The 72,089-nt window shown below is 36.3% G+C and overlaps 2 protein-coding genes, 1 long non-coding RNA gene and 1 other non-coding gene across 15 annotated transcripts in view; 3 read left to right on the top strand and 1 right to left on the bottom strand.

Annotated features, from left to right (window-relative positions):
• The window catches only part of LOC137491133 (uncharacterized), a 3,325-nt gene extending 2,758 nt beyond the window's left edge, over positions 1-567 (top strand). For both annotated transcript variants that reach the window (XR_011011097.2, XR_011011100.2), the window contains one exon: positions 214-567. This is a non-coding gene — a long non-coding RNA (uncharacterized lncRNA). The remainder of the gene's footprint in view (positions 1-213) is intronic.
• Positions 568-5,406: 4,839 nt separating this feature from the next.
• Positions 5,407-5,525, top strand: LOC137493862 (5S ribosomal RNA). The gene has a single exon (XR_011013837.1). It is a non-coding gene; the product is annotated as a 5S ribosomal RNA (ribosomal RNA).
• An 11,633-nt stretch (positions 5,526-17,158) lies between these two features.
• On the bottom strand, positions 17,159-26,418 carry LOC108183925 (uncharacterized). Of its 7 annotated transcripts, XR_012402570.1 has the most exons (6): positions 26,363-26,418; positions 25,881-26,030; positions 23,497-23,587; positions 23,254-23,342; positions 18,707-20,087; positions 17,159-18,558 (listed from the first exon to the last, which is right to left on the bottom strand). XR_012402570.1 is itself a non-coding variant. In XM_073948641.1 (5 exons), the coding sequence occupies exon 5, from the start codon at positions 19,918-19,920 to the stop codon at positions 18,910-18,912; it is 1,011 nt and encodes a 336-aa protein (XP_073804742.1). In that variant the 5' UTR covers positions 19,921-20,087; positions 23,254-23,342; positions 23,497-23,619; positions 25,881-26,030; positions 26,363-26,418; the 3' UTR covers positions 17,159-18,909. The 7 variants fall into 7 exon arrangements, 4 of the variants coding, with proteins under 4 accessions (XP_073804742.1, XP_073804743.1, XP_073804741.1 ...); XM_073948641.1 differs by having other exon boundaries at positions 17,159-20,087; positions 23,497-23,619; XM_073948642.1 differs by having other exon boundaries at positions 17,159-20,087.
• Positions 26,419-27,017: 599 nt separating this feature from the next.
• LOC137491082 (uncharacterized) lies at positions 27,018-56,344 on the top strand. 5 transcript variants are annotated; one of them, XR_012402556.1, is made up of 4 exons: positions 27,018-27,058; positions 27,531-27,680; positions 41,784-44,864; positions 45,178-45,637. XR_012402556.1 is itself a non-coding variant. In XM_073948581.1 (4 exons), the coding sequence occupies exons 2-4, from the start codon at positions 27,596-27,598 to the stop codon at positions 54,311-54,313; spliced, it is 1,959 nt and encodes a 652-aa protein (XP_073804682.1). In that variant the 5' UTR covers positions 27,018-27,058; positions 27,531-27,595; the 3' UTR covers positions 54,314-56,344. The 5 variants fall into 5 exon arrangements, 3 of the variants coding, with proteins under 3 accessions (XP_073804682.1, XP_073804681.1, XP_073804680.1); XR_012402557.1 differs by having other exon boundaries at positions 27,499-27,680; XM_073948581.1 differs by lacking the exon at positions 45,178-45,637 and adding an exon at positions 53,617-56,344 and having other exon boundaries at positions 41,784-42,960.
• Positions 56,345-72,089: the final 15,745 nt, after the last annotated feature.

Genomic DNA, 72,089 nt, shown 5'->3' with positions numbered 1-72,089 from the left:
AAAACCACTATTTGTTGTTGGACTGTTCTTGATTGTGTGTTTGTGATGGAAATGTTTTTCAGATGTTTTTGTTTAAATGATTGCAGTTTGACTGAGCTACAGTATTGTCAGCATGTTCAAACTGAGCTAACAGTAATTTTGCTCTCTAGTGCAGCAGTAGTGTCCCAGTAGTGTTGTATGAAGCTAACTGTTTGTCTGCCCTTTTGCTTATAGGTGCTTTTTGGGCACCAGTTTGGAGATGGGAGACAGACGAAGTCAAAGAAGCAGAGAAGACACATCAACCAGCAAGTGTGTAAAATTATCAGGAAAATGATTGACCTTGAATAGACGACTGCCTAATTTAGCAAGAAGTTTTGTCTCTCTCTCTCTCATGTGTGTATATATATATAATGAGAGAGAGAGAGCACTCTGAAGCACTGCTTTTTATATGTATGCTACATATGATGTCAGTTTTTTTTATTAATATGTTCTTATAGTATTTTTTGAGGCTTCACCTTCACCTTTTGAAAGTTTTCTGAAATGTTTACACAGATGTCATTAAACTGTTAAATAAATCTGTAAAATGTATGTGTGTTTGTTTTTATTTTGATTTTAGAGTCTTCTCAGATCACCCAAAAATGAAGATTCTGTCGTCATTTACGCATCCTCAGGTTGTTTGGACACAAAGAGGAATATTTGATATTTTTATTCCTGTGTTTAACAAAAAAACATTTTTAACAGAGCTGGAACAACCTGAGGGTGAGTAAATCAAGATAGAATTTTCATTTTTGTGTGACCTAAAATTGCTTTGAAATTTTACAGCACCAAACTGTTAAATTACAGTAATCCGGGATATAATTAACTTTACAGTTAAATCAGGTATTTAAACTGCAACCTACTGCTAAATCACAGTAATCGTTTTGCAAATTCACAGTAAAATATAGTTAATTCTACAAGATAATACTGTGAAATCACAGTAACAGACTTTATTATCTACTGTAAAGTTACAATATATGGTTGTAATTTCACAATAATTTAATGTGACAAAACCACAGTAAATTACTGTGAACTACCTCACAATAATTTACTGTGAATTTACATACAGTAATTTACTGTGAAAGTAATGCAATTATTAGCCAGTAATTTACTGTGAATTTAAGGTCAAATTTTTTACAGTGTAATGGTTTTTTAACAGATTGTTTTAAAATTACAAGATCGATTAGACAAGGATGTCCTCTTTCAGCACTATTATATTCCCTAATCACAGAACCTTTAGGGTTAGCAATAAAACAAGAAACTAAAATTAAAGGAATAAAAATAGAAGAAGAGGAGGATGAAGGAAAAATATACCAGTATGCTGATGATACAACAATAATAGTGAAGGAGAAAAAGAGTGTAAAAGAAGCCATGAAAAAAGTACAGGAGTTTTGTAAGGGTACAGGAAGCAAAATAAATGAAAATAAAACAGAATATATGAGGTTTGGTAAAGCAGATATTTTAACAGATTGTTTTCAATTTAGAGAAGTAGAAGAACTGAAAATTTTAGGAATTTTAATTGGTAAAATTGAAAGAAAAGCAACAGAAAAGATGTGGGATGATCTAATAAGAGGAATAGAATCAAGATTAAATTTTTGGAGGATGAGAGAACTTTGCTTAAAGGGTAAAGCCTTAATATTAAATGTTTTAATGACATCAAAGTTATGGTATAAATTATATATAACAGAAATGCCATGTTGGATAGAAGGGAGATTGAAAAAGTGTGTTCAAGATTTTTTATGGGAGGGGAAACCCCCAAGAATTGCATACAATACAATAATAGGAGCAACAGAAGAAGGAGGGATAGGATTGATTGATATTAAACAAAAGAAGAATTGTCTTAGAGTCAAAATGGTTAAAAAGCTTTTACAAGAGGAGAACTCAAAAGAATGGAAAAAGGTCATGAAATATTTTTTAAACAAAGTTGGCAATTTTAACTTAGGAGAAGACATTCTTTGGTTAAAAACTAAAAACTGGATGAAATTGAAGTTACCAGGGTTTTATCAAGAAATTTTAAGTGCATGGGGGAAATTTTTAGACGGAGTATTTTACCAAGTAATGGGAAGAGAAAACTTGCTAAATCAACCTTTGTTTTTAAATAAAAGTATTTTAAAAGAAGGGAAGGAACTATTTTTTAAAAAATGGATGGATGTAGGGATTTTAAGAATAAGGGATGTTCTTTATGAATTCAAAAAGGGATTTTTAACTAAGCAATATATAGTAGACCTAATGGAAGAAGCTAAAGAGGAATACAGTGTAAAGGAAATAGAAAATAAACTTGAAACGGTCAAATGTGCCATACCAAAAGAATGGATTACAAGAATAGAAAATATGGAAGAAGGTGCGAATAAAAAAGGCATACATGTCAGTTTAAAAGGAAAGCTTTGTGATTTTAAAGATTGTTTACTGAAAGACTTTTATGTGTATTTTAGAGATAGTGTATTTCAAGAACCTATAGCAAATAACTTTTGGGTACAAAGATTGAATAGTGTGAAAAAGGAAAATATATGGAAAAACATGAGAGGGAAAATAATAGAAACAAGATTGGAATGTTTTGAATATTTTATAAGACACAAGGCAATTTTTACTGAGTGCATTTTAACAAAGATACAGAGAGAACAAAATGCAACATGTAAGGTTTGTTTTCAAGAAGATGAAGAAATTTTACACCTGTTTTTATACTGTAAAGAATTAGAATGTTTTTACATGAAATGCCAAAAAATGCTAAAAGATTTATTAAAAGACTGGGATGAAGAACAATTGGAATGGAATACTCTTGTGATGTTCGGATGGAATATGGAAAACAAAAACAAAAAGTTTGTAAATCTTCTTATAATGATGATTAAAAAATGTGTGTGGGAAAGAAGAAATGTAGCAAAACAGGAAAAAGTTGTTTTAAATGTGTGGAATGTACTAAAACGAAAAATGGAAAGATACATAAAAAGTCTGTACTGGTATTTTAAAGGAGAAGACATGTTACCAAGCTTTTATGATGTGTTTAATGATGAAGTGTATAATGTTTTAAATGGTTTAAAGTGGAAAATGCCCAAAGAGGATGTTATGTTATGAAGAATGTTTATTTTAATGTAATTGTCTTGTGAAATTTCTTGAAGTTTTTAAATGTTAATGTAATGTGATTATTTTTTCATAAAAAAAAAAAAAAAAGAAATGCCCGATCTCATATGAACTCGGAAGTAAAGCAGGGTCGGGCCTGGAAAAAAAAGGCGGGCGTTTACTTATCGCGCTGGGTGACGAGTCACTAGGAAGATATCAAGGCTTCCAAAATGATAGACTTCGGGTAGATGTGTGGAACAAATTGATAGCTGGATATGTGACAGCACGTGGACGAGAAGCTCTTGATGTAGAGCGACCTATGACCGACGCAGAAGTGCGTATGCAGGCGGCTATGGCCGATCAAGTCGCTCTCTACCCTGCTAACCTCGGCGGTTTGGCAAATATGGAGGGTCATCCCGATGTACCCCCGCCGCGTCCACGACGTCGCCGGCGTCCTGGACACCCTCGGTTCGGTAATGCGAGGGATTCATCTGAGGATGATGACGACGACGATGACGGTGGCAACAACGGGGCAGGACGAGGACGCCCGAAGCATAGCCGTCAAGGGAGCGATCGATCAGGTGATGATCGCAACCAGGACCAAAGTGACTGTGGTGGGAGTGGCACTCAGTCTGATGGTGACTCAGGAAACGATTACCATATGGCCAGCCAGGATCCTGTGCCCGACACCACACACACATTGACACCCGGTCAAGCACAGCTTATCGCTCATCTCGAACAACTCAGATCAGAGCTAGATAGAGCACACTCGGACCATCCAGGCATGATGAATGCAGACCTCTTGCGGCAGAATTTGGAAACCTTGCCAGAACAAGAGGATGAAGTATTCACTCCTGTAGCCCCCATCACAACACAGCCGACTGTTGCTGTCGTCTCACCGGCTAAGGCTGTGACATCTGCGTCCCTCTCCCAACCATCGACAACAGAGGCGATGTCGCAAGGTCCTCCACCGGGACTGCCGCCTGTCACCAGTCAGCCCATCCCATCACCGAGCCCTCTAAGACAGCCGAAATACACCTTTGTGGACGGACGGTTAGTTGATCAATCTGGAAAGCAAATGCCATCTGAGTTGTTGACTCGAAAATGGACCTCACACCAACAACCGTCCACCAGCGAGGACGACTTACCCCCAGTGGCCAGCACACCACATGATGCCGGGAGGGAGAGACTGTCAACCTACCCACAGGCTGCCGCAACCACACCAAAGTCTGCACCTCCGCCTCTCAGTGTGGGTACAGGAACTCCCGCGCAGGCAGATTTTGCAGACATGGCACACGACTCACTCAATTCCACTATGTCAATGGCACAGTGGTTTTATAGTGAAGAGGGTGCATACGAGCCAGTACAGCCGGAGGCTCAAGCTCATTTAGGGTCTGAAGCATCCCGAGCCGGCCCTGCCCCAGGGCACAGCACTCAGCACGGACAACAGCGCTCGTATTCAGTGGGAGATGTGGCCGCTGGTGCCGGAGGATCAGGTGGACACCAGTCTGTCATATTGCCAGATCACCACTCACCAGCTAGGTCAACCGACGGACTTAGGCAGAGGCATTCTCAGTCCAATTCGTCGTCGAATGGAAAATCTGCTGGAGCTCCCGCCAACTCCGCAACCCACTCGCGAGGAGTATGAGCGATTCTTCCCGCAGCAGATCGGACGGTTTGTCCCCACATCTTAGCGAAGTATGCCTCAGGAATTTTAACTGCGCACGTGAATGTATGAGTGTAAGAGTAATAGTCAGTTCGCGTTATGTTGGTCAAGTGCTGTTGCACGGTTCATGGCCGTAGTTTCTTAATTTAGTGAAGGTCTCGTGGAAGAGATTTTATGTTCAGCGCCGGTCGCATCTGTGAAAGCTCGAGGTCGATTGTCGGGGGGGTATTTAGGGGGTTATAATAATCATAATAATATTATTAATAGTATTAGTAGTAATAGCAACACTAACAGTAACGACAATAACAAACATGGAGAAGATCCAATAACAAAATCTACCTCAATTTCTACACAGATAAATTAGTTCATTGTTTTCAAAAAAAAAAAAAAAAAAAGAAATGCCCGATCTCATCTGAACTCGGAAGTAAAGCAGGGTCGGGCCTGGTTAGTACTTGGATGGGAGACTGCCTGGGAATACCAGGTGCTGTAAGCTTTTCGAAGTCCTTCATTTGGCAGCTGATAGACTTCCCCGTGTCACAGCTTCGCTGCCATTATTTTTTCTCGCCTTCGAGGGCATTGTTTCTGTCGGTGCTGTGTCGATGCCAGCTGAGCTGCGCTCTGTCCCTGGTGCCGCGCCTGTTTTAAATAGCCAACTCTTGACGGCCTCTTTCGCTTACGGCCATACCACCCTGCAAATGCCCGATCTCATCTGAACTCAGAAGTAAAGCAGGGTTGGGCCTGGTTAGTACTTGGATGGGAGACCGCCTGGGAATACCAGGTGCTGTAAGCTTTTCGAAGTCCTTCATTTGGCAGCTGATAGACTTCCCCGTGTCACAGCTTCGCTGCCATTATTTTTTCTCGACTTCAAGGGCATTGTTTCTGTCGGTGCTGTGTCGATGCCAGCTGAGCTGTGCTCGGTCCCTGGTGCCGGGCCTGTTTTAAATAGCCAACTCTTGACGCCTAACCCTAACTCGACAGATAACCCAAATTTAACATTTTCAGCAGTAGAAATATTGGATAAATAGATAAAAGTTGTGGGTTTTCAGCATCTCACTGAGTACTCTGACACTTTAGAATGTAAAATTAAGAATAAACACACACATGTTGGTCATACAATTAAAATTTGACTTTTTTTTGCGCATGTGCTTGGAGTGCCTGTTTGATGGTAGCTCTTTTTTGATAACTCAGGGAAGGTTTAAGCTATTTTTATATAACCAACATCATTAAAAAACACATATTCTTAGCTTTCTAATGAGCGCACATGCACTACTGTATCTTGTTCAGAAATATTAAGGTCACAAGGTTAAATTGGCCAAAAGTTAGCGCACCTCTACTGTTGAAATAATTAAAATTCAACTCGACAGATAACCCAAATTTAACATTTTCAGAAGTAGAAATACTGGATAAATAGATAAAAGTTGTGGGTTTTCTGCATCTCACTGAGTGCTCTGACACTATAGAATGTAAAATTAAGAATAAACACACACATGTTGGTCATACAATTAAAATTTGACCTTTTTTTTTTGCGCATGTGCTTGGAGTGCCTGTTTGATGGTAGCTTTTTTTTTTGATAACTCAGGAAGGATTTAAGCTATTTTTAAATAACCAACATCATTAAAAAACACATATTCTTAGCTTTCTAATGAGCCCACATGAGCTACTGTATCTTGTTCAGAAATATTAAGGTCACAAGGTTAAACTGGCCTAAAGTCAGCGCACCTCTACTGTTGAAATAATAAAAATTCAACTCGACAGATAACCCAAATTTAACATTTTCAGAAGTAGAAATATTGGATAAATAGATAAAAGTTGTGGGTTTTCTGCATCTCACTGAGTACTCTGACACTATAGAATGTAAAATTAAGAATAAACACACACATGTTGGTCATACAATTAAAATTTGACCTTTTTTTTTGCGCATGTGCTTAGAGTGCCTGTTTGATGGTAGCTTTTTTTTTATAACTCAGGGAAGGTTTAAGCTATTTTTATATAACCAACATCATTAAAAAAACACATATTCTTAGCTTTCTAATGAGCCCACATGCACTACTGTATCTTGTTCAGAAATATTAAGGTCACAAGGTTAAACTGGCCTAAAGTCAGCGCACCTCTACTGTTGAAATAATAAAAATTCAACTCGACAGATAACCCAAATTTAACATTTTCAGAAGTAGAAATATTGGATAAATAGATAAAAGTTGTGGGTTTTCTGCATCTCACTGAGTACTCTGACACTATAGAATGTAAAATTAAGAATAAACACACACATGTTGGTCATACAATTAAAATTTGACCTTTTTTTTTTGCGCATGTGCTTGGAGTACCTGTTTGATGGTAGCTTTTTTTGATAACTCAGGGAAGGTTTAAGCTATTTTTATATAACCAACATCATTAAAAAACACATATTCTTAGCTTTCTAATGAGCCCACATGAGCTACTGTATCTTGTTCAGAAATATTAAGGTCACAAGGTTAAATTGGCCAAAGGTCAGCGCACCTCTACTGTTGAAATAATAAAAATTCAACTCGACAGATAACCCAAATTTAACATTTTCAGAAGTAGAAATATTGGATAAATAGATAAAAGTTGTGGGTTTTCTGCATCTCACTGAGTACTCTGACACTATAGAATGTAAAATTAAGAATAAACACACACATGTTGGTCATACAATTAAAATTTGACCTTTTTTTTTTTGCGCATGTGCTTGGAGTACCTGTTTGATGGTAGCTTTTTTTTGATAACTCAGGGAAGGTTTAAGCTATTTTTATATAACCAACATCATTAAAAAAACACATATTCTTAGCTTTCTAATGAGCCCACATGCACTACTGTATCTTGTTCAGAAATATTAAGGTCACAAGGTTAAACTGGCCTAAAGTCAGCGCACCTCTACTGTTGAAATAATAAAAATTCAACTCGACAGATAACCCAAATTTAACATTTTCAGAAGTAGAAATATTGGATAAATAGATAAAAGTTGTGGGTTTTCTGCATCTCACTGAGTACTCTGACACTATAGAATGTAAAATTAAGAATAAACACACACATGTTGGTCATACAATTAAAATTTGACCTTTTTTTTTTGCGCATGTGCTTGGAGTACCTGTTTGATGGTAGCTTTTTTTGATAACTCAGGGAAGGTTTAAGCTATTTTTATATAACCAACATCATTAAAAAACACATATTCTTAGCTTTCTAATGAGCCCACATGAGCTACTGTATCTTGTTCAGAAATATTAAGGTCACAAGGTTAAATTGGCCAAAGGTCAGCGCACCTCTACTGTTGAAATAATAAAAATTCAACTCGACAGATAACCCAAATTTAACATTTTCAGAAGTAGAAATATTGGATAAATAGATAAAAGTTGTGGGTTTTCTGCATCTCACTGAGTACTCTGACACTATAGAATGTAAAATTAAGAATAAACACACACATGTTGGTCATACAATTAAAATTTGACCTTTTTTTTTTGCGCATGTGCTTGGAGTACCTGTTTGATGGTAGCTTTTTTTTGATAACTCAGGGAAGGTTTAAGCTATTTTTATATAACCAACATCATTAAAAAAACACATATTCTTAGCTTTCTAATGAGCCCACATGCACTACTGTATCTTGTTCAGAAATATTAAGGTCACAAGGTTAAACTGGCCTAAAGTCAGCGCACCTCTACTGTTGAAATAATTAAAATTCAACTCGACAGATAACCCAAATTTAACATTTTCAGAAGTAGAAATACTGGATAAATGGATGAAAGTTGTGGGTTTTCTGCTACTGTTTTCAATTTCTTAATTTTACCATAAGGACAACCAAAGTTATGATTTTTTTGTCTTTTCTTTTGTAATGAATTGAATAATGATTATTTATGCAATGCCATTTAAATCAAGTTTTTTCTAAGCAAGAACAGGTTTTTTTTTTCAGTTATTAATCTTTAATGTATTGAAAATTTATAGTCGTTTTTTAAAGTGTATGTTAATTGTATATAGTTGCATTTGTTTAAGATTGTATATAGTTATTATTGTATTTTTTATATTATTATGTACAGACTTGGACAAAGCCAACAAAGACAAGGCAAAGCAAAACTTCTCTCCCAATTTTAAGGTGAAAATGTTTTTCACGAACGCCTTGTACTCCAATGCTTATAACCTCAGAAATGAAGCATATAGTTCATTGTGTATATAGTTATGATCATGTTTAGTGTTTTATTTTTGTCTTATTATTTTGTATTTTGTTATCTTTTTAGTAGTGTGTATTTTATGTAGATTTTTTGTTGAATATTAATATTATATGTATTCATTTAAATTAATTAATTTATTGAAGGAGTAAATCTGTTATAGGGATGTGCAAAAACCTCATTGTTTTGGTCATTCTTTAAGTCGATCGACTACAAAACCGGACAATCCAGTTAGGCACATATTTTAATATATCATTTTTTATATATATATATATATATATATATAATGTTTATTGCCTCTTTTTAAAGTGTTTGATTTATGTATATAGTTACAGATTGCTAATTAATTATGATTAAGAGTGTATATAGTTATTTATTATTATTATATATTATTATGTATATATGTAATAATTATATTGAGTTTTTTTATTTGTGTAATTGCCAATTAGCAATGATTATGATTAAAAGCATATATAGTTTTTCTTGTTTATTTTATTAATTTGGTAATAATGAACCAGATCACTACCGATATTCAGACAAAATGCAGCAGGTCACCTAAAGAAAACCACAGGAAGAATACTACCAGGAGTAGAGCATGCGACCTGAAGATTAATTTGACTCAACACGAGAAACCTCAGATGGCCAGGACTTGGGAAAATGAGCTTGTCCTAAACCCACGGGCGAGGAACCATTGGAAAGCAAGCCTGGTGCCCCGCTGTAAGAAGCCACATGCAGGTAGAACTGCTCTATGCTTTTCTTATATGACTATATCTTGTTCAGAAATATTGATGTCAAAGATTAAATTGTCAAAAAAAGAAAGACAGTGCAGCAGTATTGTTGTATAGCTGCAGATGAGCACAGGCCTCAGTGACACATGACCTGTATCCAGCAGAGGCCCTTTTGTTCTTTTGTTTGAAGGTGAGAAGATGCAGGTGTGTGTGTGTGTGTACACTGAAACAACATTTAATGTGATAAATAAATGCTGTTGTTTAGACAGAGATCTGCATCTGAACAAAGCTTAGTCTTTTAAAAGATATTAGAGTGCCTATCACCATGTGTGTTCATGGAGCTTGTTTCCAGCAGAACACTGAAGAGGCACTTATCCTAAAAGGCTGCATAGGTTGAAAATAATGAAGTGTATTTTCTTAATTTAAGGATGGCACATTTTTAAATGACACAAATAGTTTGAACAATCATTTATTATATCTCAAACACTGGCTCTGTGTTTAATTATTTGTTTAGTTTAAATGCCATACATGAATATACTGAAACAGAGCTTGATGACACTGACTATTTAAATTAATTTTTTTTTTTAAGAATATAAAATAACAGCACAGTGGAGGACTGTTAATTTTGCCTCAGTGTAGCAGATCCCAATCTGTACATAACTAACAATCACACCGGAAACAGCAGGACAGCTTTGCATCACCTTTTCTCCTTTCACACACACAAAATAGAAACACAAGTGCAGGAGAAACTTTTGCACGTCATTCCTCGTCAGCGTCTGAACAGGCCTTTTTCACACTTCCTGGTTCCGGTAAGCGAAGCAGTGTACCACAACATCCGGTTTCAATGCGACGGAGCAAGAAAGAATGGCAGGGTCATCTCATCGCTGTGATTGCCGCGTTCCCAGCTGCTCCAACTCAAAAACGACACTCTTACTTTAATGACCACGATCTCCCGAAAGACGAAGGACAGGGAAAATCATGGATGACAATATTAAAGGGGGTTGAATGCCGTTTCAAGTTATATGCGGGAGTACATTCTTATGCTGTATACACTTCAAAGCGGAGATTATTATGTTTCATTAAAGACTGGTGGTCTATGGTTCATTTTGATGAGTAATTATAATATAGACAAAACTCCAGTTAAACTATCTGCCTTCCACAAACAAGTGCTCATCATGGTCATTAATCTATAAGCATGATTTATCCCTACATTGTTGTTATTTTGGAATAATAGACAGTTCATACAAATGCAAATCTTTTTTTTAATTGGTTTGACAGTAAAATTATTTGTTTAGTCAGTTATATAATAAAGATGGTAAACTTTTCTTACAATGAAGTCCTTTATTACAAAATCAAAATATTACAAAACCCAGCAAGTTTTCAACTGTTATTGGTTCAATTCCTGCAGAGACATGTTATTCATTTATGTTATTTAGAGGTATTAATAAGACCATCCTTCTGATGCATCGTCTTTTGATATTACTAAATCTTATGTCGGCAAATTTTGTTTTACTAAATACCAAGAGTAATGATAGAGCTATTCATACTCTTTTCCAAAAAGAAATCATTACTGTACCTTATATTCAATTTTATTATATGTCTTTATTAAAGGGTGAATTGAAGAAAAGTGTGGCTGTTACCACAGAAATATCATGTTAGAAATAGAATTAAAGAAATATCCTATAAACTCATCCACAGGTTTTATCCAGCAAAACATTGTTTGCAAAAATTTAAAAGTGGGATTGATGTAAATTGTATTTTTGTAACGAATATGAGGAGACAGTTTTACACTTATTTTGGCATTGTACATAGTCAGCTTATGGGGTGAGTTGCAAAATGTATCAATAACGATTCTTTTGTGTTCAAAACCTCTTTCATCATTATGGATAAAAGTACATTTGGGCTTTACTTGATTATCCTAATCTAGAGGGAAAATAGTTTTATTTATTTAATTTGCTTATGTTGTTAACAAAATTGTACATTCATAAATATAAATTTACTAATATGAAACCAGATTTTAAGGTATTGATGACTGAAATATGCTTGTATAATACCAGTTTCAACTCTCTAAACAAGAAACTTGACCCACTTTAAAATGTGTGAACTCTACAATGTATTTCATTATTACATATGTTATATTACATTTTGATTATTTGCATTTTATTTATAATTACCCCCTGGTATGTACATTTTTGTATTGTAAAATGTTATTTTCTGTTCTTTAAATAAATAATAAAAATGAATATTATCCACAAGTAGGAGCTAACGTGTTTCCAGACTTGAGAAAACCTCACGAGCATTAAACAACCTGTAATGTATTAACCGATAGCAACTCGCCTGTATAGCTAACTTACCTCGCCATTCACTATATCTGACTCTGAATAAAAAGGAAGGAGGGGGTTAGCACAGTTTACAGACGGGACTACTGACATTAAACTCATCCTGCTGGATGTTAAATAGCCAGGTTAATCTAGCTTACGAATGGCTTGAATGAGCAGATTTTATGCTGTTGGCTGTGCACCTTACTGGAACCTGACGTTGCAAACGCAAACGGTAAGACACGTTTTCTGCACAAATTCTGCAAATCGGTATCATCTTTTAAAAGCTGTTTTATTAAGGCAGTTTTACACATTCACCGAACAACATCTTCTGGTCCAAATTATGGCAAAGTTGACCGTGAGAAAGTCATCCGCTGTCCCGAGGCTGTCATGTCTCTGCGACTCCTAGCGAACCCGGAAATATCGATACACTGCTTCGAAGGGCGCTTCCGGTGTTCAATTCCGCTGTGAAAAAGGTCTACTCCGGCTGAGGCTGACGCAACTCTCCCGTACTCTCCGAGAGCAACGCGTGCAACGCTAATTGCGGTCCCAATTAAACAAATGCCGAAATAATGTTCCTACGCCCGGTAGGCATATGATACATAAATTACTTGTTTTTAGTTTTGGGCATAATATTCACGAATATTATTATAAAAAATGAACATACCTCTTCCCTACTGGCTACATTAGCACACTGTTATAAATGTCAGTGTGTGTGCTTGAATATTAAATGTCATGTAAAAAAACAACATCTCAAAGCAAAAATAAATTATTTTATTAAAGAGAAACACTTTTTTTATGTTTGAGGTGAAATGGGACTATTATGTAAATGTTATAGAGCTGTAGTTTTCTGTGTGGTATTTATTGTAGTTAAAACAGCATTTATTAAAATTTAGAAACATTAGGTGCGTTCGACATGAAGCTCAGCTGCAGCCGGTGATCAACGAGATTAGCCGAGCGCAGGCGGGGCGAGGTTGAAAACGGAGCCGTCAAGACGGACAGCTGGACACTTCGGGACTCAAAGTTGCTGCAGTCATGATTACCGATCACATGGCGTCATCATATTTTTTTGTTATTTTTATTTATAACAACAAAACATTTACAAATAAAACAGAATACAGGCTCTTCAAACTGTAGTTCATTTTTAAACAATAAGAGAGAATTATGAATAAAATATATAACAAATGCATGAGAGAAATAAGAGGAAATGAGAGGTTAATATAAACATAAAAACGAACAGGTCTATTAAATACAAAGCAATAAGCATAAATTCTAGGAGTTAAACATCAATCTTTAGGCTAATACTTCTTGTTTGAATCTGCTAAAAAAGGGTTTACATATATGTACATTTATAGATATAAAAATTTCCCATGTCAAAACAAGGTGTTTTGATTAGGTCTTAATAAATGACATTATTTTGGATGATGAATGAATTTTCAAAAAAGCATTTTAATCCAAAAAGATTGTGTTGAAAAGAACAAAAGGTAAAATAAGTGAGCTATGTAGAAGTTTCCCAGAAAGAGCAGGTCGCCTTTAAACTGCTAGACAGGAAATAAAATAAATATTATATTATAATAATAAAACCATTTTATAATTATTTAATAAAATAGTTCTTTACTTTAATTTGTTAAGAGAGCTTTAGGGGGGCAGGATCAATGATGATGATTTTCTTATTTCAAGTCTGTAAGACTTATTTGAGTTCATATTTAGGTTATTCACTAAAATATACACTAAAATATATCATTTAAATCGTTCATGGAGATGAATGCAGTAAATAGTCTGTATAAAAAAGTAAAAAAATAAACCTGTGCAAACAAGCTAACCTTTATAACCAGATTATTTAACAAAAGATGATACTGCAGTAAAATATTTGTAGTCTTTTAATAAGCAAGATGTGTACAGGATAGAGAGGGTGTGAAAAGTGAATTGTTTGTTTTGAAACTTTTGAATCGGAATTTGTCCAATTATAAACCCGAAATGCACGTGTTTGTTGTCATGTGGTGAACTCGGCCAATCGTGTAATATCGGTGTCGTCATCAGAGCTCCTGCAGTCGCTCTTCAGAAGCTGCACGGTCTGAGTTTGCCGTCTGATCTCGGAGCGCTGTTGCGGTACTTTGATGCCACATGTGACAGTCACGTGGCGTCGGCGCAGCATCAATCCGGACAAGATTTCTAACCAGAATGCACCGCTTTAAGACAGATTTCGATCGATCTGCGCAGCGCTGCATGAAGTCGAACGCAACTATGGTTTGTGTTCAAGCTTGATCACATGATGATTCAACATGTCACATGATGACATTTTTTAAATAATCCAGATGCTTTCCCCTGTCATTTTCAATATTAATGTATTTAAAATAATAGTTTTCTCAAACTATTTATGAATCCACTCCCAAGTGTGTTACATGTCTGTACACTTTGGTTATTTTTTAGTCAGGCTGCAGATGAGCACAGGCCTCAGTGTCACATGACCTGTATCCAGCAGAGGCCCTTTTGTTTGAAGGTGAGAAGATGCCGGTGTGTGTGTGTGTGTCAATAGCCGCGTTTCCACTATCGCGCCTAAAGCGAGCGAGCCAAGGCCATGTGGCGTTTCCACTGTCACTTCCGGGGCCTAATCGGGCCAAAGCGGGGCTTTCTTGGGGCCAGCGGCCGGCTTTTTTCGGCCCGCCGAATACCTTGGGCCAAAGAGGGCCAGCCGGGGCTTCGGGGCGGAGTGAAAGGAGAGGCGGGCACAGTTTTCCGATCGCACATGAGTACATGCGCCAAACACATAAACAAATAAATAAATAAGAGAAAGAAAACATCTGGAACAAATTATAGGCTGGGGTCTTTTTTGCATATGATCGCCCTTATGTTTCTCTTTTAAATGTAAGGTTGTTGCATAAAATGGTAGTTTTAATAAGTCACTTTTCTTTGCTGCATCTCTTTGATGTTTCAATAACGCATACTAATCTTTACACCATATTAAAGACACAGCAGACAGTAAAGGATTTCCATAGGTTTTGTCAAGTTTAATACTGTAAGTGTGTTTTTGCGCGTTTAGATGCCTGTGCGTGTGTGAGACTGAGGAAAAGAGCGCTCCATTCATAGCTCTGTTGATGCCGCGAGCGGCTTTTTTCTTTTATTGTTATTGTTTTAATTTATTTTGGAGATAATACACTATATGAATACAACAGAAAGACATTAAACTTTACAATTTTCATGTCCGCTTTTGTAGGCTCAAAACAATAGTGTCATATCTAGATAAAATAGCCTAAGCTATATTTAAATAATTTAAAGAATTACAAATATCAGATAGGCCTATAATAAAATCACATTAAATAAATAAACCAATAAAAAACTAATAAAAGCTATAGCTATAACAATTAGGTACTATATCAAACTGTTTCAAATTTATACTAAACTTTCATTTTTCAAAAGCCTCTTTGAAAAAAAGATTTTCTAAAAAATAAATAAATAAATAAACACCGGCAAATGTTTTAAATATTATTTATAAAGTATATGGATACGATGAAATTAATCAAATCATGCAAACAGAGCATTTTCGGGGTGAGTGAAAGCAGAAATAGGCGACCTTTTTTTCTGTCTGCAGCTGCGCAGCACTTTTTTAGACGGAAAAAACTGCAAGTTCAAAATGTGTTCTGTGTCCTCAAACAAGTGTGTGTGTTTTTATATAACGTGGTAAAATTAAAAAAGGAAATTTAAAATACATAAAGAGCTTTATAGTGCATTGCTGCTGAGCGCAACGAAATATAGGCTATATTTTATTACGTGCTGCTCTTATGTGCTGAAACACTGAACACTTTCCTTTACTTACGATATAATAAGCAACGTCTTTAAATAAAGGGAATCACCTATTAAGTGTCATAAAGCCTATAGGGGGAAAAATAATCATGTTTCAGTTCTCTCCGGAGCATTTGGGATGAATGTTGGACAGCGTCTGTCTAGAGGATGTTATAAAATACATTTTATATCGAGTTATTAACGGAGAATTTTATATATGTGGTGTTATATTATGGATGTGTGCGCTCCCTGTGCTAGGTCCCTCCGTTGGTGGCGATGCCAGTCGGTCGGCGAGTAAATGAATATGATGAATGAAAACACACAGGCATGTGCGTATAGACATGCGTTGTACTGCTGTACATTATCGTGTCATTTGTTTGTTTTGGTTGTCCTATTTTAATAGTTTCGTGACGATGTGCTTTATCTGCATGATTCTCGCTGAAGTGGGCGGTTTGAGTGACGTTCGATTCGGGGGATGTTCTGGGGTCGGGGTTTGCTGACGCGCTGCAAGCTACTAGCCCCACAGTGGAAACGCGACATGATTTCGGCCTCACTGCTCAACCTCCCGGGCGATTGGCCCGGCCTGGCCCGATATAAGCCCTGGCTCGCACTGGCCTGATAGTGGAAATGCGGCTAATGCTATTCAGTCATGGTGCCTTCTGCGCAATACCCCCTTGATATTTGGAGATCTAGTTGACATGGACAATGATTACTGGAGACTGATACTGCTTTTGATTCAGATTGTGAACATTGTGTTCTCACCCGTTGTAACACAGGGTATGACTTATTTTTTGAAGCATTTAATTTCTGATCATCATAAACTTTTTAAGTCCATATTTCCTGAAAAAAAGATTGATTCCGAAGCACCATCTAAGGATCCATTATCCTAGATGTATTAGGAAAATAGGTCCACTTATACATATGAGGTGCATGCGATTCGAAGGAAAGCATACATTTTTTAAGAAGTCTGTAAAAAACTTTAAAAACATAACCAAAACCTTAGCCAAGAAACATAAATATCAGTTGGCTTTTCATTGGAGAGTTTTTATTTTAAACAATTTCAGTTTGGTCCTTTTAATGAAGTCTCGTCTCTACTTGCACTCTGGAGGGTAATTAGCTTTTAACTGAAACTTGGAATGTACCCACTGTCTCCACTACAACCTGGGTAAAAAATTATGGAACTGAATACCAAGTTGGAATGTTTGTTGCTCTTCTGTTGAAAATGAAATGCCTTTTTTAATAAGATTAGCAGTATTATTGTGAAAGACCTTATGACAGGCAGTTTTCATATGACCGTGACGAGAGAACTTACATTGTTCCCTGTTGTATTTTTGTTTCAGATTGGAATTAACTGTAAAGGTTTTTAAATGCTGTGACTGAATGTGAATGTTAAATGTGGTGTACCTTAATAAAGTTTTTGCAATCTTTTCTGCAACTGTCATGCCATTTTAATTTTATTGAAAGAACCAAAATGTAACAAAAGTGCTACTATAAATCAGTATTTTCAACACTCATTAAAGCTATATTCTAATTACACTTTTGTTGATCTTAAAAGTAGAGTATTAAAAATTAATGCTGTGAGTACCAACACTGGTGTAGTGCAGTAACAAAAACAAATAGTGTTGACTAGGTTCAAAATTAACAAGGAGTGTTGAATTTACACTTAGAGGGTGTGAAAGAGTAAACACTATCAAAAGTGTAAAAAAAATTACACTCTTAGTGTGGACACATATAGACCCTTTGCTGGTGTTAAATTTGACACTGTTGGTGTTATTTTTACACCAGCAGTTTTGCTGTGTAAAAGTAAAGAATCTTTACAAATAAAAGCTGCAACACAGGACAATTGAATGGGCTTTTTAAACTTCAGGCCCTGGTATACTGCAAACTAACAGTCCTGGAGCTCCACCCTCTTTGATGTGCAGTGTCTTCCCAGTTATTGGTTTCCCATTCAGGGAGTCAGACAGAGAACATCATCCAAAACAACACTAGCTACATGAATACACTGGAGAGTGGAGTACAGATGTATCTGCACCAGTACAATCACTTGCAAAGAGATTAAGCCACAGTGGTGCTGTTTGCCAGATGTTTTTGAAACTGTTCTTCTCTCATTCACTATTACTGTGTTTACGGAAAACGCAAGAAGCGAAACACATTTACAACCCCACCTTCTGCAGTGTAGGAGTGTTGGAAAACAGTATATCGTCAATCAGCCTTTTCAAACAATATTCAGACATGAAACATTCGTTGCACATGAGAAAAGGTTTTGCTGCATTTATGTCATGTGTGCAACTTTTTGTTCAAGTGTTTCTTAAGCTGCGCCGAATGATTAAAACTCTGTAGACACTGATCAGATCTGCAAGCTTTCTCTCCAATGTGAATCCTCTTTTGTGTGATTCAGATGCGTTAACTGTATCACACAACACTGTAACACTTGTACGGTCTCTCCAGTGTGAATTGTCTGGTGCAGTTTCAATTTTGGTACTGTAACAAAAGTCTTCTCACACTCAAAGCACGTAAACTTTTTCACACCAGTGTGGATCTTCATGTGTTCATTAAGGTTTGCTGATCGGTTGAAACTCTTCCCACACTGAGTTCTTGTGTATGGTTTCTCTCCAGTGTGGGTCTTCATGTGTTTATTAAGGTATTTGTACAGCAGTACAAAGTTACTTGTCAAATAAATTAACAAGGAAGATTATTTTTAGTTTAAGTTATTTAATCTTGTTTATTAAGACTGTAGAATGATGCATGAAAAAAATGACTGAATATTTTTTAAAGCATTTTGTGAAATGGTAAAATGTGCCCCCAAAAGTACAAGTGACCCCTGCCTGCAAATAAACATTCAAAGGAAATATATTAATGCAATTCAAATATATAAAATATGAATTGACGTTTACTTTAAACTTTAATTATTCTGTTTGGATAAAATTATTTTTAAAAGAGTGTCAAATAAAAAAAAATTCTAGAGTCACTCACCATAATTGTGGCTTAAGAGTATCGGTTCAGGCTCCGTTTAGGCACCGGTATTATTTTAAAAGTATCGATTTAGCACTGGTATCGAAACAAACCTAAATGATACCCAACCCTAGCGATTGGTCCATATTTTAAATTTCTGCCCATAGAGGTCATGGTTTGATCTACGATTGGTCTTACACAGTCAAGTGATGTGACTTCGCAGGTCAGAGTTCATCAATCTTGTTCTTTGCAAGGCAGTGAACTGCGAAACTTGTCGCACAAACTTGCTTTTCGGGTCTAACGCATTTGCGTGCGTATGAATGGAAGTCTACGGGGAGAAAAGTCCCGTGTGACCACGGCTTTTGTGAATGGTTTCTCTCCAGTGCATATCTCATGTGTGTATTAAAGTAGGATGATTTACTGAAACTCTTCCCACACTGAGGGCATGTGAATGGTTTCTCTCCAGTGTGGATCCTCATGTGTTGATTAAGGTTTGATGATTTGCTGAAACTCTTCCCACACTGAGTGCACGTGAATGGTTTCTCTCCAGTGTGGATCCTTATGTGGTGATTAAGGTGCGAGGAGCAGCTGAAATTCTTCCCACACAGAGTGCATGTGAATGGTTTCTCTCCAGTGTGGATCCGCATGTGGTGATTAAGATGTGATGAGCAGATGAAACTCTTCCCACACTGACTGCATATGAATGGTTTATCTCCAGTGTGGATCTTAATGTGGTGATTAAGGGATGATGATTGGCTGAAACTCTTCCCACACTGAGTGCATGTGAATGGTTTCTCTCCAGTGTGGATCCTCATGTGGTGATTAAGGGATGATGAGCGGCTGAAAGTCTTCCCACACTGAGTGCATGTGAATGGTTTCTCTCCAGTGTGGATACTTGCGTGTTGATTAAGGTGTGATGAGCAGCTGAAACTCTTCCCACGCTGAGTGCATGTAAATGGTTTCTCTCCAGTGTGAATCCTCATGTGGTGATTGAGGTGTGATGACTGGCTGAAACTCTTCCCACACAGAGTGCATCTGAATGGTTTCTCCCTAGTGTGGATCCTCATGTGGTAATTAAGGTGTGATAAGTGGCTGAAACTTTTCCCACACTGAGTGCATGTGAATGGTTTCTCTCTAGTGTGGATCCTTATGTGTTGATTAAGGCATGATGAGCGGATGAAACTCTTCCCACACTGAGTGCATGTGAATGGTTTCTCTCCAGTGTGGATCCTCATGTGAATCTTAAGATTATTTTTTCTTCCAAAACTCTTCCCACACTGAGTGCAGGTGAAACGATTCTTGTCTCTCCTTTTCAAAATACCATCAGTCTGTAAATGGGTTTTTCCCTCAATTTTGACATGATGTTCCTCTTCTTTACTCCCCTTATTCTCTTTAATTATGTCTGAAATAAATAAATAAAATATCAGTCTTAAAAACTGTCATCAAAAGCTGAAAAGTGAAAAGACACTGGAAACTGTAGCTGCGTCCCAAATCGCATACTTATGCACTATTCTACGCCATTTTGTAGTATAAATAGTTTAAGTAGTGTGTTCACACTGAAAACTCTTAAAATAATAAGTGCACTTTAATTACCCGGATGATGCACTCATTCAGCCGCTAAAATGAAGTGTGTAATGATGGACACTTCACGCACTCAACGACCGCAGGTTTGCCTACGTAGCGGAAGGGGCGGAGCTATCGGACGCACATGTTGGATAACTTTATTTATTTTGGATGGAGAAAGCAAAATTCTCCTACGAGAGTGATTATATCGCCTCCCGATGGTGAATGCGACAATACTCATGATAGGTATTATTTGATAATTCGGTCGTTTATTTCACTGATTTGGCGACCGTCAAACGTCATCAGGGAAACGGTTTGAATTTCCGTTTAGTAAAAAACACATTAGTGTGCCATTTGGGACGACACTACATACATGTACTATCCTGTTGAGTGTGTAAGTGCATAAGTACATAGTGCATGAGTGCATAGTGTATAGTGTGCCATTTGGGACGCAGCTATTGACTACACACACTCAGTGATTTAGCTGCACATTAAATGTAAAATAAATCAGATCATATTTTGTTTGGTCCATTAACATGTACACATTTAAGCAGATTCAATTCAATGAACTTCATGAATTGAAATAACCATTACAGTTTAAAAGAAAGAATGGTTTTACCTTCAGGCAGAATGAAAATTTAATTAGAGGTGTTCCCATATTTAACTCTTCTTTAAAATGCCCAGAAATATAAATTGTTCTGATAATCAGTGTCAGCTTTGCACATGAGTTTGTAGTTCTGTCTTTATTTACATTGTCATACTTTTCTCATGTGGGCAGTCGGTGGAATCTGTGCAATATATTATGCAAATAAATTTAATTTTGATAAATAAAATTATTCTCAAAAGTGACATTTGTATTGTATTGTATGTGCTGTGAAAAACAGCCACAATCAAGCCACTGTAAGTATATTTATGTTAAAGATAATATGTGCAATTTATATATTATTATAAAATTAATAATGTTTTGTTTAGGTACATTGATACAGCCACAATCTTCTTATGATACAAACACAGATTAAATAGATCTGATCATGTAAATGTTTGTACTACCCATACTGCACTTTTTTTTTTTTTGCTCGAAACTGGATAAAAAAATCATCAAGAAGCAGTGTGTAAAATTGAAACTATTGACACTCAACCTTTAGCAGTTGTGCAATTAACAATGTTTTTTTTTCTTCTTATGTTCCTGCTCTCAGCTGTTTCTATCATTTACTGATGGTAAAAAAAATAGTAACTGAAGTGACCTTTAACTAGTATTTTGCACTTTAAAAAATATGTTTTGTTTATTCAATTAAGATATTTTTTCAAGGTCTTAATATGTATTCTTTAATTATTTTTTTATATATATTCTTATGTAAAAGGTTCACATTTATGCAACCAATAGTTAATAAATTGGTTATTTCCATACTTACTGTTGCTGACTTTTGTTCTCAGTTTGATCTAGCCGTTCATAAATTCCACTCAACGAAATTGGTAAAAAATTTGTGCTGATATCGGATTTGCATTGGTTCGTACTGAAGGCTGCAATATCGGTATTGTATCAGAAGTTAAAATGTTGTATCGGGACATCCCTATTGATTATCCCTATTTGCATCTCAATAAAATTATAAAAAAGCACATTAAAGACTATACACAAAATAAGACATTCACAAAGGTGTATCTTCTGGAAAATCACCAATTGACGGATGCTGCTTTTGGTTTTTAAAGAATCAAGCAGTTTAAAAAAAAATCTAATTTGCAGAAGAGAATTTTTTTTTAAAAAATTGCAAAAAGAAAAGATTAAACATCTGGACTGTTAAAAAAATTCTACTTCATATATTCTTTCGACTCCAATACAACAGTTAAGTTAATTATCAATGACGGAGTGTAAAGCTTGCGTGCTTCAGCAGAGCGTCCTGCTGTTTTATGAATGTGGAGACGGAGAGAATGCGCAGTTTAGTTTCACCTCAAGATATTGAAATAAAAACTAACACTGAACTGCTCATCACGCTCAAAGAGTTCAACTAAAATGTACATTTGTTGTTAGTTGCACCCGCGAGAAGCACAATGAACCTAACAAGCCATTCTTTAAATTTGATATTCTTGAAGTATGTAAAAAAACCTCAGATGCTTTGTCATGTTGGTTGCGACACTCTGCTTTATAACTTATTACTTTCATTACAATATTTACACTTAGCTTTGCCATTGTTTTTCACCACATGTAGCCACTCTGTTGAGCACATCTTGCGGTCCATCTCTAAACAAATGTTTAAACTATTACTGAAGGTGCTCTCCAGCGGCAAAGTTTCTGGCAGAGTAGCAAGTGGAAAAATGTGCATGCAGAAATTAGACAAGAGAAATCAAAATTTAAATTATATATCAAGTATGGGATTCTTAGCATCTAATTCCTGCCCGTTTTATTACAAGTTATGTTTTTTTATAGTTGTGGCTGTAATCATTTAGATTAAATTACCCTCAAAATCCTGCTAATTTAAGGCATAATTTTCAGCAAATTATGTTATAATAAAATAAATGAAGTAGCCTACCCAGTATAAAATACTAGTAGCAGACCTAACTTTATAGGGACAGCTCTGCAGAGTCAGCACGGGTATAAAAACAGGTGGTTTTATTCCTAATGAGAATATTTATTGTTATCAGACTTCACTTTCACATAAATACTCCTGAATTAATCAATCAAAACTCACAGCTAATCAGAACAGCCTGTGCGTGTAGCATCTCGTCAGATCATACTGAACTGTCAGTCAAAATCTGAGGTAAATCTTAAATGAAGCAAGACAAGAGTGCCTGACTCTCTTGCGTGTGTAGTTACAATAGCAACCCGACATTCTCCTCAGAATTTCCAACAAGCTTACTTTAATACGAAATTAAAGCTGGTAACAAACATGAAGTACAATTGTGGTGGCGATATGAGACGAATGCATTGAGTGACTGTCAGGAGGTGTGGCTATGCAGGACGATGGTGTGTGTAAACTCGCTTTCAGAAAAGAGAGACAGAAAGCACTTACTGCTGTGGGGCTGCCTCTGATAAAAACAAAAAAAACTCTTAAATAAAGTAAACAGGTTTAGAAAGCACAGCTGATATTGCTTCTTGATCCTGTGGGAAAGCAATAATAAACCGGTTAAAATATTTCTGAATAATATGTTGAAAAACTACGTTTTGACAAAACTTAAAACCACTTTGGAACAAACAATCAGGGCTGAAGCCCAACAACCTCCCGTGCCACTCCTGATCAGTTATAAACACCAACCTATTTGTTGTTCAGAGTCTTCATTTTTAATTTTGCAGGGTTCTGGATCACTCATGTTTTTGCTGTCCTTCAATAAACTCTTTACTGGAGCCTGATGGGAATATTCCAGTGTTTATAGCTGAACTGGAGGAGGAGACAATTATTCTAATTATATGCTGTGGCTAAAATGAAAATAGTGATTTTTTTTGCCTAAAATAAAGATCAAGATTTTCTCACGATTCTGCAGATGTAAAATAAAAGTTATGAGTGCATGGGCTATTATTATTGTTATTCTCAAACATGTGGTAAAGCAGTAGGCTTTGTGTAGCTGTACTGTTGGTTAAAATACTACATTTTGTTTAGACTTTTTTGGGAAAATGTACTTCTACTACAATACATTACTAATAGATTTTTAATAAAGTCAATTTAATGTAAACTTAAAATTTCCACACTCAAAATCTATTTAAGTGTTAGTGATAATATTGCATTCACATTAAGTGTACTAAAGTACAACTTTTGGGAAAATGTACTTCTACTACAATACATTACTAATAGATTTTTATATATTAACTTATTTTAAACTTAGGATTAGTATGTAAACAGTGTACTAAAATCAACTAATGTGCAAAACATTTAAAGCACACTTTTGAAAAACACACTAATAAAAGTCTTTTGGATGTTTTTTCTGTAGTGTACTTTATTGTAGTACACTAAAAAATTATTTAAGTATTACTGGTATTTAATATACTTTTGTCAAGTGTACTAAAGTCCTACTGAAGTATAAACATACTTTTAATTAGTATATTTATAGTGTAAATATATAGTGTATTATATTTTTTTTCACCTGGGTGAAGAACGCATATTGAGAAACAGCTTCTGTTTTTAGGATCTAAAAATTCATCCTTTAAAAAAATCTTAAGCAAAAAGATTCCAATGACGCGCCTGCTGGTACGTGAAGAATGTGGTCAATACTGACGAACGTCACACTCAGATGTTTGCATATCATCAGCATGCTGTAATCCATTTCTTACGCAGCAAAAGTCATTTTTAGACTTAGTTTGTTGGCCAGTTGTAGTCAGTGCAATGCTAAACGTTATTGTTCCACTATGTTTGTTCATTTTGTATCACATTGTCCCACAACAACATCATATAGTTTAGAATACTGGACAATGTTTTATAATCATTAATTATTTTAGTGTCCATTTCATTTAGCATATTTCAAATTGGGGGCATCCGCGTTTTCTGACATACTTTAAACCAGGGTTTCTGCAGGTGTCACCAAGTTAAATTTAGGACTTTTAAGTACAATTTCAATATGAATGAAATTTTAGACTCATAAAGGTCTAAAGGCCAAAGAATTTTTCAGATGGCCCAGATAGAAAATTTTAATATTTTAGATATTTCTTAGCAAAAGATCTTAATTATTGTGTAAAAATAAACAAGCTTTATTTGTATCCACACACTTTTTTTCCAACATAAACTTTATTTAAAATAAAAAAACAATTAACAAATGCTTTTAAAGTTTTAAAAACTATAATAAAGTAAATTTATGCACAACAATCTGTCCAGGTCGATGTCCTCAGCAGTAAATACATGGAGCACGTTTAAATGTTATTGTAAGGAAAATGATCAAAGCATTATGACAAATAGAGCTAAAATGATCTTTTTGAATAAAAAAGAGTTTAAAGTTTTATTGAGATGGATTGTTGGTGATTGTATGGGTTTTGACCAGATTGGGTAACAAAACATGAACAAAGGAAAATGAAGACTTGTCTATAAAAGATTTAAGACCTACAACAAAATATTTCAGTAAATTTAAGACTTTTTAAGGCCTGAAATTTGGATTTTGGAATTCAAGACATTTTAAGACTCCGCAGAAGCCCTGTTTAAACACAATAGCGCTGGTAATTAGTTATTAAAATAATGATGTAATTCTAGATAGTGTCTGTGAGAACTAGTAACAACTACTAGAAACAAGTTTAAAGCCATAAAGAAGTCGGAATTATGATCGTGGCATATGCAAATGGAAAGCACTAAGCTAACACTATCACTGTAATAGCAGATATCTTCTATGAGAATACTGTAGGTCAAATATCGTCAGCTCAGTTAAACTTTTTTATATAGCGCCTTTGCTCAGAAACGATTTACAAACAGTAGAAGAACAAGAAAAGCAAAAACCTTAAGAAGTAGAGAAATGGGAGACTAATAATACATAAAACAGCGACAAAACACCAAGAACAAGTAACAAGAAAGAAACTGATTCCTGTCTTTCAATGAGTGCTTATGTGCATTTAGGAGACTTAGGCAGCACACTCAGGGCTGCAAGGTTTAATTTATTCTTGTTATTAAAATATATCTGAATGAGGATCAAATGACTGAGTAGGTCTTTGAGAATGAAAACTAACCTGTTTGTTCCTGCAGATCTTCCTGTTTGACTGTGAATGTTTCTTCAATCTTCACATCTTCACTCTCCTCTTTAATAAACGCCATCTTTATAACAGTGTGGAGATCAGTCGCTTCAGCGGGAGTTTTTCTCTGTGTTTGGACACTTTATCCTGTTTAAAATGAACAAAACAATAAAAATGTTCGGTTTAAAATGAATAAAACAATGAACAAAAAAACAAGAATGAGCTGATTAAAACTAGTAACTTAACTACTTTTCTTATATATAGTGATGTATACTTAGAATGGAATGACATTATGTTATATAATAAATCGAACCTTCATTAAAACAAACAATAAGCCCCACCACTGGGAGTAAAATAGTATTACGTTGTATAAAGGGTTAAAATAATATTGTCAACAGCAGGTACAAAATTAAGCACTGAATGAAAAACTGAAACTTTAATCAATCCGTTTATATATGTTTAAACGCTTTAAAACAAACCTTTCTCCAGTGAAATAACAGTGTGGGAGCGGCGCAGCCTTATGACGTCACACGCCAAGCCAAAATAAAAATAAAATAAAATAAAAAAAATTTTTTTTGTTTAGCTTTTTTGACACTTACCTTTGGAGTAGGCCCAGCTCCAGCTTGGAACTTTAGGGTGGGCCAAAACAAAAACATAAAAAAAAAAAAAAAAAAATATATATATATATATATATATATATATATATATATATATATATATATATATATATATATATATATATATATATATATAAAGCTTAAACTTAAGACTTAGCCTGAGCGTTAGCCTGCCCTGGACCAGGTTAGTTTCAGCATAAGTTGTCAGGGTAACTAAGTTTGAACTATCGTAAATTTGATTTATAAAAGAGAATCTGCCATTAATAAACGTGACTTACCAAAATAAGCCTGGCTTTTTCTGTAAGCTAGTTTTATGGAATAGCCCCCTGTTCTCTCTTCCCTCTGGTATTCTTATCCCTTCCATTCGTTCATCATTTTATTTTTTATTTTTTGTTTGTTTTCATGCTTTTTTCTACATTTTGCGCTCCACACTTCTATCCAGTAGGTGGCGGGAATGCACCATGCAAGTTGGTCTGCCAACAGAAGGCTTTTATTATGGCGTGTCGTGTGACGTCATGAGGCTGCGCCGCTACTGCGCTGTGATTCAATAGCAGAAAGGTTTGTTTTAAAGCTTTTACACAGATATAAACGGATTGATTAAAGTTTCAGGTTTTCACCAGATGCTAAATGATATACCTGCTGTTGGCATAGATGTAAAGTTGGTTTTATATTCGCACATTCGTTCATTTATAAGTCTCTATTAGCATGCAAGTATGACTTCTAAACAACATTAACACTGTTTATTTGACTGTGAACAATGTTGTACTTTGATAGTTTGTAATATGTGTTTTAAAGAAGGTTTAATTTATTAAATAGCATAATGTCATTACATTCTAAGTAAACATCACTATATAAGAAATGGAGTAACATAGTTTTATTCAGCTAATTTGTGGCTATTGTATCTTGCTCGGACTTAATCTTTTACCTGATTTCTGTTGAAGCAAGAGTTAAAGTGAAGTTATTTTGTTTCTCTTCATTGTTTTATTCATTTTCAACAGGACATTTTTATTTTTTTGTTCATTTTAAACAGGATAAAGTGTCCAAGCACAGAGAAAAACTCCTGCTGAAGCGACTGATCTCCACACTGTTATAAAGATGGCGTTTATTAAAGAGGAGAGTGAAGATGTGAAGATTGAAGAAACATTCACAGTCAAACAGGAAGATCTGCAGGAACAAACAGGTTGGTTTTCATACTGATATATTTTTCATAATAAGAATACTAAGGGCCTACTCACACTATGCCATCAGTACCGTGCCCAGGCCCGTTTCCCGGATCGTTTGAGAAGTGTGAGTGCGCTAAATCGCACTCAAGCACGGTTCACTTGGCCGGCCCTGGCCCGGTTGGAAGAGGTGTGCCTGAGCGCGGTACACTTGGGCTTTGGCGCGGTACGCTTGTGTGTGATCGCAAAACGCGCCAAAGCCCGAAACCGAAAGCGAGACGTGACTTTTAAGGGACTGTTTGATATGGATTTATTAATCATTCTTACTGTTCAGTGAATGCAAACTGCCGTAGTTTATTAAAGACGCAAATTCCTCACTGCACGCCAGCTGCGCGCCTTCAGCAGACCTCCTCATTCCTGCAGCACGAGAGCTTAATGATTGTTTATGAGCGCCAAAAGTGGCGGAAGTGTTCGGCGAAATATCTGACTGCGTGTCCCCGCATCCCTAAGGACTGTTTGGCGAAATATTTGACTGCATGTCACTGAATATCAAACGACTGAAACGATATAACTAGAGAAATCTCCACTGTGCTGCTGAGTGAGAGCGTATGGCAAGCCGTTTTAGCATTTAAACCTTGTTCTGACTATCCATAAATATATTTAGAGATATCTCTAGTTATATTTTGACTAGTCATAATTATAATTCGACTAGTCAGAATGACAATTAGAGATATCTGCAATTACAATTGTACTAGTACGAAATCAGATTGGAAATATCTGCAAATATATTATGACTAGTCATATTCCTCCATTGACATCCATTGAAAAATATTTGCTGATATCTCTAAATGAGTTTTGACTCGTCAAAAATCCAATTCAAGATATCTACAACTGTAATTCGACTATTAGTAAATTAATTAGAGATATCTTCAAATATATTTGTAAATATCTCTAAATATGACGAATTAAAGACATCTCCAAATGTATTATGACTAGTAAAAACTCAGAGATATCTCTAATTACAATTGTGACTAGTCAAAACTCATTTAGAGATATCTGCAAATATTTTTCAATGGAAGTCAATGGAGGAATATGACTAGTCATAATATATTTGCAGATATCTCCAATCTGATTTCGTACTTGTACAATTGTAATTGCAGATATCTCTAATTGTTATTCTGACTAGTCGAATTATAATTATGACTAGTCAAAATATAATTAGAGATATCTCTAAATATATTTATGGAGTCAGAGCAAAGATTTAAATGCTAAAAAGGCTTGCCATAGAAAGCGCTTCTGAACAGCGCAGCAGCGATGACGTAAGCGTGCCGAGGCCCGATATGGTGTGAGCGCGGGCCGTCGGGGGAGACGGGAGGGGGGACAAGCGTGCTTTGGCCCGGTTCGAGGCAACTGTACCTAGTGTGAGTACGGCCTAAATTAAGCCCTGAGTGTGCTGCCTAGTTCTCCTAAATGCACATAAGCATTTATTGAAAGACAGGAATAAGTTTCTTTTGTTACTTGTTCTCGTGTCTTTTGTCATTCATTTTATGTATTATTAGTCTCCCATTTTCTCTACCTTCTTAAGGTTATTGCTTTTCTTGTTTTTTTACTGTTTGTAAAGCGTCCTTGAGCACTGGCACTATATAAAATTAATAAAAATGATAAATTAAAAAGGTTTAACTGAGCTGACGATGTTTGACCTACAGTATTCTCATAGAAGATATCTGCTATTAGGTTGATGGTGTTGGCTTAGTACTTTCCATTTGCATTTGTCACGTTGATCACAATTCCCTTTTTTAAATCAACTTCTATGGGATTAAACTTGTTTCTAGTAGTTGTTAGTAGGTTTCCGCGAGTCATAAAATGTTGTAAACTCCAAAATCTAAAATTTAGGCCTTAAGAAGTCTTAAATTTACTGAAATATTGAGTTGTAGGTCTTAAATAAACTCTTCATTTTCCTTTGTTCATGTTTTGCTGTCAAATCTGGCAAAAACCCACACAATCACCAACAATCCATCTCAATAAAACTTTTAACTTTTAATTCAAAAAGGTCATTTTAACTCTATTTATCATAATGGTTTAATTATTTTCCTTACAATAACATTTACAAATCTGCTTTATGTATTACTGCTGAGGACATCGACCTGGATAGATTGTTGTACATAGATTCAGTTTGTGACAGTTTTTTTTAAATGTTTAAAACATTTGTTCATTTGTTTTTTATTTTAAATAAAGTTTTTGTTGGAAAAAAGTGTATGGTTACAAGTAAAGCTAGCTTGTTTTGACACAATATTTAAGATATTTTGCTAGGAAATATCTAAAATATTTAAATTTAATATTATTAAATAATTATTGTATTATTAATATTTAATATAAAAATATTTTTTTGATAGGACATATAATTTTTTTTTCATCTGGGCCTTTTGAAAAATTATTTGGTTTAAAATTTTATTCATAATGGTCTTAAAAATGTCTTAAAGTCTTAAATTTAACTTGGTGACACCTTGAAACTTTGGTTTAAATTATGTCAGAAAACGTGGATTCCCCCAATTTGAAATAAGCTGAATGAAATAGACACTACAATAATTGTTATAAAACATTGTACAGGATTCTTAACTATAATAATGTTGTTGTCGGACAACATGAGACAAAACAAACTATAGTGGAACAATAACGTTTAGCATTGCACTGACTACAACTGGCCAACAAACTAGTCTAAATGACTTTTGGGACTTTTTTTTAAGAATTAATTTTAGATCCTAAAAGTGTTATGCCGCTAGGCATGAGACGATAACCGTTTTCAAGGTATTGAGCTGTTTGAAAAAAGTCAAGGTTTTGAAATGCCAATATTTTCTGCTGTATCGTTCCTACGGTATATGTAATTTATTTTATTTTATTTTAGTTCTATTTTTTATGTTTTGTTTCAAGATTTTCAGGACAACAGTATCTCCAGTAGAAAAGATCTCCAAAAATGTCCTTTTAAATCGTAAAGAATTCTGTTTTCATGAAACAAATGAAGATAGAAGAAGTCAATGATTCATTAGAATGATTTAGCCTGACATGTTTACTGCTCCAAAATATTTTAAAAGCTTCTCAAAAGAAAATATATTGTGCTCAAAGAGGAAAAAGTGTTTGTTTATTACCCAGACATTTAAAAGAATATATTTTAGAGCAGTAATTACATTGTACAGTAGTGCAGTGAAACTGTGATATTTTCAATTAAGGTCATCATACCGTCAGAATCTTATACTGGCCAATGCCTAATGCTGCTTGATGTTGTTAACTCATATTTTGTAATTTTATAATTTTCCTTTGTATGTCTAGTCATGAACACACTAGTTTTTAGAGTGAGTAGCTGTTTATTATTCCTGGTCCTTTCTCCAATAGGCAACTGAAGTTCTAAAACAATAGCATATGAGATCAAGGCCCTGTTTCAGAAAGGAGGTTAAGTGAAAACTCGGGAGTACTTTAACCCTGAAATGAGAGAAACTCTGGGTTTTCAGTTTCAAAATGGCAGGTTTGTCAAACTCGAGAAAGCAGGGTAAGCCTGTTTCTGAAAGAGAGGTAACTTTAACTCAGAGTCAGTTACTGTGGTAACTTACTCTGCGAACCTAACCTGGTCAATAGCAGGTTTTATTCTCTAAACCCTGAGTTTTTGTTCAGTCTCCTTTTTTAAAGAAGAAGCGGTATTTCTCTTATGTGCGTTTTAGATTGGCTATGAGCATAAAAACTTGATTGATGGAAACGTCATGATGCACATAACTTTTGAAGTATAGGCATAAAAAACATGCGCATAACTGAGTAGGATAAACTTTTTATTCGATAAGAAAGGGTAAACTTACGTAAACTACGCAAGTACTTTTATTGAACAAATTCCAGTATGTGCATAAAAAAAGGTTTGTTATAAGAGATCATATGATGATGAAAATGTGTGTGAATGTACAAACCAGCAGGCCGAGCACACTGTAACACATCTGAAATGTTGTTTTGGTCATTATAAAATGCCTTTAACTGTTTCAGTATTAATGTTTTTATATTATTAATGACCTCCAGAGGGTCTGGAACGTGTCAAGAGCGTTTGTTTTCCGTGTCTCATGGCTTGAAACGCCACCACATGTTTATTGTGTGTCGTTATTGTCCTCTGAGGTGAAAGCCATTTATTAAATAAAGAAATTCTGTTTTTACTGTTGATATTTGGCACCAGTTAGTCTGGAAGTGACAATTTGTTGTTTTTGATTTATTGAATGGAAACACTGGTTTATTTGCATATCTTTTATGCGATATTCCAGTTTTGCAAATAAATTTAATTAACATTTTTGGATAGAAACATAGCTATTGCCTACATTTCAGTTACACAAAGAAAAAAGTCACGTACGAGAATGTCTTGTCCTTTTTTAATGAATAATTAGCTTAAATTCACAGACCTTCGACAGGGACTTTTACTGCAACTAGATTAATCGGATTATTACTCATTCAAAAACTAGGTTTTAGTACCTATTACATTCTTATTCAAATATTTTTATAGATTTTTTAAAAGTCTTAAATTTTTACACAACACACCAAAGAGGAATAAAAATTAATAAAATGAATAATTAAATAAAAATAGATTAAAAAATTAGGACATTAGGGATAAACTCTCACTTAGGATATAATAACCCCTTAGCGTTCAATGTAAGATAGGAAAGGCTGCCAAACCTCAAAACTTTTTTTTTGTAGAGCCTTGGATGGTGTACTTAAGGTGCTTGAGTTTAAGATGTGATAACACTTCTAATATCCAATGTTTGTGGGATGGCGGGTTTGTTTGTTTTTTTCCACCTGAGAAGAATCAAGAAGCAATAAATAAAGAAATAAATCAATAAAGAAGCAAAAGCTATGATCTCTATGTGATTAGCTGACAGGTACACTTTTTTTTCTGGCACTGTATCAAAAATTGAGGTCAAAGGATTAGGATCCAAATCTTTATTACATATAGATGAAAATGATCTAAAATATTGGTCCAAAATGTATTTAATCTAGGGCATTCCCAGAACATATCACTCAAAACCACATCTAGGGCAAGATAAATCTGAACCTGAATACATTTTTGCCATTTTGCTCCTAGATAGGTGAAGCATGTGAAGCAACTTAAACTGAAGAAGAATGTCTACTACATACAGAAGATGAGTGTACCAGTTCTATGGCAGTGGTTCTCAAACTGGGGGTCGCGACCCGCATTCAGGGGGTTGTGAGAGGGATTTAAAAATTGTGTAATTTTTTGTGATTTATAATATATATTTTTCAATATCACAAGTTAATGCTACAAATATTTTCTGATTTTTACAAAGATTTTACTGATTAACCATTAGAGTGTTTAAAAAATGCGAATCAAACGTCATGACTGTGCAGTGGCTAGCTTGCTAGTTATCACTACAGCATGAGCACGCATCTGCACATGAAAACCCTCACCTGCCGAGATGGATAAATTTGTCATTTGTAAATCTTAAAATGTCGAGGAAACTGTGGACAGTTTGCCTGAGTCATCGGAACCATCTACTTCCACTAAGCATAAGAGCAAACCAGAAAAACAGTTTGTGTAATTGGCCGCCCAATACTAGTATAGGAAATTTGGCATTGCCAATCCAAACTATCAATTTTTTGTTTTCAAGAATTCTTTTCTTATGCAAGGATTTTTCTTATTCCAGAGAAATGTAGAAATACAATTATTTTACTCCTTGAAAAATGACTTGGGAATAAAAATAGACACGGTCTGAAGTAGAAACAGAAATCTTAGTAGTATTGTCATTTTAATAGAATATATTCCCAGATATTCCCAGCCAAAGATAAAGGAAGGGTTGACCACCGCGTCATGTCTCGTTTGGCTTTGTCTAAAGTCGTTTTAAAAATTATTATTTAACAAATCCTAATATGTACGTGTTACACTCACACCCAGATATACACATTTATCAGGACTTGCTGAAAATGGAAAGGATTTGAAGAACATTTGCTGTGCACTATCATTGATGGGGAAAAAGAGACTCTTTGTCCGAAATAACAATACTACCATACTCTACTTCTGACATTAAGGGAAGTTCAATTCAATTCAGCTTTATTTGTATAGCGCTTTTACAATGTAGATTGTGTCAAAGCAGCTTCACATAAATGGTCATAGTAACTGGAACAGTGTGGTTCAGGTTTTAGTATTTAAGTTCAGTTCAGTTCAGTTTAGCTCAGTCCAGTGTGATTTAATCATTACTGAGAGTTCAAACACTGAAGAGCCAATTCATCGATGCGTAGCTCTACCAATCCTGAACCATGCGAGGCAGTGGCGACAGCGGAGAGGGAAAAAAAACTTCACCTGATGGGAGTGAAGAAAAATAACCTTGAGAGAACCAGACTCAGTTGGGCACGACCATTTTAATTTCTCCGCTGGCCAAAAGTCTTGTGCAGAGCTTCATTCGCCGTGGTTTAGGCTGGAAGATGGCCTCAGCGAAGACTCGTCTGTCCCTGGAGCGTCGCTGGAATCAGACTCATGTTCAAGTAACTGCTTGTCTAGAAGAAAATGGTCAATCTTGGAATAGAAAGGAAGATAGATATTTAAATCTCTAAGGGTCATTTACACCGTATGTCTGAAGGAAGGAGTTGATACATTGTGCTGGCTGACTTATTGTATTTCTCGAAGAGCTAGAGCGGTCCAAAATTGGGTGCAAAACACAATTTAAATCGCCTCCTCAAATTAAATTGTGTGTGTCGAGACTAAGCAAAATTGAAAATAAATCACTGAAAAATTGTACATTGTCCCAATTAGGAGCATACACATTGGCCAGGACCACAGACATGTTAAAAGTTTGGATTATTATGTATCTGTCTTTTTATCCAACACATTTGACTCAATGACAAACTGTAGATTCTTATGTATGAGTACAGCAACGACCCTACTTTTGCTATTGAAGTTAGAATGATATATTTGTGTATAGCCTCCTCTACTAAACTTAATATAGTCTTTTTTTCAACAGATGTGTCTCCTGTAAATATACAATATCAGGTTTTAACTTAATATATGCGAACACCTTCTTTCGTTTCACTGGGTGATTTTACCCCCGCACATTCCAACTGGTAAAGTTTGTCTTTACTCCACCAATTTTATGGAGGGCTGTCGAAAACATTTATCAGAAACTTCCGAAAGGTATCTGTGGGTTTTGAATGTAGGGAGATGTGTTGGAGAGAGGGAAGAAAGAAAAAAAAAATAGAGAGAAAAAAAGAGGTGATCGCACATACACTTATAAACACGAAACAATACAAGATTGAAACCTTGCGTGTAAACTTGCACACACTTCCAGCTACTCCCACTCTTAACTAGCTTACCATGTGGGGCCTCATATGTAAAGCAAAACAATTTGAACAGCTCTTGATGTTTTACTACAAAGGTACCCCATTATTGACTAAATATACTTGAGAACTAGAAATAACAACAACGAACACGTGCTATAGTGATCAATGGCTTTCTTCAAAATATCCTCTTTTCGGAAAAGTAGTGGCATTTAATCAGGAAGGTGCGTGGCGGTTCCTTGTCATCCACTGGTTTGCTGCGTAGAGTGTGGTGTGCCCGGTCCAGAAGTGGAGTCCTCTTAAGGTTCAGAATATCTTTCAGAAGGCAGGCTACAAATTCAGTCACGTGTCTGCCGTGCTCCAGTCCTTCTTAAACTCCTGTTATGCGGAGAATTGAGCGGCGAGACCCCTCCTCAATATCTTTGCTTCGGTCTCTCAGCAGAGCCAGCTCCTTTTTCACTATACTAAACTCTTTTTCCACAGTAGTAAGTGAGTCAGAGTATCCACCCTAAACAGACTCCAGACACTCCAGTCACTCGCTGTTCCGCTGCTTCCTCTCTGGCGTTAATGTGCTCCACAGCATTATGTGACTGTCTGAAGCTGGTCAATTTGATTACAAAGTTAATTTGACCGTGCAACGGCTTTTTCAAAATCGGCCTAATTAAATCACCCTTTAGTGCAGGGATCACCAAACTTGTTCCTGGAGGGCCGGTGTCCTGCAGATTTTAGCTCCAACCCTAATCAAACACACCTGGACAAGCTAATCAAGGTCTCACTAGGTATACTTGAAACATCCAGGCAGGTGTGTTGAGGCAAGTTGGAGCTAAATCCTGCAGGGACACCGGCCCTCCAGGACCGAGATTGATGACCCCTGCTTTAGTGCATCAATAGCTTGAAGGACTGCACTGTTATCACTCGCCAGAGCCGTCTCTTTTTTTTTTTTTTTAAGATGCAGCTTGCACTTCGGGTTAGCATTAGCATGGAGGCTAGTAGCGGATTCTGCCTCCCTAAGGTTGCTTCGACCTTTATTCATCCTGATTTAAAATTAATTACCCTCAGAACAGCTAAACTCATACACTTATAAACGCTTATTTTCCAGGATAGGTAGGTTTAAGGTATTAAGGATAAGAGCAATATTAAGCAAAATTTTAAGTTTCATGTAAGGACCTCAACAGTTTGCGTCTTCACATGGCGCCGCTCCAACCAGAAGTCCAAAAAATATATAACAATATTCACAATGAAACACAAAACCCTCAGCACTTATAACTCAAATGAAAGTGAAAGGAAAAAAATGTGAATGATTTCAGGCCAGCAGATTCATCCGATTTGAAAACGGAAAAATAATAATGATAATAATACTACGGGGAGAAATGAAATGAGAATTTGGGCAAAGAAAACAAAAACTTTTGGTCAAGGGAAATGAGAGGAGAATGGCGAATGTGGAGGTGTGGATGTGAAGGTTGAGGGTGTTGACGAATCCAGCTGGTGAGTAGCAGCCTCAGGTGCCTAACAGGAAACTCTGAAGTTTTTGGTGACGCACTCGTTTACAGACATCACGAGCACTTCGGTAACAAGACATCAGCCTTTGCTCTGTTGCCTTGATACGTACTTTCGCTTTTTGTTTCTCACAGCCAGTCATTAAGTTTACACTGCTCGTCTCGACCCGGTTTCTCTACTCGTTTCCCTGCACTGCAAAAGTTTAGTCAACTTCTTTTTCTTCCGCACACCACATAATGCTGCGCTCTTCGACTCTTCTCCTCTTCTTTATACCCATTTCCTTTTTGCCGTCCCATGGGTGGAGACCAATTAAACAATGTTGTCACTGAAAACGCCAACAGTCATATATGCATGATTATATGCTGTCAGGCTTTGTAATCAAAAAATGTTGTTATATTAGAGGCCAATGGAGAAAAAAAACAGCCATGAATATAATGAATAGAGAGTAAATTTGGCCAGAGTTTATTGAGTTTTTTATTTTTTCAAAGCATTTTCCCTGAATATGTCAAAATAATATGTCCCCAAATAACAGTCTGTTTGCTGAAACACAGGGAAAGTTTTGGCCAAACTCAAAATCACCCCAGAATGGATGAAAATGACCCAACAGCACACAAGGGGTAAGGTACACATTTCAGCCTTTATGCAGATGCTGTACAGCATCTTGGTCACTAATCTCGGTCCTGGAGGGCCGGTGTCCCTGCAAGGTTTAGCTCCAACTTGTCTCAACACACCTGCCTTGATATTTTAAGTATACCTAGTAAGACCTTGATTAGCTTGTTCAGGTGTGTTTAATTAGGGTTGGAGCTAAAATCTGCAGGACACCAGCCCTCCAGGAACAAGTTTGGTGACCCCTGCTGTACAGGTATGTCTCATGTCTGCAAGGCAAATATTCAGCTAATTGTTCAGTTGTTACCCCACAACATTTTTTTCTGATGTGTTTATCAGTCAGGCCACAGAATGAACAAGTATTCCCTGTGTGGTGATATGTGAACAGGTTATTGAGATTGGCTGTTCTGTGTCATGATCCAGGGTTGCTGGGGCAACAGGGGCAGAGCCAGCACGAGCAGCCTGACACAGAAGGCAGAAATATTGCTAATGAGTGCATGCTTTAATAAAGTGAAATTCTGAGTTCTAAAGCAATGGTCCACTCTGTTTAACATGACATGGTGTCAGAATGAAAGTCCTCAGTGCACTCCTATCATTTGAGAAGGAGACGAAAGGATAATGTTAAAGTTTCACACGCCCTAAGGTTTTGATTATGCACAGCCATCAAGTTGGCTGGCGTGGAAGCAGCGTTTATCTTGATTTAGAATTTCAACAAAATTTGACAAGGAAGACAGTGATGTACAGGTTCACTGCTCTATGCAATGGGCAAGCAGGCTAAACCCATAATCAGCACATTTTCATTTTCTGTAGAGGAGGAAAATGATTACTACAATGCAGTAGTTAAAAAGTTTGATGAACATTTTGTGACCAAACGCAACTTGAATCTTTACTGTGCTTGATTCACAAACAGAATAAATGAAATTGGGAAAGTATCGAAGCGTTCGTCATGAGTCTATATGAGCTGGCAGAGTTTCATGATTTCCATGCAATTAATGACAAGCAGATTTGTGATCGCATTGTGATTGGAATTGCAAACAGCAACGTGTCGGAAAAGCTGCAGTTAGAGACCGATTTGACGCTAAAGAAAGCGATACATATTGCTCGCCAGTTGGAACTGATTAAAACAAAGCGTTAAAATTCGAGGAGCAGGTGATGTAAGTGAAGTGGGCTACAAGTCTAAGCATGGAGGCAATTTAAGAAATACACAGGAGGTAAATACAGAAATTCTGAAACTAAACTAAGAGATGAAAGTAGTAAAGTTACATGTTCAAGTTGTGAAAAAAAGCACAAATATGGGGCCTGAACTGCTTGGGGTAAACAATGCCGCAGGTGTAATAAACAGGACATTTCGAAGTTGCTAGTAAAACAAAAACTGTAAAAAAAAAAAAAAAAGTGACCAGTGATCAACAAGATGATGAAACTAAGAGAATATGGTTTCTGGGGTCAGTTTCTGATGATGCTAACGAAGATAGATGGCATGTAAAGTTACCAATGCAGGGGACTACTGTTAATTTCAAAATTGATACTGGCGCAGATATCACAGTTATGTATGAACAAACATTTCTAAAATTTCCTGTTTGCCCCTATCTTACTTAAACATCTGCTGACATCTGAAGTCCCGGTGGCAAATTGGACTATAATGGTAAATTCATAGCCTGTACAGAAAGGAAAGGACAAAGTGTCAGTTTCCTGACATAGATTGTTAAAGGCCCATACAATAACAATCTCCTCAGTCATATAACTGCCCGTGAATTTATACTGGTGAGTAGAGTTGATTCTGTCAACATGTAGGACTCTTTTTTTGGAAACTTTAGACTCTTTAACTGCATGCCAATCAAAATTGAGCTCAGAGAAGATGCTTAACGATACAGCCTCTCTTCCCCTCGTTGAGTCCCCTTTCCATTGCTGCCAAAAGTGGAAGAGGAGCTGCAGTGAATGCTAAAGTCACTGAAACTACAGACTGGTGTGCACCAATGGTGCCTGTGATAAAGAAAACTGGCAAAAATAGAATCTGCGTTGACCTAAAGAAACTGAATGAAGCAGTAAAGCTAGAAGGATTCACTCTGCCTAAACTGGAGGATATCTTACCAAAACTATTTGGTGCATGCATTTTCTCCACATTAGATGCGTCCAGTGGATTCTGGCAGATAGCATTGGATTCAAGCTGCAGAAAACTCACAATTTTTATAACACCAGTTATAAAAAAGTGAACTTAAAAACACATCTGTGATGTTGACAGGTTATGGTTAAGAGTTTGACGATTGTAAGCAAAGGATATTGTTAAGTTGATATCTGTAACCAGGATGGAAAAATAATTTGCTTTGTTCTATGTTGCTAAAAGGGAACTTGCTATATATTTACTACAGGGGGGCATCATCACTTTAAGGAGGGGAGATGTGGTGATATGTGAACATGTCGGGGTACAGGGTTGCTGGGGCAACGGGAGCGGAGCAATTTACATTGTAAAAGCACTAGATAAATAAATTGTTCTACAGGTTTTACGTTCAGAAGATGAATAATTTGAGTAAACCGTTCTGAGTACTGGTCAGAGCACAAAGGATGAGGAGACAGGTTATCTACATTTACATTTACATTTACATTTAGTCATTTAGCAGACGCTTTTATCCAAAGCGACTTACAAATGAGGACAAGGAAGCAATTTACACAACCAAGAGCAACAATGAATAAGTACTAAAGGCAAGTTTCAGGTCTGTAAAGTCTAAGAAGGGAAGTGTTAGTAGTTTTTTTTTTTTTTTTGTACAATTAGTGTGATATTCTGTTTTAACAGTTTTAACTGTTTTAACAGTTTATATTGAATGTTGAGGAGTGGACCCCAGATGAAAATACAAGGATGTACATAGTCTGAACAATAATAAGTACAATAAAAATAATAAATAAGCTACAAATGTATAAACAAAATTTGCTGTTATGTATTAAACCAGTATTACTTATTAACATCAGTGACATTTTTTTACTAAACAATTTAGATAAGTAGAAATGAGATTTATCTGGAAAAAGGTCTAGATTAAACATTCATGTGTCGATAGAATACTCATTCACATGCAGGTATACATTAAATGCCCAGAAATGCTACAAATTGTGAGGCAGTTAAACAGTCTTTCAGCCATACTAGCCCCTTTCCACGTTTGATCTATAACATATCAGATTCACATTACAATATAAACTGTTAGGAAAACCTCAAAGGAAAATAATAACGGCGATCTGAATAACTGAATGATCATTACGGGACATGTCCGGGCTTGTTCGTATACTAAAGATGTATATAAAATTGTTTGGGTAAAACAGAAACCATTAACAAATTAATAACGAAAGGGCTTATTTTGAGTCCAGTGACTAGCATCCAGATATTGCATCTGCAGCAATCATTGAAAGCGAATGGGTATAAAACGTCCTCTCAGCTGTTAATGCGCACAGCTTTCACGCACCCGCAGACATCGGCAGCTCCTCTCACTTAGGGATGGCTGATGTGAAACTGACGTTTCGACACAGTGTCGAGATCCTGAAGCACAAGTATTTTGAAACACTGCACCGAAGCACCCAAGTCACATGACTTAAGTGTTTCGAAACACCTGGTCACGTAACTAAAGCGATTCAAAGTAATGATCAGCTCAGAAGACCTGGCGAATCTGTATTTGACTACCAAGGTCAGAGAAAATCCCTGTTTCATATGGCCTAGTGGACTGTGCGTGTGCCTGCTGTTGCTATGCTTCGAATTACTTTTTTGGTTCGAATCCCAACTTGTACAAATACTCTGAAATCATGGTTTTGTGTGTTTTAATCATGTTTCTGTTTTGTGTAGCCTAAATAGGATACAGCTGCAGTTACGCCATCAATTTAGCATCATTTTTGTAACACTGTAAAACAATAATTAATATTTTACAGTACTGTGATGGTTGGGTTTTGGGTTTGGGTAGACGTTAATAAAATGCAATAAATGGAAAATTTAATGAATAATATAAATAATTCTTGACAACTTCAGGCCACATTGTCTGATCTAGAAATAACCCTGTTTTAAGACCAAAACAAGACATATTTATTTAGAAAGTGTTTATTCGGTTGTCAGACCAACGTTGAAACAAAACAATACAAGAACAAAGCATTACCAACTGGTATTAAAGGATTTCAAAATGGCTATATTAGCCTGGTTTCGAACCCACTATCCCCGCATGGTAGTCAGACACCTTTACCACTCCACTAAGTAACTTGAAGATTCAATTATACAAAGTGGGGTGTTATTACCTCAATTTGCTCAACTGTTCTTTGCTAAAGCTGTTTCAGTGCAATACATAAAAAATGACCACTAGATGTCACTGTAGAGTGGGGTTTCGAAACGTTTCACAGCTTCGACACATTTGCTTTGACTGTTTCAGTGTTTCATGAAGCCTCGCTTTGCCCACCACTACTGTCACTATGTGCTGCGCTTTTCTTCCACAACACACCCAAACAAGTGCGGTTTCAGAATAAGAGTCCCATTTGTAGGTAACTTTACTAGGTAAATAAACATGAATTGCATTAAATCTGCTTAAATGTGTACACATTAATGGACAGAACTAAATATTATCTGATTTATTTTACATTTAATGTGCATCAAAATTACAATGTGTGTAGCCAATGTTTTAGTGTCTTCACTTTTCAGCTTTTTATGAGAGTTTGTAAGACTTAATGAAAACTAATGTTTTATCTATTTATTTCAGACCTAAGAGAGAATGAGGGGAGGAAAGAGGAGGAACATCATGTCAAAATTGAGGAAAAAAACTATTTACAGACTGATGGTATTTTGAAAAGGACAGACAAGACTCGTTTCACTTGCACTCACTGTAGAAGGAGTTTTGGAAAAAAAGGCTATCTTAAGATTCACATGATGATCCACACTGGAGAGAAACCATTCACATGCACTCAGTGTGGAAAGAGTTTCAGCTGCTTATCACACCTTAATGTACACATGATGATCCACACTGGAGAGAAACCATTCACGTGCACTCAGTGTGGAAAGAGTTTCAGCAAATCATCACACCTTAATAAACACATGATGAGCCACACTGGAGAGAAACCATTCACATGCACTCAGTGTGGGAAGCGTTTCAGTCAATCATCATCCCGTAGTAAACACATGATGATCCACACTGGAGAGAAACCATTCACATGCACTCAGTGTGGAAAGAGTTTTAGCCAATTATCACACCTTGATCTACACATGATGATCCACACTGGAGAGAAACCATTCACGTGCACTCAGTGTGGGAAGAGTTTCAACTATTTATCACACCTTAATCACCACATGATGATCCACACTGGAGAGAAACCATTCACATGCCTTCAATGTGGGAAGAGTTTCAGCAAATCATCATCCCTCAATCAACACATGAGGATCCACACTGGAGAGAAACCATTTACATGCACTCAGTGTGGGAAGAGTTTCAGCAAATCATCATCCCTTAATAAACACATGAGGATCCACACTGGAGAGAAACCATTCACATGCACTCAGTGTGGAAAGTGTTTTACCTGCTCATCAAACCTTAATCAGCACATGAGAATTCACACTGGAGAGAAACCATTCATATGCACTCAGTGTGGGAAAAGTTTCAGCCAGTCATCATCCCTTAATTACCACATGAAGTTCCACGCTGGAGAGAAACCATTCACATGCACTCAGTGTGGGAAGAGTTTCAGCCAATCATCACACCTTAATAAACACATGAGGATTCACACTGGAGAGAAACCATTTACATGCACTCAGTGTGGAAAGTGTTTTACCTGCTCATCAAACCTTAATCAGCACATGAGGATCCACACTGGAGAGAAACCATTCATATGCACTCAGTGTGGGAAAAGTTTCAGCCAGTCAACATCCCTTAATTACCACATGAAGTTCCACGCTGGAGAGATACAATTCACTTATACTTAAGCCGCGGTTACACTGTACTTTTCATAACAAGACCTCTCTGGACAGAAATGTAAAATATGGACCAGTCGCTCAGTTAATGTGTAATCATCTTGTTTAATCCCGCCCCTTTTCTAGGGCTGCTCGATTATAGAAAAAATCATAATCACGATTATTTTGGTAATAATTGTAATCACGATGATTCAAAACAATTATCAGTTAAGTCAAAATTATTTACCCTGAATTTTATTTTTGTATATAAATATTTCCCAAATGATGTTTAACAGGAATTTATCACAGTATTTTCTATAATATTTTTTTCTTCTGGAGAAAGGCTTATTTGTTTTATTTCGGCTAGAATAAAAGCAGGTGTAAATATTTTGTAACCTATTTTAATAGCTCAATATTATCAGCCCCCTTAAGCAATATACATTTTTTGATTGTCTGCTGAATAAACTACTTTTGTACAATGACTTGCCTAATTACATGAATTAAGCCTTTGAATTTCACAATAAGCTAAATACTAGTATCTTGAAAAATATCATCTTAACAAAGATAAAAGAAATCAGTTATTAAAGATCAGTTAGTAAATCTGTTTGGGTTGAAAATAAATCTTTCCATTAAACAGAAATTGGGGGAAAGGGTCGCTAATAATTCAGGAGGGCTAAAAACTCTGACTTTAACTGTAAATATGCACAGTTATTTTCCTCCCTGTAAAAAAAGGGAAAGGGAAATACATACAATAGAATAAAAATATGAAACAAAGTGTGCTTTAAAAATCTTAACTGTTAGAAAAAAAACTTCAGCTACAAACATCCTTCAGTCAAGAGCAGTGAGGGATTTTCTCCCTTTGTTTTTTGATTAATAAGAAAAACAGGCGGCAGCAGGAATATTGCGCGCCTTCTCTTTAAGAATAGTGCAGTATAACTGATATGGTTTCTCTTTCACTTGTCTTTTTATTGTTACTTGTTTGTTTATTACACAAATGAGGGTTAATATGAATATTCACTAAACATTACGCTCTGACACAAATCTTATATTTGACCATTAAATCGCTCGCATTAAGATGGCGTTAGATGTGTGTGCTCTGCTTGTCTCTGAGGCTAAGTGCCCAAACACAACAGCATACGCTCTTTTCGCTTTTAAAACATGAATGATTCGAACATACATCAATGAGTGATGCGCATTCCATGCTGCAAACAACACAGTACATGATTTTAGTCATTTTCACGTGAAACTGAGCTTTGCAGAGCAACAAATGTGTACAACTGGAAAGGGGGCGGTATATGATGCAGTAATTGTTTATCTCAATTTAGTTTCATAACCATTAGAAGCCAAAATCAAAATCGAAACCAGATTTTCAATTAATTGCACAGCCCTACCCTTTTTGCAGTTTCGTACAAAAGAATTCCGCATGCTAAAACTCAAGTGTGACAGCAGCTTTGGTGTGGGATGAGTTTCAGCAACTCCCCAGACCTTAAAAAACACATGAAGACCCACACTGGAGAGAAACCATTCACATGCACTCAGTATGGGAAGAGTTTCAACCGATCAGCAAACCTTAATAAACACATTAAGATCCACACTGGTGTGGAACAGTATATGTGCTTTGAGTTTGAAAAGACTTTTATTACAGCTCCAAAATTGAAACTGTACCTGATGATTCACACTGACGAGGTTTAATCCTTTAACACATCTGAAAACACAAGATTATTGACACTGGAGAGAAACCGTACAGATCTGATCAGTGTCTACAGAATTTCGCTCATTCGACACAGCTTAAGAAACACATGGACAAAAAGTTGCACAAATGACATGAATGCACCTAAACATTTTCTCATGTGCACAGGATGTTTCATGTCTGAATAATGTTTGATGTGGCTGAGTGACAGTAAACGCAATCATGGCATCTGGGAGAAGAAAAGTTTTGTAAACATCTGGCAAACAGCACCTCTGTGGTTTAAAATCTCTTTGCAGGTGATTGTACAGGTGCGGATACATCTGTACTCCACTCTCCATTGTATTCATGTAGTTTGTGTTGTTTTGGATGGTGTTCTCTGTCTGACTCCATAAATGAGAAGCAAATCACTGGGTAGACACTGCACATCAAAGAAGGTGGAGCTCCAGGACGGTTAGTTTTCAGTATACCAGGGCCTCAAGTTTAGAAAGCCCATTCAATTGTCCTGTGTAGCAGCTTTTTTTAGTAAAATTTCTTTACTTTTAGGTTCAAAATTCTTCATAGTTTACTATATTTACTTTTTTGAGTAGAATACAATCGTGATGAATATTGTATGATTTAGGCAGAGCGACATGTATTAAGTTTTACAATATTAATACACTGTGATGATCCCAAGACTCCAGATTGGAGTATGTGGTAAATACTGATTGGTTGCTTGAATTACTTATCAATGGGTAACTAAAAGTTGTTGTGCTAGCTACCCCAAGATGCTGTGGCTACTCAGGAGTCCTCATGTCAAGACCTGCCATCTCATTGATTCTTTAACCTTATGGTTTTGTTTTGCATTGCTTGTATCATGTAGCTAAAGTGTTGTTGTGATTTATATCCTAAGTTCTTTATCTTCATTATTATCCCTAGACATTTGTTGGTTGCTTTGATTGATTGTTCTATGACTTGCATTTTATAATAAATAGTTAGCATTCAGGTTATTTTGTTGACTCATCTCTCTTTTATGTTGCAACTCAAACAATCGGGTCGCAAAACTTTGTAAAATGTGTCTGGTTGTGTCCGAGATCTTGTTCTTTTCAGTCATGACCATGGCTGCGAGTAGGAACCTAGATTGAGCGGTAAATTGAGAACATTGCCTTTAGTCTTAGCTCCTTCACCACAACAGACAATCCCATGAACTGCATAACTGCTGCCGCTGCACTGATCCATCTTTTAATCTCACCAAACTGGAGATGGCCACCTTTTTCAAGTCAAGCACCGTGGTTTTTGACTTGTAGGTGCTGTTTCTTTCCCTGCCATGTCACACTCAGCAGCAAATTGTCCCTCTGCATGCTGAAGGTCTATGTCCTATGAAGCCAACGGGACAACATTATCTGCAAATGACAGAGACAGTCCTAGCCTACACCTACAATCATGTCAGTTAAATTATTATATTTTTGAGATCAGCCTAAAATAACACATTTACAAAATAAAATGAATAAATAGATGGATGGATAGACATTGTAGTGATGGAAGGGGAAGTAGGATGTCTTGTCTAACCATAAACCAAGATGGAGCTCTCTCAGAAGGGATGGACCAGTGCGCGAGTTGTCTAAAACTGAAAACTTTATTGTTCCAGTTAAATTAATTGACTAAATTATCAAACTGTTTTAAATATTGTAAAGAATAATATAAGTAAAGCAGTAACTTTAGGTACGCAATTTATTTTGAGCATGACAGTTTGTTATTTTGAGTACCTCAGAGCAGTGGTTATCAATTCTGGTGCTTGTGCAAAATGAGTTGACATCCAGTGAAAATCAGAAAATATAATGTGTAAGAGCAATTTATTTAAAAATGAAAGGAAAGTGTTAAGTGTTTCAGGACATAAGAGCAAGTAATAAAATAGGCTATAGCCTATATTTCGCCCTAATGAAGCCCAGCTTTGGCCTGATCAGGCCCTGGAAGTGACAGTGGAAACGCGACCTGCCTGGGCTCCCTTGCTTTAGGTGCGATAGTGGAAATGGGGTTAATGGTTCTGGTGGCTCTCAATGGTGTGGAACACTAGTCAGTTTTTGTTGGCTTGTCACAGGGTTACCACCATTCCGTGGCAACACAGTAGTCCTCACTGTAGTGGGCAGATTTTTGAAGCAGCTTTCTTTATTTCACTCCCCAAATAATCTTCATTGAGGGAGACAGCAGCCATTGTCTTGGACCACATGTTCCGTATTCTTGGCCTCCTAGTTGACATGGTTTTAGACAGGGGTCTGCAATTTGTGTCCAGGTTTTGGGCAGAATTCTGCCGACAGCTGGGGGCGCCTACTAGCCTCTAACGAGCACCATCCACAGACCAATGGCCAGGCCGAGCAAGCTAGTCTGCAGCTGGAGAGGGTTCTGCATTGCATCGCATGCAGGGAACCATTATCTTGTAGTTCTACGTTAACCATGGTCAAATATGTATATAACTCACTTCCTATCTTGTCTATGGGCTTGTCTCCCTTTCAGTGCTGCTTAGACTACACAGCAAATTCATTGGTGTTAAATTTCAAGTGTTGTATTAATTCAGAGTAAAGTGTTAAAATTCTAGAGTTAGATAAAGGTAAAATAACCCTCTCGGCGTTAGAAGCTGATTTGCCTCCTTGTCACACAGAGTAACATGTATCTACCTTTGTAGAAAACCCTTGTATTTGAGAAACTAATCAGAGTGTCTGAAATCTCGCCACACCCTCATTCACCTGGCCCTTAAATTAGTCAATTAGTTTAGTCCACTAGACAGAGGGAATGACCACAAATAAGTGAATTCAGACACCTGCTGTTGAACACCTGCTGTTAACAAGCACAATCACTGAAGGAATAAGAAATTGAAGGAAGAAATAAAACTACAGACACAGCCTCACACCAAACTAACTGAATTAAAACAGAGGATTAAACAACTCCATTAAATAATAGCATAAGCAGCTTCACTGATTACAGTTTGACTTCATTTCTGTAAGAATATTTGACAATGAACAGAGGTTTATATTTTTTTATTAAAAATATTTCATTTGACCTCACCATCATGGAGATCAGAGGCTTCTTATTTGAGCTCTTGAAGCTTTACTCTTATATCATAATGTTTCTCTGACTGTTATAGCTGTGTTTCTAAAACTCATCAGCTATAGCAAGAAAGATCAAGAGAAACTATACTGTTTATGCTTAATTGTTATAAATTTAATTTCAAGTGTTTATTATGTTGATTCTTAAAGAAATGCAAATATAGTTGAATTAAAGCTGCATGGGACAATACAACCGGTAGTCTGCTGCTTTTCATAGAAAATTCAACAATCAATTAGAATGCAATTAATAATTAGACTGTCATGCACTAAACATTCAAGCTCCTGCTTACTCTTTATGACACACAGGCATCAAGAATCATGATATGAACCTCAACCGTGGTTGCTAAAAAAAAAAAAAAAGCTGCATAGTTCATGCCGCAATGCATGCTGGGTGCCAGCATAGTACAAAGCTCCCAGCATGCATTGCAGCATGAATAAATTATGCAGCTTTATGTTCTTACAATCTCTTTCTTTTCCTTTATTTTGTGTTGTTTTTGGGAGGTGATATTTCAGTAGTGTTTTTTTTTTACTTGATTTTTATTTTTTTTGTTTGTCACCATCATTGAGATTCAAAGACTAATTATTGATGTCTGTGTGTTTTTAAGTTCTGCCATAGATTAAACATTCTCATTGTAAATATTGTTTTTATTTTATTGGAGCTTCAGCGGTTTCATTTATGTTTATTATTTATTTCTCACACATAACTAATATGATATTGAATTAGAAAACAAGCAGGAAAGGATGGCTATGATATCATAAATAATCTCTTCAGACTGGCATTTAATTTTTTTCCGCCTTTCCATGCTATATGTTTAAATAGTGTAATTAACACTAACTATAGCAGCCAAAATAAAAGACATTTATAGTAAGAAGTTGAAGAGCCTGACTAAAGTAGACTCTGTCCTCCATCATGGTGACTTCAAATGAACGACGGAAATTTTATTAAGAGCTTTTGTTCACATGACAGAAATAAAGTCAAAGGTCAGTAATAGGTGAAGCTCCATGATAAGTTGTTTAATGTGATGAGTTTTTTTAAAGATGTTGAAAAATAACATTTTTTATTGTGTAATTTGTTTTTTTATTGATTATTATTTTATTTAGAGTTTTTTTTTTCTCAGTTGATTTCATCTTTGGTTTTGGCTTGTGTTTTTCTGTCCTTCAGTGATTCTGCTTGTTAACAGTTGTTCATCAACAATTCTCAATCCTCCTTTAATTAGACACTTAATTGTCTCATTAACTTCATCACTGTCTGAGTGTTCAGCCCTCTGTAGTGAGGACACTAGTGAGGCTTTTGCTCTGGAATTTAAGGCTTAAGTGTGTTCGAATGAAAAATACAGACTATGGGATGTGTTTTTAACAGAAATATTCTGGAAACTGAATTTACGAATCTAAAATGTTGAAAACAGCAGATTACTGGCAACCACTGCTGCCAGTATTTTGACATACATTTAACAGATATTTTACACAATAAGAGTTTGCTAATTAACACTCTGGGTGTTAAAAATTTTAACACTTTCAAAAATCATATTTTAACACTTATAGTGGTTCCCATATAAACACTGAGGGAGTGTTAATTTTAACTCTAAGGTTGTTAAATCTACCAAATCTAAAATTTGCAGTGTGAGATCGATAACAAATACAGACTGTTGAATGTGCTTTTAACAGAAATATTCTGTAAACTGAATTTATGAATGTTAAAAACAGCAGATTACTGGCAACCACAGCTGCTGGTATTTTTCCGTAAAATCTAAAAATGAAAAAAAAGAAAGAAAAACAGCAAAACGGTTTTTGTGTCACCATTGTGGAGGATAATAGCATCTCTGTTCAACTCCAAGATGAACTGAGAAAATTTGATGTTATGCTGCATCTTCTTTTGTTTAAAGGTAACTGTGTAATTACTAATGCAGACAAAATCTGTTCGCTACTTGCAATCACACATGAAAACATTATTGCATCTAAAGACTTTACAGTTTTGTGCACTAAACTATGATTTTGTAAAATAAACATTGTATTAGTTCATGAAATATGGTTATTTTTTGTAAATTTATACAGTTATATAAAAATTCCATGTTTTTCACAAAAAGGTTCTGGCAACCACAGCTGCTGGTATTTTTTCGGAAATTTAACAGATATTTTACACAATAAGAGTTTGCTAATTAACACTCTCTTGGTGTTGACAATGTTAACACTTTCAAAAGTGTTATTTTTAACACTTATAGTGGTTCCCATATAAACTCTGAAGGAGTGTTAATTTTAACTCCAAGGTAGTTAAATCTACTATCTAAAATTTGCTGTGTACCATTCCTCTGTGTAGACTGATTTTATGAGGCTGCCATTTTAAAAGCAGTATCAAGACTGTGTTGGGAAGAAACCTGGAAGTATCGCCTGGAGTCGCACAGGATCATTGTGTACCTGGCTGTATATCTTAATCACAGTCATTTTTAATGGGCACCAGCGAACACTATGGCAAATCAGCGCTGTTTAAGAACACTCTCAGCGGCACCTAAATGTTAGCGGTAAATGTTTTTGAAATCCCATTTTAAAATCCCATTTTTTAAAACTTCAGTACCGGGACAATTCTATTACATACAACACGAGGGTGTGAGGTCGTTATATCGCTCACCCAGTTACATAGGCCGAAGCAAGGAATCGTCCCCACAGTGTTTACCTGGAGCCGTGAACTGAATCCTAGGAGGACACTTAAGCATATTATTCTTAAAGAGAGTGTAATTTCATTTGATGCCTAATCTGCTTTTAATTGTTTATATTAAACTGAACTGAATGATATTAAAGTGATGTTTACACCATCTGCACTTTGAAATCACGGCAACAGCTGGAGGTTTGTAGTCCACAGCTAGTTGTTGCAATGTTTACAGTGCCGATCCTATACTTCCATGTGTTTTCCCACCACAGCCTAGCTTTCGTTAAAATGGTTTTTTGTTTAAAATGGTGGCCGTGTGAAATAAGCGTATTCTCTTCCCAAGAACCAGATGCCATTGTTTCCTCATGCATTTGTTCATTCAGAGATGCCTCTAGACATGAAGGATCACCAGAAAAGGACTGGCAATAGGAATGAAGCGTTTGCCCCCTCTATTTATGTGTGGTCAGAAAGTCTGGTTGTCTTCCAAAGGCATTCCTCTCAGCTTTCCCTCACATAAATTGAGACCCAAGTTTATTGGACCTTTTTCTATTATCAAGGTGCTCAGTCTAGTGTTTGTTCAAATTAAGCTCTAAGTTTAAAGACATCCATCCGTTTTTTCCAGGTGTCTAAGATCAAGCCTATTCTTCTCTCCCCCTGCAGCCCATAACCTCTGCGTCCCAGACTGGTTGAGGGTGCATTCACATACACAGTGCACTGGCTCCTGGATGTGAGGAGGAGAGGTAGAAAGATTATCAGTATCGGGTATACTGGAAGGGTTATGGTCCAGAGGGGAGATGTTGGATTCCGGCTATGGATATTCTGGACCGCTCTCTTATTGATCAGTTTAAATAGGTCCACAGTGAGTCTTAAGGGAATGCTAGGGGGCATTCTTGAGGGAGAGGGTACTGTCACCATCACAGATTTGCTCTCTTCTCCTGTTCTGGGTTACAGGTTATTTCGTAATCTGCTTTTTTTTGCAGTCACAGGAGCTCTCGTTTCCCTTTTTTCCTGTTTATACAACATCATTTCCCTTCATGTTTATCAGTATGTTATCGATCATTTGTGTGCATATTATTTAGTTTCTCACCCTGTACTTGTGTGCAGGAATGCTAGTGAGTGAGTGTCTGGTTGTTTTATCCCACAACACTTTCTCAGTGCTCACCTGATCAGATGTTTACTTTGACTTTTGCTTATTCCAGGTGTAGGGATAGTTTACAGTTTAACCCAAAGATTGACCAGTCTGGTTGATGAAGAAGAGCTGGAGTCAGAGATTTAAAAAAAATGAATTAAGTTTACTGAAGATAGTTTGCAGTTTCATTTGCAGAAGCCAGCTTCAACACTCTCAATGAGTTCCTAGGCCGCTCTGCTTACAGTTTCAACAATCGAACAATTATACTCTTTACACAAGTCCAGAAAGGGTGGGATCCAGGTAAACAGATCTCATTGGTTACAACAGAAATAGACAATTCTAAATACATGCGTCAAAGAAACATAGTATCTACTTCCAGATATGGATGGCCTTAGTGTGCGTCAAAGAAAGCATTGTATCTGTCTCCAGATATGGATGGCGACCTGATGCCTAGAGGTGAGGTCGCCCTAAGTTATTAGGAGCTGATCTCCGACCTGTAAAAAGCTAAACCAGGAACACAATAGATACAAAAAACCATCTGTGTAAAAGACTCAAGGATTTTTCTTGTAGGTTCAGCTGTGTTATCAGGCTGGTTCAAGACTGTTTCCATCAACAGTCTGCAACAATATCTTGGCTACACACAGTCTGTCTCCACACAAAAAGGAATTACATTACTATTAATTATACACAAAAACAGATCAATCAAACAGCTATAAAATTATAGGCAATATATCAGGACAATGAAACAGGTGTCTTCTTCTCCTCTGTATTGGACCTCCAGTCATAGGAACAGATAGATAGAGAGAGAGAGAGAGAGAGAGAGATCTCCATGACCTATGACCTGGTTTGTGTGTCTCCTGAAAACAAAGTTAAAATAGACAGGCAAAAAGAGAAACAAGGACACAGAACATTCTTACAGTAAGCAGTTTTAACTTATTCATTAGTTAAAATCAATTCACAGTTAAATACTGAGAAAAAGGATGATGAAAAGGATAAACGGTGGCCCATGATGAGACGGATTGGAAAGCTGAAATCCGAATCCTTCACAGGACTCACTCCCCAAACACATTGTTTTTCTGCATTTGAGTTCACTTTTTTTTTTAACTCGTGTTTTAACTCGTGACACAAGTATTTTCTTTCTCATTTGTATTTAAAGGTCTTTAGATTTTGGCATGATGTCTAGCTTTTGAGGCTCTTTTGGTCTACTTCACTTTGTCAGATAGGTCATATTTAGGTGATTTATTGATTGCAAACATGTGGTAGTAATCGGGTCTGGGTGTGGCTAGAGAACTTGAAGCCGGTGTGAAAAAGTAAAGTTAGGTTTTATTGGGGAAAAACATTTTCACACAAGGCTATGTAGTTCAGTACTTTGTCTTCCTTTTAAGAATAAAAACCTTAAAAACTGCACAATGTGTTTACTTGTGTTCTCTTTGATTAATATTTACGTTTGTTTGATGATCTGAGGCTGTTAAGTGTTCGAATTCTGCACTGCAGATTACTAACCCTTAGAACATTTGTCATTTAAAGGTGCAGATATGTCTCATGTCTGTAAGGGCAAATACTCAGAGATTCAGCTGTTTTTTTTTTCTGACAGGTTTACCATACAGGCATAGAATAAAAAACATTCCCTATCTGTTTTACAAAAACATGTTGTTTTAAGTTATTACGAATATAAACAAATAGAAAAACTGGCCATTTACAGCTTTCAAATTTATGTCTCATCAATATGACCAAAAATGATCATATAAGAATACACTTAAATGGGAATGTGTGTAATGGACCCCAGGAGGTTTATATCACAAGATCAATCTAAATATGATCTGCTATGTCTTTGCATTTAATGTGCATTAAAATTAAGGTTTGTGTAGACAATGTTTTAGAGCCTTTTCACTTCAGCTTTCGATGAGTTTTAATGATTTACTAAAAACTGAACTTTTTTTCAGACCTAATTGAAGACTATGAGGAGAGTAAAGAGGAGGAACATCATGTCAAAACTGAGGACAAAACTTATTTAGAGACTGATGATATTTTAAAAGTGAGAGACAAGGGTTGTTTTACCCGCACTCAGTGTGGAAAGAGTTTGGCAAGCAAAAGCAAACTTAAGATTCACTTGAGGATCCACACTGGAGAAAAACCATTCACATGCACTCAGTGTGGGAAGAGTTTCAGCCACTCAGCAAACCTTAATCAACACATGATTATCCACACTGGAGAAAGACCATTCATGTGCACTCCATGTGGGAAGAGTTTCAGCCAATTATCATCCTTTAATCAACACATGAGGATTCACACTGGAGAGAAACTATTCTCATGCACTCAGTGTGGGAAGAGTTTCAGCCAATCATCAAATCTTATTCTACACATGAGGATCCACACTGGAGAGAAACCATTTACATGCACTCAGTGTGGGAAGAGTTTCAGCCAATCATCAAATCTTATTCTACACACGAGGATCCACACTGGAGAGAAACCATTTACATGCACTCAGTGTGGGAAGAGTTTTAGCCACTCGTCATCCCTTAATCAACACATGATGATCCACACTGGGGAGAAACCATTCACATGCACTCAGTGTGGGAAGAGCTTTAGCCAATCATTATCCCTTAATCAACACATGAAGATCCACACCGGAGAAAAACCATTTACATGCACTAAGTGTGGGAAGAGTTTTAACCAATCATCATACCTTAATAAACACATGAGGATCCACACTGGAAAGAGATCATTCACTTGCACTCGGTGCGGGAAGAGTTTCACCCACTCATCACACCTTAAAAAACACATGAAGAACCACACTGGTGTGAGAGAGTAAATGTGCTTGGAGTGCAAGAAGACTTTTATTACTGCTGCAGAATTGAAACAGCACCAGAGGATTCACACTGGATAAAAACCGTACAAGTGTTCACTCTGCAGTAAGAAGTTTATCACTCAGGAACCCTGTAAACACATTAGAGGATTCACACTGGAGAGAAACCGTAGACATGATAAGTGTGTGCAGAGTTTCACTCATTCGGGGTAGCTTAAGAAACACATGGGATGGTTTCCAGTATGGCGTTGACACATGTAGCAGCATAGAAAGACAGCTCCCATACACACTGGTATTAATCCTCAGTTTAACATCATATGTAATAACCTAAACCATATTTAAATAACATGAAGGGGGACAAAAACAAAAAGGCTAGGACAAAACAACCATTGAAACCTGAAAAAAACGAGAAATCAACAGATGAAAAATCAGAGACGGACAGGATAGCTGATAGCCTGTCAGCTAGCATTGCATTGCAAAACAAACTGTCACTTAATGAATTGGACCTTAAAATCCAATGGTGTCACTGGGTCCTCGGACCAACACCTGCTGACACACACCCTAGATCAGCGTTAATATTCTTACTGGAAAACAAAACGAAGGACCTGGTCTTCCACTTTGCATGGATAAAGAAAGTAATACACTGGAACGAATAAAGGATTTTCTTTGACCAATATTACCCACCTGAATTCCAACAGAAAAGACGGGCTTTTGCTCCAATAGGAAAAATTCTTAAAGAAAAGGGATTAAGTTCCAATCACCACCGCCGGCGAAACTTAGAATCTTTTCTGGAAAACGGGCAGGTCTTGTACAATTCGATGACAGAGGCATCAAGAGGTCTGAATGAAAAGGGCTAATAAACAACGAAGAAGAAACTATTATAGGAATTTCTGGAAAAGAGAAAAAGATTTTGGCAAAGTTTGGAGTGACATCGAAGAAGAGAAAAGTATGTGACTTTTAAAGGGACAAGAGGAGAGGAGAGAGGCCCTTTAGAAAAGGAAGGCTTTCCCCTCACATTAAAAAGTTATTTAAGACTTTAAGGTTTGGAGACCTTTTTGGTTATGCTTTTTTATTTGGTTCAGGATTTTCATGTTTGTGTTTTTCATATTCCGTCACTGTGATTTTCGCAATAACATCTGATTATGCAAAAACAGAAATATAGAGTAATTACTTTGAATATTAATGGGTTACTAAATCCGATTAAAAGCAAACTCTTGGCTAAAATGAAAAAAGAAAAGCAACAGATAATATTCTGGTAACAGACACATCTTTCTGATACAGAACATAAGAAATTAAATAAAAAGGGATTTAAGGTTTTCTTTTCCTCATATAATAATGGTCGTAAACGAGGAGTAATGACATTAATCTCAAATAAAGTCAACTTCCAATTAAATTCTAAGATTACTGATAAAGAAGGATGATTTAACCTAATTAGGGAACTATCGACTAAAACAAAGTTACATTAGATAATATAGATAGACCACCTGAAAAAGACAAAGCATTTCTCAAATAAATATTTACTTTTAGAGCCAGGGAGGCATCAGGTACGTTGATATGTGGGGAAGAGTGGAATGTACAATTTCAGCCTAAATTGGACTAATCTTTTTAATAAGCAAATTAATAAAGAAACTAGACAAATAAGAGATATGATGAAAGAATTAGGCTTCAAAGATTTGTGGAAAGACATATACCCTCTTAAAAAAAATAGTATTTTCTTCTCTTCCACCCAAATGTCTCGTTCTAGAATTGATTCATTTTTTATGTTTGGGTCAGATCAACATAAAATAAAAGACTGTAAAATAGAAACAAGGGACATCTCAGACCATGCAGGAGTATATTTAACAGTGTACCTGGACAATAAACCCAAAAAGACATTTTGGTGATTTAACCCTAATCATTTGGATTATTTAACATGTAGAATATGTTCAAAAAGAACTATTAGAATATTTAAAACATAATGATAATGGAAAGGTGTCACCTAGTATCCTATAGGACGCAGCTAAAGCTGATATGCGAGGTAAACTTATAATGTGAGGATCAAGGAAAAAAATGGAATTACATAAATAATCTGAATATACAACTTAAAGAATTAGAGACTAAATATGGTGATAAAAAGATCCAGATATTTTAATAAGATCAAAGAAGTTAAAGCTAGAATAAGGAAAGAACAGGCAGAGTAGAGTATCAATAAAATCAAAGATCCCAAAATTAAAAAGATATGTCATAGATTGGAGGAAATACAACAGGCTTTTCAGGAAATACTACAGGGTTTGCGCCCGAAGTTTTATCTATGCGACCTCAAAATATATTTGTGAGCATTTGTGCAAAAAATTGTTGTGTGCGACCCTGTTTTTACTGCAAAATGTTCACCACATGCGAGGATTTGGGAGACATTCATGCAGAATGCATCTCTGCACTTGAAACGGGAAACGCAGCACTCAGGAATAGTTTAAAACAGTTGTCATGTCAACTTGCTGCAGTAAACAAAGCCAAGTCCGTAATGTTTGCCCCACCTTTGCGCTCTTCTTATTGGCCCACCACTGCTCTAGCACTGAAATATCAGCTGTCAATCACTCAGTCAATGCCTTCTGGCTTGAGATGACAGAGAGAGTTACTGCCGCTACAAATTGTAAAGCGCTAAAGATGAGAATGCAGATAACACTGACAGATTTTGTTTTAGAAACCATGGCATCTAAAGTTACAAATAATGACATATCTTTGTGCTGCTGCGTTCTGAAGCATCTGGAGAGGTTTGATAGAGTTAGCTGGGAGCCCGGCTAGCAGAGAGTTGCAATAGTTTAGTCTGGAGAGAACAAGAGCTTGATCAAGGAGTTGAGCTGCATGTTCAGATAAGAAGGGTCGGACCTTTCTGATGTTATAGAGTGCGAATCTGCACGATCGAGCAGTTCTAGAAATGTGGTCAGAGAAGTTTAGTTGGTCATCAATCGTTTCTCCAAGGCTTTTCACCATTTTGGATGGTTGCCCATTCCATCTGGATTAAGAAGTTGTGATGTGGAGTCGGGTTGGCAGAAACTTCAATTATTTCTGTTTTTGTGAGGTTAAGCTGAAGATGATGGTCTCTCATCCAGTGTGAAATGTCTGACAGGCAGGTTGAGATGCAAGTCGGAACCGAGGGATCATCAGAGTGAAAAGAGAGATATAGCTGGGAATCATCAGCATAGCAGTGGTAGGAGAACCCATGTTTCTGGATGACTGGTCCTAAAGATGTTGTGTAGATGGAGAAGATGTTGTGTAGATGGATTTTTTTAGGATGTTTTTAGGATCTAAAAATGTTTTCTTTAAAAAGCAAAAATATTCCACACGCTTTTTTCCAAAATAAACTTTCTTTAAAATAAAAAAAACAAAAAAATGTTTTAAAAGTTTTAAAAACTATACTAAACTAAATCTATGCGCAACAATCTGTCCAGGTAGATATCCTCAGCAGTCCTCACCATTATGATAAATAGAGTTAAAATGTCTTTTTTTATTAAAAAGTTGAAAGTTTTATTGAGATAGATTGTTGGTGATTGTATGGGTTTTGACCAGATTGGGTAGCAAGACATGAACAAAGGAAAACGAAGACTTGTTTAAAAAGATTTAAGACCTACAACAAAATATTTTAGTAAATTTAAGACTTTTTAAGGCCTAAAAGTTTAGATTTTGGAATTTAAAGCATAATTGGAAAATATAAATGCACATTTCTTTTTACTACCTGACTAACAGTTGTTTATGAATCCTGTTGAATAATTGAAAATAAATATGCACACAAACCTCCGGCACCACTTACCACAGAGAAATGCTCAATTGAAAAATTTAACAGTTTTGTTACAGTGACTGACTAACTCAATCTTAATCTTATAACTGAAATATTGCTGCTAGATATATTTTTGATGTTACATTGCTCTGACAGGCCTAACATGATGCAAAACCTCTTGTTTATGGACCAAAAGAAAATCATATTTTGTTAAACTGTACATTTCCCTGAATAAATTTCATATTTTAAAAACTCTAGAGACTTTGAATCAGTATTTGGTCATTACTTAAATCAGCATTTAAAGCAAATGTTAAATATAAAAAAACTATTTATATGTCAAACATAATAATTAAACTTCAGAATTATGAATTGTTGTATTCCGATTTTATAAATTCCTTGTGCATTAAAGACCAGGACAAATATACACACGCACACACGTGCACACACACACACACACATTTGAAGTCAGAATTATTTCCCCCCAACCCCCCTCCCCACTCTGAAATTTTAGAGTATGTCTGATAATATTTTTTCTTCTGGAGAGTCTTAGTTGTTTTATTTTGGCTAGAATAAAAGCAGTTTTTAATTTTTAAACACCATTTTAGGTCAGTATTATTAGTCCCTTTAAGCAATATTTTTTTCGATAGTCTACAGAACAAATCATCCTCAAACAATAACTTGTCTAATTACCCTGACCTGGTTAAGTATATACACACACACACACACACACACACACACACACACACACACACACACACACACACAAGTATCAACTTGCAATTTTGAAATTGCAGATTTAAAAATATTTTCACACAGAGTAATGCTTAATTTAAATGTGTGTGGTTCTGTTTGTTTATTGTTATTATTAATATTTTGTAATTATTTTTTAATTTTGGTTAAAAGATTATTAAATAAACTGTATTGCTAGTAAATCATTACTCACTTTTGGATGACATCACCATACAGCTGTCCCCCCACTTTTAAAATGGCTGCTACGCCCCTGCTCACCAGTGTTCCAGGCAGAGAGCGATAGAGAGCGTGGCTCGGCACCCGCGTCTGCGGACCATCATTCACCCGTGTTCAAGGCAGAGAGCGATGGAGAGCGCGGCACGGCTCACGCGTCTGCGGACCGTAACTCACCTGTGTTCCTTCATAAAAAGAAACCAAATAGGAGCACAAAGCCAGGACCCAATAATTTCACCATTTATATATCTGCTAGTAGATGGAAAGCTATAAAGCCTTTGTCTGGCGGCCGAAAATTGCAAAAATCGTGGATACATATCCTATATGACAAATTCCGTCGACATAATCCCTGCTGCACCTTAGTTTTTACAGATCTCAGCACTCAAAATTGAGTCATAGTCGTAAATATAGGTGTCCTTATATGACGATGAAGGCTTCCTGTTTATTTAAAACATGTAATGCACATTTCATTTTTTGAATCGCAAAGAAGCCACATGATGAAAAACATATTCCAGTTTTTGTCACCAGAATTGGTACTGTTACTCATTTTACAGGGGAGATGAGATCTCGCCAGGCCAGTTACACGAAGAGAGGCAAGATAGCAAATGAAGTGAGGAAAGGAGTAAGTAATATTTATTACAAAAACCTGAGTCAAACACCAGTTCCTGAGTTGATGGCCAGGAACACCACAAGAAGTCTAACTAAAAATGTTATCAAAGTGATCTCTTGTGAAATAAATAAAAGTCAAAGACTCCATGATGATGTCATGCTGGAACTGATGCTGATACAGAAAGTAATGAAAGAAACGGATCTGTCATATCATTACTTTCCAGGGTATGTATAACACCTTCAAGTGGATCCCTTTTGGGTGCATCTTTATACAGAAATAGGAATTGCCATTCTTATTCAGCATCTCAGAAAAGGTCCAGTATTGTTGCATTTGGATGCGACTTGGGGTGTGGTGAGTCGCATTCCAAATCAACCAAAAAGAGTGCTGTATTACATCATCTACCAGGACATGGCAAGGACAAGCCTCCTCTTCCGGTTTCTGAGATGGTGACTAATGATCACACAATACCTAACATTGGATTTTGGTTGCATCAAACGATTGCAAAGGTACAAAAACATACGATGTACTGTGTCAACCAGGTTGAGACGGATTATAGCTGGGCACTGATCCAAGGGGTTTTGTTGTCATTTAATAAGCTTGACATTAACACTTACCTGGCTGATAGTTACAATTGGATTAAAGGAAATCCAACCGTAACAGATTTCCATAAAATCACAAAAATTCATCTTTGCTCCGAGAGTGTTTGATGTTATGCTGTATCTTCTTTTCTTTAAAGGTAACTGTGTAGTTACTAATGCAGTCAAAATCTGTTTGCTAGTTGCAATCACACATGAACACATTATTGCATCTAAAGACTTTACATTTATTCTACTAAGCTATAATTTTGTAAACTGAACATTGTATTAGTTCATGAAATATGGTTATTTTTTGTAAATTAATACAGTTATATAAAACTTCCATGTTTTTCACAGAAAGATTCTGGCAACCACAGCTGCTGGTATTTTTTCGGAAATTTAACAGATATTTTACACAACCGAAACAACCGAAAATCACCCAGCTAAACAGTCCAGACAGCCAGACAAAGCTCTCTCTCATACGCGCGTGTGCGCACTAACACATACACACAAGCACCAAGCAGACACACAGGCAAAGCTCTCTCTCTGTCTCATTCGCATAGCAATATTCACGATATTGCTAGACAGCCCGCTCCCGTCCCAAATTAAACCCGTTACCGACCGCTCCCGCGATTTATTCGGAAATTTATTCCCGCGCCGCAGACCTCTACCACGGAGCTCCGTAAACAAAGCAGCACGCGTCACGTTTTTAACGTGACTTTGCACGCGATAAGAGAATATAGCCAGTTAACCTGATACAGTAACAAATCACAACTAAATACATTTGCAAGCTAGAGTAAACGAGGCAACTTTAATCGCACGTACTTACACTTGAGAAATGGAGGAAGAAACCCATCCTGACATGTCCATCAATAAGTTACTCTTTACTGATCCTTCCTTTAACAAACGCAGATGAAGTATTCTTTGTAGCATGTAGTTTCCAGAAGTTTCCAACTGCTTGGTTATAATGCTGAGGTTTCATCTCTGGGTAGATACTCGATATAATATCCATCTGCAGTGTGACTTCAATCGACCGGCATGTTTGTGTGCGTGTGTTTGTGGGTGTGTGTGTGTGTGTGTCTGGGTTTTTGCGTCAGAGGGTGGGGCCTCAGGTTTGAAATCTTCCGGGTTTGCGCGTGCACGTGAATAACTTGGTTTTGTTCGTACGTCATGGCGAAACACCTAATGACTCGGTATCAAGGCGACTCATTTGAAGCACTATGAGTCGACTTTTTTATAGATGAATCAACCGTTTTAAACACTGTATTCTTACAGATTTAAGCCTTAGCTGGATACTTCACTTCACTTAGAGCTGTGTTACACACTACATGGAGGGGATTTTTCAAAAACCCATAATATGGGCTCTTTAATTGAGCTGTTTAAAACAAGGGAGATTAGAAAAAGGTGCAGTGCCGAGTAGGCTTGAGAAATGACTTGAAGACAACCTGTGGTTTTAGGCAAAAGTGGCTACCACCTATTGTGGAGATCAAACCTTTTGAATTTGTCATACAAGAGCCTCTTTATGAATGTGCAAAGTACCTGAGTGGAAAGCACAGTACATACTGCTTTTCCCCCACTGTCTTAAATGAGACTGAGTTTGAAAGTATTGTGTGTGTTTTTTTTTTTTTTCTTTTAGTGCTGAGAATGAGTTGGCCAGAGCACCTCGGGAAGAGCAGGTGCTAGGTTCAAATCGAAACTGCACCTTTTCCTCAGATTTTGGGAGAGTGGCTTTCTGATCTGAAACTCTTTGCATGGCCAATAGCATATGATTGCACAAAGGCCAGATTGCTAAATGGTTCTGCACACCGTAGAGCCTCGAAAGATTCTGTTTTATGGCTCTGTGGTGCAACACACAGATCACCAGAGTCTAGGTGGCTACTACAGCTTTTCAGAGGGGACAGTCTGCTTGTTTTTAGACCTTTCATGCTACCCATCAGTATACTTTCTAGGCTAGTGCTGTGGCTTAGTTGATTAAAGCACCTGTCTAGTAAACAGGAGAGCCTGTGTTCAAACATCAGCAGTTCTGAAATCCATCCGAGACTGCTTGGATGGCAGAATGCTTGTACCTTTGTTGGGTTTGAAGAATGAAATGTGCTGCCCATACAATGGAAACTCAAAACACCACTTCATGTGGCTCTGTGGTGCAATGAACAGTGTGTTGGAATTCTAAGCTTGAAATTCAAAGATTGTGGGTTTGAGTCGCACCAGAGTCTGAATTTATGGGCTTTCTCCACTGTGTCCTTGCAAAACAACATGTGGCTCTTTAAAGAATTTCAGAAGCCTCCTTAATGCTTTATTCTTTGTCGTTCTGTTGGACGCTGCCGGCTCAGATATTACAGGTAAGTGCTGGGATTGAATGTAATGTAAATAGAGGTTCCAAAAAACACTTAACACATGATTAAGCATAGTTTAAACATTTTGCTTTGATCTTGAATAGAGGCCAGTATATCTGTTAGGTTTGAGAGATAATCGTCCAGACTCTAAAAGACCACGTATATCTTGTCTGCATTTTCTGCATCCTGACATGCTTGTTTTTGTTGTAGCTTTGTTTTTTTTCTTGATTCATTTTAATTTTTTTTTGATCAAGCAAATGTGTCCTTCTCTGCCTGTTGTGGCACTGTAGCTTAGTTGGTCAAAGTGCCTACCTTGTAAACAGGAGATCTTGCTTTCAAATTCCAGCAGTCCCTTAGTGCAGCTAACGATTGTGATTCTATTACAGAGTTAAATGAAATGAATCATGACATTACATAACTTTGAGGCGTAATGGATAGAGCAACAAACAGAGTTAAACAACCTCTTTTGTGGTGACAACAACACATGTTATCTTTTGTTAGGCACTTTGTGCAGAACGTTATGCCTGCTGTTCAGCTGTGGCACTGTGGCTTAGTAGGTCCTGACTTGTAAGTAGGGTTGGGTACCGAAACCCGGTGCCATTATAGCACCGGTACCTTGGTAACCGGTATGTACCAGTATTAAATCAGCGTATGAATTTTGGTGCCTAATTTCGGTGCTGTGGCAAAAACATAAGAAGCATCAAAGGGGTGCATGAAAAAAGGCACACATAGGCGTAGTCTCACAGCATCACTAAACATTTAATTCCAAACAACTTTGAGGAATATGGACATCGATATCAGGTGTTTGTTATTGTCGCTAGGCAACAGACGCACGCAACAGCCTGGTTTTCGGCGAGAGCGATCTACATGCATGATCATGTTCATCCAGTTTGCTTAAACTAAGCATTCTAAAGCGCATTTTACAAGCAAGGATTCTTAAACAGCAACCCCAGGTACCCCTGGGAGACATTATTAGAAGACATGGGATCAGCTTTCACTGCTATGCAGATGATACTCTATTATATATTTCAAGTAAACCTGACAATACATCCGTACTGTTTAATCTAACTGAGTGTATTAAAGATGTTAAAAACTGGATGACCAACAATTTCCTTTTCTTAAAAAGAATTATTACTTATTGGGCCTAAATCCTGTACACAGAATATTTCACAACTCAACCTGCAATTAGAGGGATACAAAGTTAGCGTTAGCTCTACTATGAAAGATCTGGGTGTCATATTAGACAGCAATTTAACTTTTGAAAATCATATGTCCTATGTCACAAAAACTGCTTTCGTTCATCTGAGAAAAATTGCTAAGTTACAAAGTATGCTATCCATCTCAGATGCAGAAAAGCTAGTCCATGCTTTTATGACATCTAGGCTGGATTACTGTAATGACATGTTTGCTGGCTTCACAGCATCCTCTATTAACAAACTTTAGCTAGTACAAAATGCAGCTGCCAGAGTTCTTACCAGGTTTAGAAAATATGATCATATAACCCCAATTTTGTTTTACTTATGCCGAGTTCAGACTGCATGATTTTCAAAGTAGTCGTGTCACAGATGTTTTCACACTGCATCACACTATCACTATCTGAGCTACGTTTTGACACTGCTTTGTTTAAACTGCAAGATGGATCGACGACAGGGGCTTTCACACTGCATGACTTTACAAAAGAAAACATGTCCGACAACTTCATTCAAACTACTACAGCCAAAAACACATAGTATATCTTTTGTTATTAATTACATAACAAGAAAGAAGCCTTTAATGGGGTAGAAAGTGTACATATTTGCTCACCTGGGTTCGAAGGGAATTAGCAATTTCTCTTCAACTTTCTTTTTTAACTTTCTGTATGAAACATCAAACAGACACGGGTTCTGCTGTCAAACCTCCACTAGTTTTTCCTCCATTTCTTGGGTCAAAATAAACCGAAAATTAGCGCTCCCCCAGCCTCCTGCTGGCCTGCAGGTATCCACACTAGAGTGAATGCTGCTCTCTCATTGGCTGTAGGCAATCGCCAATGTTATTTTCAGTTAAATCCCATTTCAGACGGCATGATTTAAATTGTCGACAGCTCCAGATATTTAGATGTTTTATTCCAAATATCGCACTGGCATCGGCGACTCATCAGCGATTCTCTCACATAATGTTATGATGCATGAATGTGCCCCATGCAGGTTTTTGCATCTTGTTTATAAACACTGTGAACAGCAGCTACACTATTTATTCTCTTTATTCTCTATCTTCACCTGGGGATACTCATCCCGAAACCCCCAGAGACTTTGCAGTGCCACTGATGCAATCCAAGACCAGCAACAAGATGATCCCAAGGTTTCCATAATCCGGGACCAGGCTGTATCCTGAGCAGCTGCTGTGGTGGACATGGAGGAGTGGAGAGCATGAGACTGATTCCTGTGACGCTCCAGGGACAGACAAGTCTTCGTTGAGGTCCAGCATTCTCCAGCCTCCGGCGCCTAAACTGCAGCTCTGCACAGGACGTTTGGCCATAGGAGAAAAAGTCATGCCCAACTGAGCCTGGTTTTTCTCAAGGTTTTTTAATTTTTCACTTTCGTCAATTGGTGAAGTTTTTTTCCTCGCCGCTGTCGCCACTGGATTGCATGGTTCGGGCCCTGCAGAGCTGCGCATCGATGGATTTGCTCTTCAGTGTTTGAACTCGCAGTAGTGACTATTAAAACACAGTGAACTGAACTTAAACTCTGAAATCTGAACTGACACTGTTTTAATTTACTATGATCTTCTATGTGAAGCTGCTTTAACACAATCTACATTGTAAATGCGCTATACAAATAAAGGTGAATTGAATTGGATTTCCATATTTTGGGGATTTTAGCAAATCTCACTATATAGTCTGGGCCTGTTTTTTCGAAAGTAATCCACTAGGATTTTAGATAACGGATTGGATCAAATTTTCAAAATGGGGTTTTCAAAATAAAAAGGCATTACATAGTTAAATTAATTAAACTTGATCAATTAATCCAATCTTGGTTTTGAGAGTTTGGCCTCATGAAATAATCCCCAAAAAGCTGTCAAAATTGAAAAAAAAAAAAAAAAACTTTGTTCTGTCACTAATTGATTGTTTTAAGAATATTTATTAGTGATGCCTGCAATGATTACAGAATAACCAAAAAATTGCAAAGAATGGCAAGCACTGATTTTTAAATCACTTTCAACAATTGTAAAAAGAGACAGAAAGGGCAGAAGCTGAGCTTCGTCTGGCAAAGGAACAACTGACTCTGACCAAACTGCAGTAAACCAAGGCCAGACTTGAGATTCGCCTCCTAAAGGCTCTGCTCAGACATGCTGGTCTCTCCACATCAGATGAGGAAGTCTGAAATTATCGTGGAGGTTTTGACATTAAGTCCTTTTTGTAATTCAGTACATCTATATTTGAAACTTGTTATAAATATCCTCAATGTACAGTGTTTGTGTTGTAGGTCTCAGTTGAGCGGACTGCTGGAAGACCATGGGTTTTATCTTGTTTTTAATTTAATTTTTTTTTTTATGTGTGTGTTTTCATTTTTTCAAATAAATATAAAGTTATATTGACCCCACACTGGCTTTTCTACTTGTTGCTCTTTACATATCTATAGTTCTACATTGTGATTTCCTATCCTGTTTGAGCACTGGTTATCCAGATTTAGTGATCCTGAAAAGTTCCTATACATATCAGATTGATCCAATCCGATGTTGCTTTGAAAAACTGGCTCAAAAAGTAAGGTGGATTATGTAAACATGGATCGCAAAAAAAGGAAACTAAATCTGGATCAATTTTATCCAGATTAAACTTTTTGAAAAACTCGGCCCTTGAGAACCAAAATACAGCATCAGTCTTTTCTCAAAAAATCTTTACATTTTAATAGGTAAAACGAAAGGATACAGCTTTTATATTCTCTCTGGAAAAAGATGAGCAACTGAAGGTGTACCATGGGCGGACCAACCGCAACCACATCCTGTGATATTGCTGTACATTAAAAAGGTAAAAAAATACAAATACAATTACATGTGTGTGATGTGATCAGTCTAGGCTGGTTTCTGGAGCATATAATTAGAAAGTTTAAATGTTTTTCCACAATTGCGGGTTATATTGTACTGGCTTATACTGGTTATATATCATATTGTTTATATTGTTTTTAATTAAATAATAGTATGTGCACATGCCCACATACACAAGCACACACACACAACACACACACACACACACACACATATATATATATGTGTGTGTGTGTGTGTAAATAACTTTTTCAAGATTGTTGGGGCAAATCATTTTACTGTGTTGAGCACTCATAAAAAAGGGAGTAATGCAAAATAAATGTGTAAATGCAATCTAGTGAATATTGATGTATTTTATAATTGTTTTTTAATATTCTAATATACAACTAAAGGGATGGGTGACAGTTTTATTTGCATTATAATTTTACCGCTACTATGACGTGTATCAAGTGTAACAACTAGCATCACATATGTTTTCAAAAATTAAAATAGTTTGCACAAACACATGACTTAGAAATTGTATTAATTCAAGAATGTTGCAGAAACGTATGTTCATGGAATAACAATGACTGTAATAAATACAAAATTTTGATCAGGCATTTACAACAGAAAAAGGTGCGTTCAACTTCATGCAGCGCTGCGTAGATAGATCGAAATCTGTCTTGAAGTGGTGCATGCTGGTTGGAAATTTTGTCTTGATGCTGCTCTGACGCCACGTGACTGTCACATGTGGCATCAAAGTACTGCGACATCGGTCCAAGATCAGACAACTGAATCAGACCGTGCAGCGTCTGAAGAGCGACTGCTGGAACTGCGATGATGACTCTGATATTACACGATTGGCCGAGTTCACCACATGACAACAACCACGTGTGTTTCAAGTTTATTATTGGACAACTTTCGATTCAAAAGTTTCAAAACAAACAATTCACTTTTCATGCCCTCTCTATCTTGTATATATCATGCTTATTAAAAGATATTAAATTATTAACATTATTAAAATATTTTTACTGCAGTAATCATGTTTTGTTAAATAATTTGTTTATAAACGCCAGATTGTTGGGTTTATTTTCTACCTTTTTTATACAGACTATTTACTGCATTTAGCTCCATGAACGATTTAAACGATATATTTTAGTGAATAACCTAAATATTAACTCAAATTAGTCTTAAGGACTTGAAATAAAATAATGATCATCACTGATCCTGACACCCTAAAGTTTTCTTGACAAATTAAGTTAAAGAACTATTTTATTAAATAATTATAAAATTATTTACATAATTATAAATATATTTTATTTCCTGTCAGGCCGTTTATACACACGTTTTAAAAGTGACATTGATGTACCTGCTTTTTCAGGGAAACCTCTTCTAAGGGTGCTTTCACACCTACACTTTTGTTTCGGAACCTGTCTCGTTTGCCCAGTTAGTGCAATTCGTTTGGCATATGTGAACAGGGCAATCGCGCTCTGTTCCACGCCAAAGTAATCGCTCCGAGATCGCCTTAATAAGGTGGTCACGGCTCGATTGAAACGAACCCTGGAGCGGTTCGATTGCAGTGAGAAAGCGATCCGATCATGGTTATATAACAGTGTTTTATGGATATGTAATAGGCATTTGGCTATATGAAGAGAGAATTATAAGTAGGGCGGAAAGTTTCGCGAGTCTCCGGATGCCCGCAAACGAGTGATGATCTCCCGGTAATCTTGCGTCTCCCTCCCGATCCTCAAATAGGCATTGTCGCGCACCCTTCTCACCCCTCCCCACTGCATCTTTCCACAGACACGTCGCACGCACGCACCCTGTCAATCAACACCAAACCACCACCTCTCCTGACAGCTGAGCGGGACGCTGCAAAATAAACCCTGACACTCTGACCAATGTGAGGAGAGTTTACTCGCACATGACTTGTTTTAGCTCTTTTGGTCCGATTAGAAACTTTGCAGTGTGAAAGCGAACCGCTCTAAGAGCAAAGAGCAACAATGTAACATTTGTAATCTCTGTTTCAGAACAACTGAATCGATCCACAGGTGTGAAAGCACCCTTAAAGTGTAGCTCATTTATTTTAGGAATGTCTATTTGTTCAATCTTTTTGGATTAAAGTGCTTTTTTGAAAATGCTTTCATTATCCAAAATAATCTTCATCATTGTTTAAGACTTAATTAAAACACCTTGTTTTGGGTTTTACACTAATATATATTGGACAGTTTAATAGCCAAAAATATAAATAAATGTAAAGCCTTTAAGCATATTCAAACAAGAAGTATTAGCCTAGAGGGATGTTTAAACTCCTGAAATGTGTGCTTATTGCCTATTATTTAATAGGCCTGTTCATTTGTATGTTTATATTATGCTCTCGCTTCCCCTTTTTGATAATTATTTATAATTATTGTTCAAAAATGAACAATAGTTTGTAGAGACTGTATTCTGTTTTATTTGTACTGTAAATCTTTTGTTGTTATAAATAAGTAAATGATTGACGGCTTCGTTTTCAACTTCGCCCCCGCCTGCGCTCGGCTAATCTCATTGATCACCGGCTGCAGCTGAGGTTCATGTCGATTGCATCTATAATAACATGGAGTCCTAGTAATACCACATCACGGGGGTGATTTGTTATCGCACTGGCACTGATAATATATTAAATGGGCTGTGAAAAAATGTGTATGTTGGAATATAGTTTTTATGAATTACAGTGCGAGTTAACTATTTTGCAGTATGTTGTGTATTTTGTAAGATTGTTTAATTGTTATGTTTATGTAATTTGTTGGGACTACAATAATGGTATGTTCCAGGAAGGGGTGGGGCCTAGACTTTAAAATGGCTGACCCTGAAGCACTAGCATGTGGGAGTAGTATGAAATAGTGGGAGTGTGTGCATGTCTGAATGTAAAGCTTTTTTGTTGGGGTTTTTTTCTCACCACAACTTGAGTGGAAAGTGTATTTTGTTTGTTTTATTTGAGAAAATGTAAAGCAATATATAAACAAACTAAATAAGACTTATTCATGCACATTTCAATAACCGTTAAGGATAAAATGCTCAGGAAAGCCATGGACTTTTTTACACTAGGTTGCTATATTGAAAAAAAATGCATTAAAAAAACTAAAATTTGAATGCAAACCAAATCAGCTCAGCTACTCACTATAAAAATAAATCTGTCAATAAAAAAAACTTTTTTTTTTTTTTTTTTAATACTTTCCACTTGATTCTTTTTAATACTCCAATTTAATTAATAAAGAGCAGGGGCTGTACTGTATGCATAAAACTTCTTGAAAATGCTCTTAAGAGCATTGTCAAAAAATTCTTAGTAAGTAGGACTTTTTTTTTTTTTTTTTTTAAAGAGTAGGACAGATTTATAAAGAATGTAAAAGCCACTTTCAGTAGAGTTTGAGACTGATGCTTAAGTTCTGACTTAAGTGTTGTAAATCAAGGACTACAATGATTAAAACACAAAATGGCTGCCCTTGACCTCTAAATCAGCCTATCAGGAGCCTGCAAGGATGAAGTCACAGCAGCATGACACCATTTGCTGATGAATACAATAAAATTATTCAACATATTAAAATAACATTTAAGAAGCAGTTATGTGAAAAGAAAATACAAACAAATATAAGCATTTTACATAATCGTACACAAATTGATTGATTGCATGGACAAATGTGATGCTTCTTTAGAGTTACTAAGCTGATAAGTCACATGATTTTAAATTGCACTTTTAGCTGTATCTAAAAAGACCAAAGTTTAAAGCTCTTAAAATATGGATTCAAAAAGAAAACCAAACTGGTCCAAGTAGAAAAGTGTTCTAGATGACATCCAGGGGGAACATAATTTTGTTCAAATAACCCAGTGATTTCTTAAAGAACCCGAGCATCACGTGTTGACCCAAGCCATTTTGGTACAAGATCCAGAATCTTCTAATTGGCATCAAACACAACTTTAAAATTGATGCTGAGAAATCCCTTCCCGCTTCTAACTGAATACTGCATCATTGATAATGCAAACGTGCTTAGGCACTTATAAACGTGCTTAAGTGTAATGCTTATCAAAGGTATCATTTGAATGCGTTTGTCAATATAAACTGAATTGCATTTTCCTCATGTGACACTTAAGTACACCTAAAATAATGCACTTTTAATGTACAATTACTACTACTTAAAGTGCATTAAATTACATTTTTTATAAGTACACTTAAATCCTTTTGATGAAGAGCTATTTTATTATCTTTTAACAATATCAATTTACAAACTCAAATGTAGACTAATACATTTGTATTTTTAAAAGGAAAGAACTATTAATTAATCAAGTTCAGTAAAACGCATGGTGGTTACTCATTTGGTGGTCCTACATTTTGCCTAAGCACAGTAAAACAAGCATTTAGCAGCAGCCTGTTACCTTAATCTGCAGAAGATAAAAGGTTTGACGGCGAGTACGGATGTTGTCAGATAACGTCACGCGCTCATTTGCATATCAGTGACGTCATGGCATCGTACCTGACAATCGTAAGCCCATGTTGTTCTCACAAATGTTTTGGTCTGATCTATATTATTATTATTTGAATAAATCGCAATCAACAAAACAAATCTTTAATCTGAAAGATATTATTTGTTATTATTCTAATCCCAAGAATAAAAATGATGAATATATATATATATATATATATATATATATATATATATATATATATATATATATATATATATATATATAAATAAATCTTTTTTTTTTTTATTAAATGCAAAATTCTTTAGCCACAAACAAAAATTTCTTAAATACTCTCCCTCATTTGCCCCTTTTTTTTTTATTGAAATTGATTCCATAATGTGAATCTGCGGAAGGCTCTTTAAGACATCTTTTTTGGTCATGCCCAAGACTTTTTGAGTTTGAGCGAAATTTTCAAATTCTACTCTGAGGCTTATTCTTGTGACCTAGCCCCTGATCCAGCAATCACTGTTTTTGGTTGGTCTGACTCCGTGGGTTCAGTCAACAATTTAAAAAAGCTGTTCAATATGGAATGGTGTTAGCTAAAAAAATTATTCTTTATGGAAAAAGGCATCAAAAACACTTTTTAAGTCCTGGCTTCCAGAATTTTCCACCACTTTACATTTAGAGAGATTAAGACACAATCTTTCTGACAACATTGCCGGCTTCGAAGCCACCTGGAAACCCTTTTTTAATTATTTGTCAAATGCCCAGAACAACAGTTTAATGGTATAACCCTGTTATTGTCTGCAAGATCACCATATTGCCTGCGCCCACTGGCCTAGATATATAGGTGTAACATTATTGACCCATGTATAATATTAGAGGAACTGATGTAATAATGGTTTTAAAACCTTCTTTTTTTCTGTCTTATGTCCCTTTTATTTTTATTTTATTATTTTTGTTTGTTTTTTCTGTTTTGTCTTTATAATTGCTGTTGCTTTTTGTATCGCTCTGTTGCTTTAAGAAAATAAAAATATAATATTCAAAAAAAGAAATTGATTTCATGCTTAAAGCTATATGTCTATCTAACAACAAAAAAATCTGCAAG

The sequence above is a fragment of the Danio rerio genome, chromosome 4, assembly GCF_049306965.1.
Source record: "Danio rerio strain Tuebingen ecotype United States chromosome 4, GRCz12tu, whole genome shotgun sequence".
Lineage (NCBI taxonomy): Eukaryota > Metazoa > Chordata > Actinopteri > Cypriniformes > Danionidae > Danio > Danio rerio.
The sequence above is the reverse complement of the archived record's forward strand: the minus strand, read 5'-3'. Positions and strand labels throughout refer to the sequence as shown.

What these genes read in the sequence shown, in the direction of transcription:
- LOC108183925 (XM_073948640.1), bottom strand. Translation starts at nt 25,965, where the DNA reads ATGGCGTTTATTAAAGAGGAGAGTGAAGATGTGAAGATTGAAGAAACA. An exon ending in AGATCTGCAGGAACAAACAG is followed by an intron (nt 20,088 to 25,880) that starts GTTAGTTTTCAT and finishes TATTTATTTCAG; the next exon opens with ACATAATTAAAGAGAATAAG.
- LOC137491082 (XM_073948581.1), top strand. Translation starts at nt 27,596, where the DNA reads ATGGCGTTTATTAAAGAGGAGAGTGAAGATGTGAAGATTGAAGAAACA. An exon ending in AGATCTGCAGGAACAAACAG is followed by an intron (nt 27,681 to 41,783) that starts GTTGGTTTTCAT and finishes TATTTATTTCAG; the next exon opens with ACCTAAGAGAGAATGAGGGG. An exon ending in TCCCTTAATTACCACATGAA is followed by an intron (nt 42,961 to 53,616) that starts GTTCCACGCTGG and finishes GATTCACTTGAG; the next exon opens with GATCCACACTGGAGAAAAAC.